This window comes from Giraffa tippelskirchi, chromosome X (genome assembly GCF_054371585.1).
Source record: "Giraffa tippelskirchi isolate mGirTip1 chromosome X, T2T-mGirTip1v1.2.pri, whole genome shotgun sequence".
NCBI lineage: Eukaryota > Metazoa > Chordata > Mammalia > Artiodactyla > Giraffidae > Giraffa > Giraffa tippelskirchi.
In genome coordinates this window covers 57,281,473-57,347,206 of record NC_137289.1, presented here as the reverse complement: position 1 = coordinate 57,347,206, position 65,734 = coordinate 57,281,473, and the positions used below count along the sequence as shown (strand labels likewise).

General features: G+C 41.9%; 4 protein-coding genes across 5 annotated transcripts in view; 1 reads left to right on the top strand and 3 right to left on the bottom strand.

Annotated features, from left to right (window-relative positions):
* Window positions 1–10,293: 10,293 nt before the first annotated feature.
* TIMM8A (translocase of inner mitochondrial membrane 8A) lies at window positions 10,294–13,016 on the bottom strand. The gene is made up of 2 exons (XM_081565694.1): window positions 12,817–13,016; window positions 10,294–11,320 (listed from the first exon to the last, which is right to left on the bottom strand). The coding sequence occupies exons 1-2, from the start codon at window positions 12,946–12,948 to the stop codon at window positions 11,159–11,161; spliced, it is 294 nt and encodes a 97-aa protein (XP_081421820.1). The 5' UTR covers window positions 12,949–13,016; the 3' UTR covers window positions 10,294–11,158.
* A 1,174-nt stretch (window positions 13,017–14,190) lies between these two features.
* BTK (Bruton tyrosine kinase) lies at window positions 14,191–45,649 on the bottom strand. The gene is made up of 19 exons (XM_081565693.1): window positions 45,531–45,649; window positions 37,394–37,560; window positions 36,740–36,838; window positions 34,818–34,886; window positions 33,296–33,377; window positions 25,026–25,154; window positions 24,642–24,709; window positions 23,661–23,848; window positions 22,854–22,916; window positions 22,224–22,278; window positions 21,858–21,937; window positions 21,551–21,678; window positions 20,673–20,747; window positions 19,924–20,095; window positions 19,214–19,430; window positions 18,117–18,181; window positions 17,413–17,531; window positions 16,737–16,894; window positions 14,191–14,687 (listed from the first exon to the last, which is right to left on the bottom strand). The coding sequence occupies exons 2-19, from the start codon at window positions 37,532–37,534 to the stop codon at window positions 14,616–14,618; spliced, it is 1,980 nt and encodes a 659-aa protein (XP_081421819.1). The 5' UTR covers window positions 37,535–37,560; window positions 45,531–45,649; the 3' UTR covers window positions 14,191–14,615.
* Window positions 45,650–49,378: 3,729 nt separating this feature from the next.
* Window positions 49,379–52,632, top strand: RPL36A (ribosomal protein L36a). Its single transcript, XM_081565692.1, has 5 exons — window positions 49,379–49,409; window positions 49,814–49,919; window positions 50,126–50,193; window positions 51,910–52,032; window positions 52,562–52,632. The coding sequence occupies exons 1-5, from the start codon at window positions 49,407–49,409 to the stop codon at window positions 52,580–52,582; spliced, it is 321 nt and encodes a 106-aa protein (XP_081421818.1). The 5' UTR covers window positions 49,379–49,406; the 3' UTR covers window positions 52,583–52,632.
* The window catches only part of GLA (galactosidase alpha), a 16,702-nt gene continuing 2,345 nt past the window's right edge, over window positions 51,378–65,734 (bottom strand). Inside the window, exons 2-8 of one of the 2 annotated variants that reach the window (XM_081565686.1) lie at window positions 62,672–62,846; window positions 61,459–61,636; window positions 60,809–60,900; window positions 59,227–59,388; window positions 58,814–59,011; window positions 58,175–58,462; window positions 51,378–54,491 (exon numbers count right to left, since the gene is read on the bottom strand). In XM_081565686.1, the coding sequence (XP_081421812.1) occupies window positions 54,435–54,491; window positions 58,175–58,462; window positions 58,814–59,011; window positions 59,227–59,388; window positions 60,809–60,900; window positions 61,459–61,636; window positions 62,672–62,846 (1,150 nt within the window). In that variant the 3' untranslated portion in view covers window positions 51,378–54,434. Of the gene's footprint in view, window positions 54,492–55,123; window positions 58,463–58,813; window positions 59,012–59,226; window positions 59,389–60,808; window positions 60,901–61,458; window positions 61,637–62,671; window positions 62,847–65,734 lie in introns of those variants that run through there. The other variant, XM_081565687.1, reaches the window with a different exon arrangement.

Here is a 65,734-nt window from a genome sequence, read left to right as displayed (position 1 = left end):
ACTAAAGCTTATAAAGAACAGTTACATTTTTCAATTCTCTTTTCACCTGAAGAAAAATACAAATAGTTGCAATATAAGCTTATTATATTACACTGTTTTAGAATTAATAGACTAATAATACTTCTGCCTTTTTTTAGGTCATGGTGGCTACACACCTGAAGGAATATGGGTTGGGCTAATATTCAGTAGCATTCTTCAATGTACAACCTATTGGAATTTAACTCAGTGCTCAGATAAAAAAAGTTGTTTTTTTTTGCATGGATCATAGTCAGGTTTAGAATAAGCCAACAAGCATTCAGGGTTTCTCTTTTTCCCAGATATTTTCAGTAAAACCTCATTTCCTCCCATAATTACATGCACACTCACATACACAGACATAGTTACGTAAGTATAGATATACATTTACTTACTTTTACATAATAAAAAATCATCTCAGGAGTATATTTATGTCTCTGCCCTACATTCAGATCCATTTCTGTGTGGCTAAGCAAAAGCAAATTTAACTTCAGCTCCTGTTGCCTTGGCCTAGAGTTACAGCTGAATCTCACTACTCAAGGCCTGCACTATAAGGAAGAAACTTTTTTAAAAGGAAGGAACAAAGGAGGGGAGAAGAGAGATTGTCCCAGTCTTTGAATATTTACTCTATTTTGAGGATGAAGCAACTTTGCTAGGAAAATTATCCAAATAAGAGAGGCATCCTGGGAATAAATTTGTTGTTGCTTAGTTGCTCAGTCATGTCTGACTCTTGCAACTCCATGAACTGTAGCCCACCAGGCTCCTCTGACTATGGGATTCTCCAGGAAAGAGTACTGGAGTGGATTGCCATGCCCTCCTCCAGGGGATCTTCCTGACCCAGGGATCAAACTCCTATCTCCTGCATTGGCAAGTGGATTCTTTACCACTGCACCACTTGGGAAGCCTATATAATATATATACCTAACATAATATATAACTATATAGCCTACAAATTGGAAAAATGAACATCTCTGAAGAAACATGGGCAAAGCATTTAAGTAGGTGGTCAATATGTAAAAAAATATTCAACTGTTAACTACCTATGGATATGTAAATAGTTTCAAGCTTTCTGGAAAACAGTTTGCCAACTTTGTTAAGAGCCTTAAAATGTTCAAACTTTTTGACTTAGTCTAAGTCCACTTCAGAATAACTACCCTAAACGGTTTACCTGAAGTGCACACAATATTTTATGGGCAAAGATGTTCTTCACTGGGTTATTTGTAATAGGAAATAAGTGGAAAAGATCTAAATGGGCAACATTTGGGGGATATTGTGATGAGCTTTATGATCCCTACATACTATGAAACCTTTCAAACATATTGAAGAAGAGTGTAGCATGACAATCACGATAATAGTTTTTGGAGACATCTGAATTCAAGTTTAAGCACCATCACTGGCTGTGTGACTTTAGGCAAATCACTTAACAGTCTTTCTAAGCCCTACTTTTCTCATCTGTAAAACAGGGGCAATAACAGTTCTAACCCACAGGAATTTTGTGAGTACTGAATGAGATTATTCATGTGTCTAGCACAGTGCCTGGCAGATAGCTTAGTAAACGGTAACTCACAATAACTCTTAGGATGTACGTTCTCATAGATGAGAAAATGGGAGCAGAGAGAGAATGGGTCACTTATCCAAAGCCACACAGCTAGTATGTAGTGACCTGGGATTCAAACACAGAAAGCTTGACTTCAAAAACCCATGTTCATAACCACAACAGTAAAATGTTAGTTGTTATTTATGCCTTTATTGCTGCTGCTGCTTAATGACATGGTAAAATGCTTATGGAAAGATGCTGAGTAAAAAACTAGAATACAAAATTATATATGTAGTATATTTTTCTTCAAAATTTTTGTTTTTATACATAATCATGCATGGATAAAAGACTGGAAGAAAAATACCTCAATATATTAAAATGATTATCTTTTTAGTGAAGTGTTCAGAACAATCCTGGCACATAGAAAATGTTGAGTATTATCATTAGGATCATTTGTTTTGATGTTCTAAGATATAAAAAAATGGTCTAAATGTGAATTTAGTTTGTATTTTCCTGCTCAGGACTCACACTTCCTGAGTCAGAATTCACATCTTTAATTCATCAGTTCTAGAACCCATTACTTCTTTGAATATTACTTTTTTTTTCCCATTTGTCCTCTTTGTCTCTTTTATCTCTTTCATATTTTTAATCCTTTATTTCTCTGTGTTATATTTTATATATCTGTGTTCCAGTTTACCACTTTTTCTCTTTAGCTGTGCCCAATCTATGGTTTAATCTATTCACTGAGTTCTTAATATTAAAACCTTTTTTTGAACTTCTAGAATTCTCTTTCAAAATTATTTGATCTTTCTTAAAAATTTCTTGTTCTTTTCTCATTTTCCCCCTTTTCCTCCTTATTTTTTAAAAAATTTTAAGTATTTTTTGGCCACACTCTGAGGCATGCGGGATCTTAGTCCCTGAGACCTGGGAGCCAACCATTCCCCCCTGCGGTGCAGAGTCTTAACCACTGGACCACCAGGGAAGTCCCTTGCTCCTCTTATTTAGTCATCAGAATTTACCCAATCTACCTTGGAATTACATTTCTAACCTAATCTATCAGGTCCCTACTTTCAGTCTTACCCTTTTTTGGACTTTGTCACTGGTGTGATTGTAATCTTCCTACAAGAAGACTGAAATACTTCAGGAATACTTTAGAGATTCACCATCACCTTCAAAATAAAATCATCTACCTTGCGATTCTTATTTGCAGAGATTCTCCAATATCTACCTTGCATCTAAGTTCCACCAGCGTATTAGCACTCTCCCCAAATTCTACATATTCTTATTAGGCCTAAGAAAATATTTAATGAAATATTATTGGTTTTAATGAAAATATTATTGATGAGTTTGCTTCCATTGAAGTCAGGAAAGTAAAATTTAATTCGGCTTTTAGTGTAGATAAGCTATTTAAACAACGCTGTGAGTTTTAATGTATCTACTTTTCAATTTTTCCAACTGCTTGAACACACAAAAACATGTATATGGGGTCCACATTTTCCCATTTTCCTCACACTCCAGTATGGCTTGGTATGGCATTGTCTTTATTTAAATTTTTTACATTTTTTGTTCATCATGGATTTTTGTACTAATTTTTATTTTTAAACTATTACATTAAAATATTTATCCTGATCACTGAGTTTTTTGGCATCCCTTTAAATTTTGCACACAAGGCGAATGTCTTACTCACCCCACCCTTATCCCATCCCTATTTGATGTCTTTAGATTTATAAATAATCCATTTGTAACTAATGGGCATCTAAAATTATTGTAGCTGATATAGGATTTTTATTCCTAGAAGTTGTTTCTATCACCTCTCTGCTTCTTAGTATACATTTCAGAGTTCTGAAGTGGGGAGAAATTTTATTTTTAAAGTAATATTTATTTTTAATAGGGAATATAGTCACATGATTCAAAATTCAAAAGATACACAGTAAAAAGTCTCCCTCTCACTCCTACCCTCTAACCACCCAGTTCCTCTCCCCGAAAACAATGTTAACAATATCCTTCTTCCCTGGTGCCTGAGACAGTAAAGAATCTGCCTGCGATGCAGGAGACCTGGGGTTCGATCCCTGGGTCAGGAAGATCCTCTGAAGAAGGGAATGACTACCCACTCCATTATTCTTGCCTGGGAAATCCCATGGACAGAGGAACCTGATGAGTTACAGTCCAAGGGGTTGCAAAGAGTCAGACATGACTGAGTGACTAACACTTTCACTTTCAAGAGACAATTTATGCTTATTCAAACAAATGTGTACATCTATTTTAATCCTACCTTTTGCACAAATTGCAGCATATTGTGTCTTGAATCTTGCTGCTTTAATATAACAATATGTATTGGAGCTCATTCCATATCAATATATAAAGTGGTTCCTCATTTTGTACATGTAAGTGTATCTGTAGGATGAATTCTTAGAAGTCAGACTTCTGGAATAGATTTAGTAGTGTTAGTTGCTCAGTCATGTCTGATTCTTTGTGACCCCACAGACTGTAGCCCACCAGGCTCTTATGTCCATGGGGATTCTCCAGGCAAGCATACTGGAGTGGGTTGTCATGCCCTCCTCCAGGGGATCTTCTCAACCCAGGGATTGAACCCAGGTCTCCCATGTTGCAGGCAGATTCTTTACCATCTGCGCCACCAGAGAAGGAGCCCTTTATATAATAAGTAAATTAGTCCTATGTAGAAAAGGTTCAAATATTTGTTCCCCATTTGTTTTCCTTTTAACTTTGCTTATGGAAGTTTTTGCTGTTCAGATATTTTTTTATGTAGACAAAATTAATAACCTTTTCTTTTTTGGCTTGTGAGTTTTGTGTGAACTGGGGAAGCCCACTAAAGAATAAAGACTGAGAGGGATCTTGTTAATCACTTTATCAGTAAGGAAGAGAACATGAATCAGAGTTGACTGTTAGAAACTTTAAAATTCTGAACCTTTGCAATTACCCATATTTATCCTGTGTGTTGCCCCATGGCTATTCTTCCATGGTAATTCAAAGCAAAACCCTTACTATCTAGAAGAAAACCCTTAAGAGCCTATATGCTTGTCTTATGGAGAATGGGGTGAAATAGGAATAATAACTAATCTGATGGGGAAAAGAACCTCAAAGTGTTGGCAGTTTTAAGAAAGAAAAAAAAAGAAGAAAATAAAGTATCCCTGGGATCTGCCTGAGGGAAAGGAAAAAAAATGCTTGAAAACAGGGATCAACTCTTTCTACCTGGTGGTGTATGCAGCCACACAATGATGGATAGGTGTTCAGAAAAGCAACTAGGCCATGCTGATGTTTCTTTTGTAGTGTCAAGGTACATCCAGCAATATCATGACCACCTGAGATTTTTAATTTGAACAATACTGTTTTAGTACACAGGTCAGTCACGTTATGTAGCAAATGGTTTAAGCTATAAAGAAATAACTATAGATCTGAAGTTTGTTGTTGTTTAGTCACTAAGTCATGTCTGACTCTTTGTGACCCCATGGACTGTAGCCCTCCAGACTCCTCTGTCCATGGGACTCTCTAGGCAAGAATACTGGCGTGGGTTGCCATTTCCTGCTCCAGGGGATCTTCCAACCTAGGGATTGACCCCATGTCTCCTGCATTGCCAGATTGTTTCTTTACCAGTGAACTACCTGGGAAGCCCCAGGTCTGAAGTACAGTTTAACAGTAGGCCCTCTGTGTCCACAGGTTCTGCTTCTGTGGATTTTAACCAACTGCAGATTGAAAATATTTGGGAAAAAATCCAAAACGTTCTGCATTCTGCATCCTGCATTCTGGCAACTGTTTACATAGCACTTACCTTGTATTGCACATTATACGTTATCTAGAGATGATTTAAAGTATATAGGAAGATGTGTGTAAATTATATGCAAATATTACATTTTCTATAAGGGACTTGAACACCTGGAGATTTTACTTTCTGCAGGGGTGGGTATGTGTGTCCTGTAACCAATCCCCCTGGAGGGATGCCTGTACGGCTGACTCCTCAACCTCTTCTTTTTCTTTTTCCTTGTTGTCTTTCTACTCATTCTTCCTTACCTTATCAGAATATAGAGTTAAAACTCAACTGGTATTTTTTTTCTCTTAGCTTGCTTCTAACTTTTCCTTTGAAACGTTTACTTGTCCCTTAAGTTTGGGGGCAGCGAGAAATTCCATGGGTTAGTTACCCAGACACTGAGAATGACCATTTGTATAACTTGCTTTCTGTAGCCTGTTCAACAGGATAAGTTCTGTTATCTTCCTCTCTTCTCAGTCACTTTTGCACCCCTTTGAATCCCAAGGCATCATCTCATTGGCACATTTTTCTATCCCCTACCTCTTTCTCTATCATGTTTTATTCCCTCTCTACTCCAGTTTTCTCCTCATAGCTCTCTCATATTTCTAAAATGTCCCCACCTGTCCACCCCTACTTTCACTCTGAATTCAATCCTCCAGCCTCTTGCCTGAACTAGCAAAATACGCTTACTATTCTCCCAGTCTTAATCCAACTAACATAGAGCTGCGAAAATGATCTTTCTAAGGGTATATATGAGGGTAAGGGGAGGCTTTTCATTTATTCTAAGCAATTCTATATTGTTTGAAACTTTTAATAACATGCATTTAGTACTTCTGTCATGAAACAAGCACAAATATCATATTATTCCACTTTAAAATTTTCCAACAGCTATCCAGTGGTTGCAAGATAAAACTCAAACTTAACATTACAGTCTCCTTTAGCTCTATCACTTCATCAGTTACCTTCATGAAGTGACGCCTTGCTTTTCTCTTCTTCTCCCAGACAACAACTCTGCTAGGGTTATCAAAGATGCTCAGTTCTGGGACTTCCCTGGTGGTTCAGTGGCTAAAACTCTGCACTCCCAATGCAGGGAGTTCCATCCCTGGTTGGGGAGCTAAGATCATGCATGCCACTGGCCACAGCCAAAAAATAAAAAATAATTAAAATTGTAAAAAGATGCTCAGTTCTGAATAATAATAAATAATAGCTACATTAAAGTATCTACAGTGTTGTCAAGGGCTTTACATGTAATCTCATTTTTCAATCCTGTAAGGCAGGCATTACCATCTAAGTTTTTTTTTAACGAAGAAACTAAGGATCCAAGGTTAAGTGACTTCCCCAATGGGACACAGGTACTGGCCGAGTCAAGATTTGAACCCAGTTCTGCCTAATTCTAAAACTTAGGCTCTTTCCACTCTTCCATGCTATTTCTAGAATGAAATGTTCCCAGCATTCTGGCCCCATCATCTAGAGGAACATTACTTCCTATCTTTAACACTTTAGGAGGCAGCTTAGTACAGTATTTCAGACTATGAGTTCGAGTCAAACTACCTGGGTTCAAATCCTAACCCTACAACCAACTAACTGTAACCTTGAGTAAGTTAATTTCTCCAAACTTCAGCTTTTCCATTTGTAAAATGAGTATAATAGATCTTCTCACTCAGAATTGTTTTTAAAAGATGATCCAATATAAAATACTTAGTACAATGTGTGGCAAATAGTAGGCATAACTTCACTAAAGCATAGCTATTATTATCATTATACTGCAGGTGCATCTCAAAATTCTGTTGGCCCTTTTGTTCATCTGGAATTCCTGGTCAGTACATCTGAATCCTGATTTGCCATATCCTAATTGCCCCTTCTATGCATTTCTGTGCAGCATAATTATATTGTACAGGCTTTCCTTTTTGAGTGATTTTTCCAAGACATAGCTCTAGATACACACATTTTAATTCATACATTAAACAGCTAATTGCTCAAATGCTGCTCACTTGTTAGGGTATTAAGAATGTAATGATTTAATTGTCAAGTTGCTTTAGCATTTCTTATATAAATGCTAACAACAGTAATTCTTTTATTGCAGGATTCATCTTTTTTGGCCCTGTATATAGTTATCAGTTCTACTTGCTTGTCTTCACAGTGGAACCTCAGCATGGCCAGAGTAACCAGAGTAACCTCCTGGTGTGTATTTGCATCTGCTCTTCTGTTGGCTCACTTTCTGTATCAGGTATCAAGTTTGGACATCATTGCCTTGAAGTGAAAGTTGCTCAGTCATGTCTGACTCTTTGCGACCCTTTGTTTTAGGGAAGCCAATCACAAAACCAGCCCTGGGCTGGATACTATTTGTCTTGTGCTTTGTATAAGCATTCAGATAAACTATCTGAACAGGGCCTTGGGTATCTTCAGTACCTATGCAGTCATTCCAATGTAGCATTTCCTTTTCCTTACTGCTGTCATGACCTCTTTTCAAGAAATGGCAGCCTATGGCCCTCAACAACTTTAGTGGTACCTCCTGTGGCTTCCTTTCCACAGCTCTTGGCCGTTTTTCCTCTATACCTTTTAAGATATTCCTTTTGGTCCATACCTATTGTCTTTTGTGAGCGAAGTGAAAGTCACTCAGTTGTGTCCAACTCTTTTGTGACCCCATGGACTGTACCCTGTCTGTGGGGTTTCCCAGGCAAGAATACTGGAGTTGCCATTCCTTTCTCCAGGGGGATCTTCCTGACCCAGGAGTCAAACCCAGGTCTCCTGCATTACAAGCAGGTTCTTTACCATCTGAGCCACCAGAGAAGCCCCTATTGTCTATGATCAATAAATCTAAACAATACCCTTACTCCTCCATGGAATGAAAATGAAAGTTACCAGACTTTTCTCCATCAACCTCTTTTGAGTCCAGCAAAATGCCAACAGCAAAAAAATGAGGCTGAGAGAATCAAGAATCTTAAAAGTCCTACTGGGAGGACTGGATTAAAATCTCCCTAGGCCAAAATTTTGTACTAAGGGAAAATTGGTTAAAAAAGGACCATCGACTGCTTTCCATGTAAAGGCTATTTTACATGGGGTTTACTGAATTGTTTTTTTAATTCACACTCCTCATGATTTGTTAGCATAAATACCAAGTTCTTGCTTGATTTCCATGTATCAGTTATCCCTGATGCTCATTCATGGGCAAGGGCCTTAGGGGTAGTCTGGTTCCAGTTTTCACAGTATGCTTGGGTAAACCCTAGAGGTCCACAGTATGGTTGAGTAAACCCTAGAGGCAGTGCCTTAGTCACCAGGGGGAGGTGTTGCACAGGGAGGGGGACGACACAAGCAGACCTCCAGATACCCCCACCACCAGAGCAGCTTTGTGTTTCTATTTTATATCTTAGATCCCTTTTCGTTTCAGGAAAAGTCTGCTAATCCAGCCCTCTTGTTTTACAGTTGAGGTTTGCATTTTCTACCCTCAATATTTGAAATGAGGTCTTTGAGTGTCATTAGGGCTGATAGTATCCTTTCTATCAAGGTTCTGAAAAAAATTTCTGAGACTGACAAACAAGAGCTTAAATTGTTGCTCTGGGACTTAACGTCCAAGAGGATGTGGGCAAATGGTCTTTTTCTTTCCCCTTCTGTCTAGCAGCAGCGAACATATACGTGGTGCTCAAGTGTAGTGCCTGAATCTGACAGACCCACTTTCTTACTATGTTAGCTGAGCAAGCAATACTACTTTGTAAGAACAGACATATCCGTTTGCGTCCAAAGGTAATAAAGAATAAGAAATAATGATACAGTAAAATAAGAAATGATACAGTAAAAAAAAAAAAAAAAACATGTGTATGGTAGTTGTTCAGTTGTGTCCAACTCTTTGTGACCCATGGACTGTAGCCCACCAGGCTCCTCTGTCCATGGAATTCTTCAGGCAAGACTACTGGACTGGTTTGCCAGTCCTTCCTCCATTGGGACACGGACATGAACTTGGGCAAATTCCAGGAGACATTTAGGGACAGGGAGGCCTGGCATGCTGCAGTCCATGGGGTTACACAGAATCACTACTTAGTGACTGAACCAAAAAAATGATCAGTGCACGTCCCCAGGCCCCATCTTCAATCAGTCTCTGATGTATTTCTTACTATCCTCCTTACTCACTTTACATCAGCCGCACTGACTTTCAGATTCTTCTACTATACTGGTGTCACAGCATGTGGTTCCCTCCTTAGGGCCTTTGGACTTGGCATCACCCTTACCTGAAATGTTCTTCTCTCAGATACCTACATGGCTTGGTTACTTAGTTCTTTCAGGTCTCTGCTGAAAGGTCACCTCCCCCAGGAGGCCTTCTCCTACCATCTTTAGGTAAAATAACAATGCCCCACAAACATTCCCTGACACGCTTACTCTTTTTCTTCTGCATGGCACTCCTTATATTGACATCCGGATGTGTTTGTGGCCTGTCTCCCCTCACTAAAACAGAAGCTGCATGAAGGCTGGGACTGTTTCTGAGCACTGCTGACATCCTGGTCCCCAAAACGGTGTGTGGCAGAGTAAGTACTTAAATGTTTATTTTATTGTGTTTTCTGGAGTTTTCAAACTTTCCTTGTAGTGCCTATATTCTGGGAAGTTAAGCAGGGACTAGAGGCTTCTAGAAATGTGTATTTCCCAGTCTTCACGGATTGGCACTAGAGGCTCCCAACAAGAGTTCCAATTTAGGTCTACACTCCATTCCACTAGGATGTGAAGTAAGAGGAATGGGATCCAGTCTCAAAAATCTCTTCCACTACACTCAGGGAACTGACCCTCAGTACTGAACTCCTTCCCCTCCATCTCATTTCAAAGCCCTCTTTTCTCTCAGAAAGGTGAGGGGTCACTGTAATACCATGCCATAACTTGCACAGAACAGGTACCGAGGCTGACTACATTTCAGCCTTGGAACCAGCCCACTTGGAACCAAATCTCTCCAGGGTGAAGGTGATAATCAGAATAGAAAGCCTTCTCAGTCACAGACTTGAATCTTGTAGCTTTTATTTCAGTGATTAAAAGACGCAGTAAATGGAAACTACACTGATTTACATTAGGCATGCACCTCGACCTGATACTGCTGTTAGTTTCTGACTGGCCCAAATCTTAATTTTTTTCATTGAGGCACATCGTTAAATTTTTTTGAACCCTGATATACAGGGTAAGTTAACTTCTTCCTTGTGGCAGTTTAGTATGAAAATTATGTTCACTGGCTAGATTCCCTTAACTAAAGGCCTCTAGACTCTCAGGCAACCTGTACTAGATCAAGATCATATGTCATACAGATATTTAAGTGAATCATGGTATAAAGGAGACAGAGAATCTAGAAAGTTGAAATATATTTTCTCTAGCACTGATAATTAAACACTAGATAAGGAGGCCTACAGTTGAGTACCAAATTACTCTTTCCCTACTGCTGCCATTTCTGAGAGACACAAAGATGTATACTGATCTCCTCAAAAATCTGAAATGAATCCACACAAATAACAGATTATTACTTATCTGGTCCCAATATCAAATTATAGAGCAATTCCACTATTAAAATTATAGGAAGCAGTTAATGGGACTACAAGAAAAGCATCGTCCCACAAACAGTAATATGCATCTGGTAGTTTTCCATTCATCTGTCAATTGTTTTCACAAGATTAGCATTAAAAAAACACAGCCTCAAATACATCTGACCTTCAAATCCCCCACATCAAAAATTGGTCTTTGTTCATTCTCAGATGACAGGATGTCCCAAGAGTGACAAAGGTGGGGGCCAATTCCCCCATAGTCTTTTCTTCAACTATCTCATCAACTGCTCTTCATCTCTTGAACTACATTCCTTTTCCAAAGAGGTAATGCTGAGGTCAGTCAGAAAGGCTTTCTGAGAAGACTGGCTTGGATTTCTGCGTCTGTTCCAGTCGATTCAAGATGAACTGGCTTGTGTCAATGAAGCGCTCAACACAGTTCACAAAACAGGCCTCAGCCCGACTGTCCAACTTTGGCCCAGGCTTGTCCATGCACTTTTCCTGCTCAGGACAAGATACAGAATCACAAAGGGAACTTGGCCAAAAAAAAAAAAAAAAAAAAAGGAGGTGGAGCTTCTTGTTGCTTACAGGAAAAACTTCACCTAAAAACAGTATCTGATATGTTAATGATAGTTCACATTCAGCAGTTTACTTTGTGGCAATTTTCCACAGCCTTAAATTCTCACAGCAACCATATGGAACAGATTCTGTTTATTGTTAATCTTCATTTTACAAAGAGGGAAGCTGTGGCACAGAGATACTAAGTCACAGGGTCAGAAAATGATGGTGCTGAGATATTACAGAGCAAGACAAAGGGCAAAATACAAGGAAAGTTAACCCTTCGCTGAATTTGGTTACAACTCTACAATGCTGCTTGCATTAAGTGCCTTTAAATTAACTGAAGGATAAATGGGTGAAAGGATAGATCATTGCAGCAAGACACCATAAAAGCTACCAAAGGAAAAAAGGTATTTATGACTGGAGATTCTGTAGTATCTACTTAAGCCAGAGGCTCTTGAATCCTCTCTCTCAAGACAAATGGAAAATTGTACGAATTTTCCTAAAGTGCCCACTGCTTTCAGATTCTTAAAGGAGTCTTTAACCACACCACCGCCTGGTCCAAACGTAACGAACCAGATATTTAAAAGAATCAAACCACTCTAGTTCAAGGCAGATGGGAGCTAAGCAATCATTTGTTAAGGGTCAGAGTCCAGCGATACCATAAGTTTATAACTCAAATGAATTTCGTTCATTCTTCTGTTGTGTACACAAGCCTCAGACTTTCCACTTCCAAGGAAATTTATCCTTGGCTTCTGAATTCTGTGAATTTTGTATGTCAAGGCAGAGTAGTTATGCTGTCCTTGGCAGCCAGAGAACACTTTGATTCCAAGTTGCAAATGCCTTCCACCCTTTTGCCAAAGTCCCCTAACAGGGCATACTCAGTTCCTCAACCTTCAGACCTGAAACGGCTTGGTATTACACAACAATCCAACAAGAAGGCAAAAAAAGTGTGTATGTTGGTAGAGATTACTCCACTTTTTTGGTTCGTGGGTTAGAGCCACTCCTCAGCAGGGACGGTTAGAGAAACTAAGTAATCAAGGCAAACTCTGAGGAGTGCAAGGACGGGAGATTCACTGGTTCTCTGGGACTCAGGATGCCGAACATTAAATACCAATAGTGGGGGCGCTCATCAGTCCTGGTGACTAGCACTAGGTAGCTTCAACCTTGAATGCCTAAAGTTCTGGTTGAGACAACAGCATAAGTCTTCTGCAATACCCAATCCTCTGCACTAACAAAGCCGAGGTCCGGAGCGACACCTCCCCCTGAGAAGTGGAGTCACCCTTTTTCCCTCCCGGTTTGGCCTGAGGAACCTAAGGAAACCAAGGGGTGCTGCCGGGTCCTGTCCCTTCCCCGAATCCTAGACGTCGGGGCGAGTTGCGCGAGGCAAGGACAGGCAAGTAGGTACACTGGCCAGGTCCCAGCCCCAGGCTCCTTACCCAACAAAGTTCCGTCATCTGGTGCACCAGCTGCTGGAAGCGCTGCTTCTGAGTCTCCACCTCAATGAAATGCTGCAGCTGCGGGTCTACCGAGCCCAAACCCGCCACGGAGGAAGACGAGGAGGAATCCATCCCAGGGCGGTCACGCGTGCGGAGACGAACTCCACAGCAACTCACCGACCTTCACGTGTCTCCGCGGCGGAACCGGAACCACAATCCGCTGCCTCTGGGACCGCCCCGCGAGCGCACTGCGCGGGCGCGCGGCCCTGTGCGGGGGCCCGCCCCCGCCCCCACCCCATCTCGGGTTCAGGGCGCTCCTTCCAGCTGTCTACGCGCCTCGCTCCGCCCCGTGCGCGACCCCGCGGCGGCGCCGTGTTTGCGACCGGAGGTCTCAGGACTGTCCGCCAGCTCCGTGGCGCTGTCGAGACGTTATTTCAAAAAGAAAAGAAAGAAGGTTAAAAAAAGGAAGTTACTTCGGACCATGTGGCCCGTTCCCGACCGACCCAACAGCCCCGCCCCAGTCGGGTTCCAAATTGACCCAAGCTTTCCCCGCTGGTGCTCGGCAGGGACTGCTGGGCCCGTAGCTTTGCTGTCCTGGGCCCCTGGCTCTAGTTCTTTAATGGAATTTACCCCCCCACCCCGCGAAGTAGCAAAAAGTGGCGCTGGCAGATTTTGTCTCCACCTGTCAGATTCATTCCGATGATATCCAATGCCTACCGCGTGTCAGGGTGTGAGCTCTGGTTTGTGATCACTGTCTGATTCAGATGCTTCCCTGGCGGCTCAGCGGTAAAACATCACCCTGCAATACAACGGACCATCTACAAGGCAGGAGACGCACGGGTCAGGAATATCCCCTGGAGTAGGAAATGGCAACCCAATCCAGTATTCTTGCCTGGAAAATTTCATGGACTGAAGAGCCTGGCGGGCGACAGTCCGTGGGGTCGCAAGAGTTGAACACGACTTAGCAACTAAACCAGCACCACCACCTGATTCAGAAGCAGAATCTACCAAAAGCCAGAGGGCCTAAAAGGGCTTCCCTGCTGGCTCACATGGTAAAGAATCTGCCTGCAATGCAGGAGACCTGGGTTCCATCCCTGGGTGGATAAGATCTCCTGGAGAAGGGAATGGCAACTCACTCCAGTATTCTTGCCTGGAGAATTCCAGGGGCAGAGGAGCCTGGGGCTACAGTCCCTCGTGTCGCAAAGAATCAGATACAACTGAGCGACTAACACAGAGGGGTTAAACGTGGAGAATCCCGTGGAGTTCTGAAAGGAGAAATGTGACAAACCAATCCCACACAGCAGTTTCCTGGAACACTGAGATAGGGCGCTTCAGGGAGGCTGCATGATTAATCGAAATAGCAAGAAACTTTCATGCTTTCCAGTAATTTTATTTTATCAAAACACCCTCCCCTTCCATTTTTATGACATCATTTTATTCCTGCCAAGTTCTACCTCCCTCCCCCCATGCTCTATTGCCTACCCAAAGAGCTGTAAGACCCCCATTGTGAGGCTATTTACATCCCTCCCTCCCTCCAAATGATTCCATCCCACATTCAGTCTGTTTTAATACTTTGGGGAAATTTCCTCTCTGGGGGAAAATACCAGGCACAAAAATTCCTTGGCCTTTACTCAGAAGGTATTAATACTATCCCAGGGAAGAGACAGAAAGGCATTCCTAGATGTGGAGAGGGGCCTTTGTGTATTCAGCAAGGGCACAAAGGGCCTGGGATTTCCTCAGAGACAGTGAAATTGAGATTGTGGAGGAGAGGAGTATAACCAAGAAACTTATTGGTGAGCTCAGGACTCTTCATCCATGACATCTAGAATGTTGCTCAGAAGAATTTTGAAAGTGGGACGTTCATCTGCTTTCTAAAACCAAAGAAAAAATAGAATGTTATAGCGGGCTAGAGTCCAGAATTCAAGGGAAACACAATGAGTAAACAGCAAATGTTATGAAATTTGTACTATATGCCCAGTAGCATACCCTGTAGATTATCAAAAAAAAAAAAAAGAGAGAGAGAGAGGAGAAATAGAAGTATTCCATAAAGTCTTTGTGCACTTTAAATCTTTAGTAACTCGGGTTATTAATGTGGTGAGGAAATTTTGAAAATTATTCTCACAAACACTGATTAAAACTAAAGCCAAATTCATCACACCAACGCATTCTTATTTGGGACCCTCAAGTGGCTACCAAACAAATTTAAGTGGTTGACTGAACTGAAATCCTATGCTGCTGCTGCTAAGTCGCTTCAGTCGTGTCCGACTCTGTGCGACCCCATAGACGGCAGCCCACAAGGCTCCACCGTCCCTGGGATTCTCCAGGCAAGAACACTGGAGTGGGTTGCCATTTCCTTCTCCAGTGCATGAAAGGGAAAAGTGAAAGTGAAGTCGCTCAGTCGTGTCCGACTCTTAGCGACCCCATGGACTATAGCCTACCAGGCTCCTCCATCCATGGGATTTTCCAGGCAAGAGTACTGGAGTGGGGTGCCATTTATAAGCTGTGATAATTTTTGTTTGGTCTCAACCACTTGTTCCTACCATCCTAAAGCCAAAATTAGCAAAGGAATGACCATGTCAAGAGCAGGAGCTGCTTCACTGGGCAGGCATCCTAAGCACCTGGGACCTCTTATTACCACCATCTGGCCTCCAGACTAAGGCCTTTTGTGACAGCCATGGTCCATAAGCCCCTGAGGTATTGAGTGATTCAAGATATATTCATGCAAGAAAAGTCTCAATCCATCAGAACCCAAAAGTCATCAACTTCTTGTTCCTTTGAATCTGTGATTCTCAAACCTAACTGAGTATCAGAATTTCCTGGGAAGTTTAAAAAGACATACCCGAGTCCCACTCTAGACATACCTAATCAGAATCTCTGGAGGTAAGGCCCAGTCATCTGCAGTTTTACGAGTTCCCCAGAGATTCTGATGTGATTGCAGTTTCATGACTACTGCGTTAACAGGCTGTGGAGAAATACTTAACTAGCAGAGTGAGGATGTGCTAGTTGGGAGGGAGCAGCAGAGTCAATTACCCTCAATCCTGCCCAGCACAGGAGAGAGAAGGGAAATGGCTCTTGGGGTTCTCCCTTTCTCCACACTTTCTTTGTGACCTCAGTCATTTGTCAAAGGGAAAAGAGCCATGCTCTGATCCAGATGCCTACTTTTCACCCCACAAGGATGGCTCCAGATTCACATACGTGCTTGCTGGACACTGTCAGTCTTTCCCTGTTACTAATGGGGCAGAACTAAGACCTGAGCACTCATTTCCTACTAGAGATTTAGGTTGCCAAATTAAGGTTGCCAAGGATCTATTGAAAATGGAGTAGGCACCCCTGGAAGAACCCAAGGTGAGAGCAGCAAAGCATTTTAATAATAGTGGGACAGGCTGTTTATTTTCAAAATACCACATCTACCCACATATCCCATAATGCTCTGTATTAAAAAAACCCACAAGAACTACCTATTTTAGTTCCCTTTCAGGTGTTAGCATTTTTAAAAAAATCTCATTCAGGACCACAGCCAGAGAACGTGTGCAGTTAGTCAAGTAGAAGAAAGGGCCAATGACTCCCAAAGAAATGAACACAAATTTTAATTACTTTTCTTTTTTAATGTCCATACACTTATCTGGATGCCTCTGGATGCCTACTTATGCTAGGTGACATGGCCCCGTGACACCCCTCTCCCTAAAGCCGAGATGGTATTGGGGCCTGCTAATGATCCTCTAGTAAGAATTGGAGTGGGCCTGGAAAAATGTCTGGCCGTGAAAGGATTGGGATGTAGGCTGGGGTTTGAGAACGCGTACAGCTGTCTGTCTGTGCTCAGTTGCTATACGGCGAGGGAGAGTAGGGTATGGGTGCTTGGTCAGCTACATGGGAGAGTACATTCAAGGAAATAATTTAAGAGGTCCCACTAAAACACTTACCTCATGCCAGCAGCTGTACATGATGGTATATACCCTCTCCGAAGCGAGATGAGGCCTGTAGAGACGTAGGCCTTGGGCAATGTGTTCAGCTGTTTCACTGTTAGTAAATCTCTCATATGGCATCTTCCCCAGAGAGTAAATTTCCCACATCAACACCCCTAGAAAATGAAAAAAAAATGTGTTGTTTCTGGGCAGGAGGGATCCTAGTGTTCCTAGATCAACCTCAAATATTACATTCAGGTCATTCTACCCCCTACCCCACCCCCAGGCTTTTTTAAAATTTTGTTCAAACTTCTGCTATACTACTGAGTACGCTGGAGGTAATCAGGGTTGCCCTGAATCAGGGTTCCTCTAGGAGAGAGATAGCATCTTATTTGTCTTTGTGGTTATAGGGTCTGGCAGAGTCCCTGGTACATAATTAGTATTCAGAAGCTGTGGAATACTGAATGAATTGTTTGTTTCTCTCAATAGATTCTAAGTTCTAAGAAGGCAGGAATCATGTCTGCTTTACTGTTTTTAATCCCCAGAAACCCCTGTGGTGCCCGATTCCCTAAGGATGAGATGAATGAAAGCAAGAACAAATAACAGTCTCTCTGTGCAGGTTGCAGAGTGTGAATTTCCCCACAGCATTCCTTTTCCTTTGAGCTGTATAATCCATGTAATCTTATCCACTCACCAAAAGCCCAAATGTCAGATTTGCTGCTGAACTTGCTATACATAAGAACTTCTGGTGGAGACCACCGGACGGGAAATTTGGAGCCTACTGAGCTTGTATATTCATCATCCAGAACATACCTGCAAAGAATTCAGGACTTGTTGCTGTTACAATTTGGAGAATTTGATACTTGCTTAAATTATCTTGGCAGAGCCATAAGAGTTGCACAAATACTACAGGCCAACCAGTGTATTTTACAAATGCCATTACTAACATATTCCTGTTTTCATATCCAACTTAGCTTTCCTGATTGGATATAGTTTCAGCAAGGATGAAGTGGAATAGGTCTAATAGGTACTCCTTTCCCTCTTTTCTCTTTCCCCATCCTTCCCTTCCTTCAATTCTGCTGTCAACAGTGGCAATTAGGCTCATTAGGAAAGGAGACAGAGTCAAGTCAACAGGATTAACAGAACAAGACAGAGTATCAGGGAAATTAGCTTTTAAAAAAAGAGCAAAGGAGAAAGGAGAAGAGAGGGCTATAACAATAAAACAAAAGGATGAAAAGTGACTTAAACCATTCAGAGAAAGAAAAGGTATAGAAAGATGGTGGAAAAAACTAGACTTATAGGGGGAAAGGGAGAAGATTAAAAGTTACAGTGTCACCTCACATTTGTACCTGTGCCAGTTTTACTTTTAGAGGGAAAGGTGAAAAAGACTGCACTCACCTGGACAGGCCAAAGTCAGATACTTTAACAACTCCTTGATCGTTAACCAAACAGTTTCGAGCTGCCTGTAGTGCAACAGATACCAGTGAGACTCTGTCCTTGGTGCACAGGTTAAAGGCACAAAGCTTCTGCCCACCAGGGGAGGGAAGCCTCATCTCCTTTACCTAGAGACACCTTCCCACCTAACAGGAGTCAGCTGATGCCACTGAGGAATTTTGATGTACTTCCATCACATATAGAGCAACCCCCATAATAAGTAAAGTCATAAGTAAAGCCCTGAGGACTTGCAGCATGATTTCACTCACATTGATAATTCCATGACAACCCTTCCTGCATTGAAATGTCGAGAGAATTAAGGGAGAACAGAAGGCAAGTGTGTTTTGTTTTCTGCTTTTCTACCAGCAGGACTAGGGCTGTTTCTGCCTTGGCCTGGCTGAAATAAATGTGCCCCAGGAGGCCAGGCAGGGGAAGTGATAGACTGAAGTGGGTAGGTGGAGATGTCAGGAAAGTGTCTGGTCTAAGGGAGGCCAGCCACTTTCCTGTGATCAGCTAGACGATCTTGTAATACCAGGCCCATATTTTATAGGCCGACAGTTAACATGGCCTATGAGAATATGGGTCTGGTGATACAAGATGATGTCAATCTTCATGAGAAGCTGTAAATTCAATTATTTAGTGTGAAATGTTTTTAAGTGTTTGCTAACTAATATATTAATATAACATTAAAAAGTGCACCAACAGACACCCAGTGTGTGATTCTGATATAACCAGAATGATGGTTCTGTGCTAAAAAGCAGTCCCATCAGGAAGCAGGGCTGCCCTTCTGCCCCTGGAGGACTCCACCAGTTCCTGGTCATAGCAGTGGGAGCTGGGAGTGAGCACTCCAGCTCCCACTGTGGCAGAACTTGTGGTGTTGAGGCTGGAGTTCCTTGACCGGCTGACCACTGGGGCAGAGGGCTCACCAAACTTTTAGTATTTTCTAGATAAAACTGAAATCACGGTTCCAGCCACCTTCCTCAGCCATGGATGATAGGTCTTCCTGTGCTACTTCCACCCCCTCATCCCTTGGACCCAGACCAATCCTTCTGAGATCCTACCAGGTCTCGGTGGAGGAACTGCTTAGACTCTAGGTATTCCATGGCTTCACAGACATCTTTGCACATCTCCAGCAGCTGCTGAGTCTGGAATCGGTGGCGCATCTCCCTCAGGTAGTTCAGGAGGCAGCCATTGGCCATGTACTCAGTGATGATGAAGATGGGGCGCTGTTTCGTGCAGACACCATACAACTGCACCAGCTTCTCATGGGAAAGGTTCCTACAGGAGAGGCAATGAACCAGTCCTCCCTTTCTGACTCTGAATATCATTCAGAAAGGAACTGAGGAGGAAAGGAGTTGGCCTTGGAGTAGAGTGTCAAATGAAAGATCATAATAACCTTTTTCCTACCCCAAACTCTAAAAGTGCTTAATATGTGAGGGTGAACCAGGATTTGGGGCTATCGATAGAACAGGAAACAAGTCCAGGGCTGAATGAACACTAAGGGTACATTAGAATGTCTTCCTTTTGAAAGTCTCATTCTCTACATTTACCCTCAAATGCTATTGAGATGATACCCGCCCATGAGCAATACTATTCTCCACCAGTATCAAAGAGAAATGAGTACCTTAGCAGTTAGGACTCCCACAAATCAAAGGTTGACCTCAGGCCCAGGTCCCAAATCTCCCTTATTGTAAATCACCTTAAACCACAGTGGGAACCATCCTTGTAATTCCTAGACTGGATGGAGAGTTGAGTTTGGACTGTAACTCACATCATCACTTTGGCTTCTTCAATGAACTCATCCTCAGACATGGAGCCTTCTTTGATCATCTTGATGGCCACGTCATACTGGCCCCTCCACTTCCCATACTTCACTACTCCAAATTGTCCAGTCCCCAGCTCCTTCAAGAAGGTCAGGTCCTTTGGATCGATTTCCCATGATCCTATAATAACAAAGCTTTGGTGTGATTCTTTGAGTCATGTATGTATAATTTCTACAGCAGATTAGAATCCCTACTGGGGATAGAAATAGACAAGCAGTAAAAGGGAAATTCTCAGGGGTACTAATTCATCTTTGCTCAGGTAAATCTCAGGGACAGGGGATTATTATTGGAGGAGTCTGGGAATTTTCGGTACAAGTCAGGCATAGAGCAAGAAGATCAACTAGACAATCTCTTTAAAAAATCCCTTTACGATTTTTTCCCCACAATCGAAAAAAAAAAACCTTTATGAATCTATGTTTTTGCTGCCCCAGTAGGAGCCACCAGAGGGAGAAAACTCATTAGATAACTTTGATTTGGCTCTGTCTTAACACATTATTGACTGGGGGATTTTTGCAGAAACTAACGCCTCTGGCATTTATAGGTCTCCGGTCAATAATGTTTTAACATTCCTTGTGGCAGCTGGGATGGGACAGTGCGCTGCAAGAATGGTTGAGAGGCAAGGTCTGGTTGGGTATTCCAGATGTAGTAGTGCTTGCAACTGGCTGGTCCACCCTGCCCTAGAGAAATAAGCACTTACCGTATCCCAGGCCTGCAGTGGAAGGCGCATTCTTGTTTTGTTGAGACACTGGATATTTGAGCCTAGATATGAGTCCTAAAACATACAGAGAGGATCATGCTGCTGGTGCAGAGCAGGGAGTGAGATGCCTTGCACACTTAATGCCTCACACTTCCAATATTCATCTTTCTAGTACATTTTGAATACCAAAAAATCTCCATGAACCTGAATTTTTCTGGAAGTTTCTCCTCTTACAAACGTTTTTCAGGGACAAGAAAAAGAAAATGCTAACTGAAGTATGCTCCCCAGCTAAATATATCCCCACCTCTCAGTCCAGGCTTAACTCACATCCTCCTTCTCCTTTTGATACTGAAAAGTGTAATTGGAACCCCATAAAATGACAGCCTTGATATTGCCTTGCCTGGACATGATGGACAGCTGCAAGCTTTCCTGATGAAGCTTCTCATGTTCTCCCCAATCTCCCAGTTTTTAGAATGTCTACACTGCTTAGAAACTCTCTTCTGGTGTGTCTGAACCTGTATGTTCTTTAAAGGCAAGGACCTCAAGTAATAGTTTTTGTGTGTTCTCTATTAACAAGAAAATTACTGAGTATACACCAGGAATTCAATGAATATTGCTGATTGATTAATTACCAGTCTCTTCTATGTCCTTCCTTAGCACGGAGCATCAATCACCAAGTAAGAAGTCAGTTCCTACTGGGTGTAAGGTCTGCCTTTGACCACCTCTTCACTGGACCTCAATCCAGCATCACAGGGGTTCATTTTCACAGCTAATTCTCACTACCCTGTGAGGCTTAATGTTCCACCTAACCACCTTGTCCTAAATTCCTTCTCTTGGTACTTGTCACACCCTTTTTCTCTGGTTCCCCTGGTACTTACCAGCAGAGTTATGCTGATGGTAGTTAATGAGCTCAGGGATAGTGCTGAAAAGGTGCTTCTCAGCCAGGTAATACTGGCTCTGAGGTGTGGAACACACGACATAATGGCGTATCACCCCTTGAGGGTCCCTGAAGAAGTGGACGCTGAGTCAGCAACTCGGGAACAAGGGCCCAAAGGACCCCAGAAGTGAAGTGAGGTGAGTTTTGAGTTTAAGGGACAGAGGAAGTGGGAGAAGCACTTCATTAAGGAACTGTTGGATGGGTGCCCCTGTTCTTTGTCCCCAGGGCCTTAAAACAGTGACACTCACCCTGTAGATTTGGCAAACACAGACACGGTATATTTTCCAGCTTTGCTGGAGTCTCTAACAATGAAGCCTCCTTCTTTACCCTGGAAAGATGGGAAAAGAAGCTGACCATCGGGAGGAAATGGCACTGCCACCAGCATCCCAACCGCCCAAACCCAAGACAAAACAGAAGTCCTGATTTCACTGCCAAGTTCCACATTTGAGCTGCAGCCTCATTGCTTTTGAAACTGAAAAGTATAATTGGGACCCCATAAAATGAGAGCCTTGACATTGCCTTGCCTGGAAGTGGCGGACAGCAGCAAGCCCTCAATTCAGGATCCTTGCTTGTGGTGCAAAGAGACTGCCATTTACTCGTGGTCACACACTTACCTCTTGCTTCAACAGTTGCTCAGCTTGACTCCGAGTCATGTGTTTGGAATACCACCTGGAAAGGGAGAGTGCTTGGCTGGCTTCTAGGCCATGGCCTGAGTGGCTCATTAGAGTGCCGTCTGTGGCTCATCCATGCCACTGAGTCAGTCAGTTCACTCAACTGCTATTTACTGAGTGCCTATCATGTGCATAGCACACTATATCCCTTTCCCAAAGCCTGCTTGGTGCTGAAGAATTGTGGAAACGGAGAGCAAGTGGCAGAAGGTTGCAGGGAACAGATGAGGGTCAGGGCCTTCAGAGACAACCCACTTCCGTGATTCGGGAGAATGGACAACCACAACAGTTTGCCATTTTTCACCCTTTCAAATGTTTCCTATCAGGCTGTGTTTTTCTTTGAGTGTAGTTCTTCAGATTTGGAGAGGAGAGGGTATGGTGACCTCTCCAGCTTCCATCAACAGGGTGTTTGGGATAAGGGTAAGATGTAGGCACTATCACTTGAACTGGTGGCATCATTTGACCCAGTTGATGCTGATTTTAATAAGTATCTTGAAATCAAAATTTTGTTGAAAGTATGAAAAAGGTTTATACTGTATTGTGAGGATTCTGTGCTGGGAACATAAGCATACTCACTCATACATTTCTATGGAGTCCTCAGCTTCAGTTACATAGTTACTAGGGATGTAGCCTTCCTGCCTGTAAAGGATACAACAGGGTTGATCATCCAACACTCCCCAATCTGGGTGAGAGACAGATTTGGTTACCTTGTATCCTGGGGCTCAGAACCAGTCTCAAATGGTGGTATAAAAAATGTCCCGCCCTCAAAGAGGATCATGTCGCCAATGCACAGCTAGGCCAGTGAAGTGTGTAGCTTCTGCACTTGCAACATTGATTATATGTGCTCCACAACATGTGGGCTCAGGGAGGGAGCCACGTGCAGAGCTGTGCTCTGGGAAGTACTTGGAGGGAGAGCATATTCCCTTTGATATGGGAAGAACAATTTCTGATCAGGATACTGAGTAGGGGAGTTATGCTGCAGAATTTTGCATGTGTGTAGAGTAGGTGGGAGGGATTTCCTGGCAGCTCAGCTAGTAAAGAATCCACCTGCAATTCAGGAGACCCTGGTTCGATTCCGATTCTTGGGTCAGGAAGATCCCTTGGAGAAGGGATAGGCTACCCACTCCAGTGTTCTTGGGCTTCTCTGGTGGCTCAGATTGTAAACAATCTGCCCACAATGTGGGAGACCTGGGTTCAATCCCTGGGTTGGGAAGATCCCCTGGAGGAGGGCACCCCACTTCAGTATTCTGGGCTGGAGGATCCCCATGGACAGAGGAGCCTGGTGGGCTACAGTCCATAGGGTCACAAAGAGTTGGACACGACTGAGAGACTAAGCAGAAAGTAGATGGACACAAGGCTCAGGGAGAGCGGACATGAACTCACCCATTTTTATCCCGGGCACGCCACCAGGGTAAGTTGCTCTCCTCCAGGATAAAATACTCATTGCCCTTATGCAGCTGTAGATCATTTGCATTCATTGGCATGTAGTCATAAAGGGCTACAACTTTTTTCAGCTCACTTGTCGAGACAGGTGCTGCTGTTGGCTCAGGGGGCAGTGGCTTTTTTAAGATCTGTGTTGTTAGGAAAAAAAAGTTGGGGAGATTGGCTAGATATCAGGCACTCTCCTATTGTTCCCCAACCATTCTAACCCAAATCAGGCAAATAGAAGGTTTATTCAATATTCACTCAACAACCATTTTTAAGCACCCATGCAGGGTCTCTCAGCATGGAATGTGCATCGGAACCATCTTGAGGGCAGTTAACAATCCCATCACCCAAGCAGTTTCAAAGACCAATTATGTCAAAATCTCTGAGGGTTGAACCCAGGCATCAGTGTTCATAAAGCTTCTTCGGCAAAAACCATGTATAGCCACCATCTGGAAAACTTCTTAGCACTAAACTACTACATGGACCCACTAAGTGGCTCTGAATCTTCTTTTCTTCGTAAAATGAATATAATAAGAATTCCTGCCTTGCTTACTTACAATATATGAGAAAAGCTTTTCTAGACCTCCAAAAGTAGCGCCCGAAATCAAATTTTATAGTGGTAAAATCAAGATATTGGGTATATGGGCATTCACTGTTAAAATTTTTCAATTTTATGTTTGAAAATATTTTTCATTTAAAAAAATCAGGCTTTGTTTTGTTCTAAACAAGTAATTGGATTAAATGGTTGCCAAGAGCTTCCTAAAAGCCTCTGTCTCTCCACTGAAGAGGAAAGCCTACTTAGAAGGCCAAATCCCCTATCTCAACAAGAATACCCGTTTACACTGCCATATCCCAGGGGGAATTCTAAAACACTGGTCTGTTTTCTGGGTGTGACTGTAAGTTTCCATTGAAGCAGCACCCAATTTCCCTGTATACCTGGTCCTCCTCAGGTGTGGGAGGAAGAGGCTTTTTTGTCTTGCGGTGAGAACTCCCAGGTTTTAAGCCTGCAAAGTAAGAAATCAGTGATAATAGCTACAGAGTGCATGTTTGGGAAGGGCCCAGGGACAGGTTTGGTCAGGAACTTTACTCTTGTATTTGGTGCCTTTACATAAGTTATGAAAAGTCTTGATGGCTACAGCTAGTGTCAGTTTGCCCAGCTGGAAAGAACAGAGCATCAGCTGGATTTTGGCTCCCACCCATCCCTTAACCCAGCCTCCTTTGTACACTGGCCAAAATGTACAAACCTGGGTTTGATAGAACCCTGAGAAAGTGATGGATAGAGTCAAAGGAGGGAGAGATTATATTGATCAGATCTCTTACTTCCATTTCTGTTCTCCAAAATTTGGCAGCCCATAGCATTTTTGGCTGTCTGGGAGCAGCAGAGATACTGCCCATCAATCCAGAAGCAAGGGTGATATTTCTGTACCAGATCACTGTTGTACCGGATTACTGTAAGAGGAGAAAAGAGAGAGAGAGAGGTGACATTTGACGTGTGGGAGAATCTACCATAGGCATGTTTTCCTCTTTGAGCATAGTGATGAGCTTCAGAAAACTGCCCCTTCCTCAGCCACCCTGAAGGGGAGCAAACACATGACCAGTTGGCTCACATGCTTCGCCATGGAGAGTTGCTGTGTTGTTCTCTTCAGTGGTTCTGTTACGATGACTATCTCCCAACCAGTGACCAAAGCGATAAGAATATCTGATGTCTCCAGGGCCCCAGAACAAAAATATGTTATCTATGGTTTCCCGGTAGTTCCAACTACCACACAATTGCACTCATCTCACACGCAAGTAAAGTAATGCTCAAAATTCTCCAAGCCAGGCTTCAGCAATACGTGAACCGTGAACTTCCAGATGTTCAAGCTGGTTTTAGAAAAGGCAGAGGAACCAGAGATCAAATTGCCAACATCCGCTGGATCATCAAAAAAGCAAGAGAGTTCCAGAAAAACATCTATTTCTGCTTTATTGACTATGCCAAAGCCTTTGACTGTGTGGATCACAATAAACTGTGGAAAATTCTGAAAGAGATGGGAATACCAGACCACCTGACCTGCCTCTTGAGAAACCTGTATGCAGGTCAGGAAGCAACAGTTAGAACTGGACATGGAACAACAGATTGATTCCAAATAGGAAAAGGAGTACATCAAGGCTGTATATCGTCACCCTACTTATTTAACTTATATGCAGAGTACATCATGAGAAACGCTGGGCTGGAAGAAGCACAAGCTGAAATCAAGATTGCCAGGAGAAATATCAATAACCTCAGATATGCAGATGACACTACCCTTATGGCAGAAAGTGAAGAGGAACTAAAGAGCCTCTTGATGAAATGAAAAGGAGAGTGAAAAAGTTGGCTTAAAGCTCAACATTCAGAAAACTAAAATCATGGCATCCGGTCCCATCACTTCATGGCAAATAGATGGGGAAACAGTGGAAACAGTGGCTGACTTTATGTTTTTGGGCTCCAAAATCACTGCAGATGGTGATTGCAGCCATGAAATTAAAAAACGCTTACTCCTTGGAAGGAAAGTTATGGCCAACCTAGACAGCATATTGAAAAGGAGAGACATTACTTTGTCAACAAAGGTTCATCTAGTCCAGGCTATGGTTTTTCCAGTGGTCATGTATGGATGTGAGAGTTGGACTGTGAAGAAAGCTGAGTGCCGAAGAACTGATGCTTTTGAAATGTGGTGTTGGAGAAGACTCTTGAGAGTCCCTTGGACTGCAAGGAGATCCAACCAGTCCGTCCTAAAGGAGATTAGTCCTGAATATTCATTGGAAGGACTGATGCTGAAGCTGAAACTCCAGTACTTTGGCCACCTGATGCGAAGAGCTGACTCATTGGAAAAGACCCTGATGCTGGGAAAGATTGAGGGCAGGAGGAGAAGGGGACGACAGAGGATGAGATGTTTGGATGGCACCATCAACTCGATGGACATGGATTTGGGTGGACTCTGGGAGTTGGTGATGGACAGGGAGGCCTGGCGTGCTGTGGTTCATGGGGTCACAAAGAGTCGGACACGACTGAGCGACTGAACTGAACTGAATGGTTTTCCGGTAGCCATTACAATCTTCCCGTAAAGCAGATGTTGACTCTGGGGGTCCTTCCCAGAAAAGGGAAACAATGTGACAAGCCAGCTCTCAATATACCAATGCCCCAGCTCCTGGGGTGCTCTTTCAGAGCTATTTTCCTTTGTGAAAACTCCTGCCTCATACTTTCTGTGTTCATAAAACAGTCAACAGAACAGAGCCCAGGATCAAATGAAGGTGATTTTGTCTCTAGAATAACATAGCTCCATCTTCCTAGGGCCACTGAGGTGGGTTGAGCTACTTGTGGGAGACAAACACAGCAGTTCTATTTCCCTCACAGGGTTGTGAGGCCCAAAAGATCTCTCAGAAGAGACAACAGGGTGGGTTGCAGATAGGAGGAATTAGTTTTACAGTTTTTAATACTGTGGCATTGCAAGAATTTTAACCACAAGTTGATTAGACAAGTCATCCTGGGATCCTGTTGCCAGATGACAGAGAACCAAAGACAAAGGAAATAATTGACAATAGCTAGCCTTGGGGCAAAGATCTAGGCTGGCCTAAGAATATGTGTATTTGAGGGCATACTCATTTCAGCATTTGATGCTAAAAAGAAGCCCTGCATTGCTTTTTTAAAAAAGATAAAAATAAAAACAAAATAAAACCTTCCTTTGTAGAGATCAGCTTAAGTCCTTAAGAGCTTGCTAGTCACACTCTACTCACTCAAGACTTTGGAGGAGGCCTAGAAGCTGCTGGTGGCTAGGTGCATTTTACAGGCAAATGAAGAAAAAGTGCTCTCTCTCTCTTTTTTTTCTTTCTTTTTTTTCAAGTGCCATCTTGATGCTTTTCTAAACATGGATTTGAAGACTTCTAACCAGTGTCTCCTGTCCACACACACTCACCCCTCACTTTTTCAGCACATCCCTTCACCATTGCACCAAATGAAGAATGGTGGGAGCTGATCAGATGGAGTGCAAGCTAAAAGGGGCTATATTATCTGTAGAGGATTTTAAAACAATAATAGAGCCAACCAAAAGTCTGTAGGCCTTCTATTATCCTTATTGCCAAATTCAGACTTAAATTGAAGAAAGTAGGGAAAACCACTAGACCATTCAGGTATGACTTAAATCAAATCTCTAACGATTATACAGTGGAAGTGAGAAATACATTTAAGGGCTTAGATCTGATAGACAGAGTGCCCAATGAACTACAGACAGAGGTTCGTGACATTGTACAGGAGGAAGGGAGCAAGACCATCCCCAAGAAAAAGAAATGCAAAAAAAGCAAAACGGATGTCTGAGGAGGCCTTACAAATAGCTGTGAAAAGAAGATAAGCAAAAAGCAAAGGAGAAAAGGAAAGATATACTCATTTGAATGAAGAGTTCCAAAGGAGAGATAGCAAGGAGAGATAAGAAAGCCATCCTCAGTGATCAGTGCAAAGAAATAGAGGAAAACAATAGAATGGGAAAGACTAGAGATCTCTTCAAGAAAATTAAAGATACCAAGGGAACATTTCATGCAAAGATGGGCTCAATAAAGGAGAGAAATAATATGGACCTGACAGAAGCAGAAGATATTAAGAAGAGGTGGCAAGAATACACAGAAGAACTGTACAAAAAAGATCTTCACAATCCAGATAATCATGATGGTGTGACCACTCACCCAGAGCCAGACATCCTGGAATGTGAACTCAAATGGGCCTTAGGAAACATCACTACAAACAAAGCTAGTGGAGGTGATGGAATTCCAGTTGAGCTATTTCAAATCCTAAAAGATGATGCTATGAAAGTGCTGCACTCAATATGCCAGCAAATTTGGAAAACTCAGCAGTGGCCACAGGACTGGAAATGGTCAGTTTTCATTCCAATCCCAAAGAAAGGCAATGCCAAAGAATGCTCAAACTACCACACAGTTGCACTCATCTCACACACTAATAAAGTAATGCTCAAAATTCTCCAAGCCAGGTTTCAACAATATGTGAACCGGAAACTTCCAGATGTTCAAGCTGGTTTTAGAAAAGGCAAAAGAACCAGAGATCAAATTGCCAACATCTGGTGGATCATTGAAAAAGCAAGAGAGTTCCAGAAAAACATCTATTTCTGCTTTATTGACTATGCCAAAGCCTTTGACTGTGTGGATCACAATAAACTGAGGAAAATTCTGAAAGAGATGGGAGTACCAGACCACCTGACCTGCCTCTTGAGAAACCTGTATGCAGGTCAGGAAGCAACAGTTAGAACTGGACATGGAACAACGACTGATTCCAAATAGGAAAAGGAGTACATCAAGGCTGTATATCGTCACCCTACTTATTTAACTTATATGCAGAGTACATCATGAGAAACGCTGGGCTGGAGGAAGCACAAGCTGAAATCAAGATTGCCAGGAGAGAGAAATATGAAAAAAAAAAAAACCAAACAAAAAAAAAGATTGCCAGGAGAAATATCAATAACCTCAGATATGCAGATGACACCACCCTTATGGCAGAAAGTGAAGAGGAACTAAAGAGCCTCTTGATGAAATGAAAAGGAGAGTGAAAAAGTTGGCTTAAAGCTCAACATTCAGAAAACTAAAATCATGGCATCCGGTCCCATCACTTCATGGCAAATAGATGGGGAAACAGTGGAAACAGTGGCTGACTTTATGTTTTTGGGCTCCAAAATCACTGCAGATGGTGACTACAGCCATGAAATTAAAAGACACTTGCTCCTTGGAAGAAAGCTATGACCAACCTAGACAGCATATTAAAAAGCAGAGAAATTACTTTGCCAACAAAGGTCTGTCTAGTCAAAGCTATAGTTTTTCCAGTGGTCATGTATGGATGTGAGAGTTGCACTGTAAATAAAGCTGAGTGGTGAAGAATTGATGCTTTTGAACTGTGGTGTTGGAGAAGACTCTTGAGAGTCCCTTGGACTACAAGAAGATTCAACCAATCCATCCTAAAGGAAATCAGTCCTGAATATTCATTGGAAGGACTGATGCTGAAGCTGAAACTCCAGTACTTTGGCCACCTGATGCAAAGAGCTGACTCATTCGGAAAGACCCTGATGCTGGGAAAGATTGAAAGCAGGAGGAGAAGGGGACAACAGAGGATGAGATGGTTGGATGGTATCACCGACTCAATGGGCATGAGTCTGAGTAAACTCTGGGAGTTGGTGATGGACAGGGAGGCCTGGTGTGCTGCAGTCCACGGGGTTGCAAAGCGTTGGACACGACTGAGAGACTGAACTGAACTGAACTCTGGCAATTTTGAACAATGTTCCAGATACTTTTCCTAGCTAGAACTGATTGGTCCTACCCTCTGCCCGCCCCACCCCTCTCTCATGCCACCACTGTCCCCAAGGGATTTGAAGAACCTTGGTGCAGGCTTCATTACCAGTAGACATTTCAAAAACTCTTGATCAACAACTAGCTGCTCTGATAAATGAAGCTATCCTAATATGCTGATGAGAGGCTATAGGACTTCCTACCCTCCTACCTCCAACACAGTCATTAAGAACCCACCCTACATTTCCAAATAATTTAAGAGGTCCCTTGAAGATGACACTCTTCTTTTGTTGGTTAATGCAGAGCTGGTATTTCCAACTACTTAGAACTGCAAAAGCAGTGTCTGTTACAAACTGAATGTTTGTGTCCCCCCAAATTCATATAGTGATGCCCCCCATGTGATATTAAGAGATGTGGCCTTAGGGACGTACTCAGGTCATGAGAGTGGAACCTCAAGATGAGATGAGTGCCCTTATAAGAAGAGACTGGAGAGAGATTCTTTCTTTCTGCCATATGAGAAGCAGTGAGAAAAGTGACCAGTTGGCAACCCAGGTAGAAAGTTCTCACCAGCAACCAAACTGGCCAACACCTTGGTCTTGGACTCCCCAGCTTCCACAACTGTGAGAAATAACTGTTTGTTGTTTAAGTCACTTGATCTATGATATTTTGTTGTGGTATCCCAAGCTGATTATGACAGCATCCAAGTGGGAGAGCTAGGAGAAAACTGCTTACTTCACCAGCGCATGGGGCCAGGAAGCACTAATGGTTGATGCACATTCCAAGTATATCATGGACTGATCTCTCATATCCATTTTTATCAGGATAATGGCTCAAATTCTGTTTGAGGCATGAGTGATTGATGACCATCCATATACATCATTGGAGTTTCACAAATGCCACTCATTCATGTTGGTGAGGTCAGGTCTTTTGCTTATTTTTGAAGCTACAGTTAGGATAGGCTCTATTGAGCTTGACCAAATGAAGACAAGTGTCTGTGGTGCTGTAACATTGAAGTGCCCACTGCCATGTTCAAGGAATCGGAAGGAGAGAGCTCAGGGCTCAGTCCTCAGGGATACAATGTTTGCATGAAAAGTACCACTGAAAAAAGATGGCAGTTCAATATAAGATACCTGACATCCTACTTTTTAAATTGAGGTATGAATGTGAATGTGTTAGTCGCTCAGTCATGTCCGACTCTTTGCCACTCCACGTATTCTGCCAGGCTCCTCTGTCCATGGGATTTTCCAGGCAAGATACTGGAGTGGGTTGCCATTTCCTTCTCCAATGCATGACAGTGAAAAGTGAAAATGAAGTCGCTCAGTTGTGTCCGACTCCTAGCGACCCCATGGACTGCAGCCCACCAGGCTCCTCCATCCATGGGATTTTCCAGGCAAGAGTACTGGAGTAGGGTGCCATTGCCTTCTCCGAACTTATCACTAGAGTGGGATTTTACAGCTTCCAGAGTATCTCATTATTGGCATTGCCAGAATCTGGGGCTGTTCTGAGATCTTTAGGATTTGCATCTAAATCTCCCAGCAGCTGTGGTGTTTGTTGCAAGGCAGCTACTTTGGGGCTTCTCAGCCCAAGTATATTCTGAAGTAACTGAAAAAAAAAATGCTTTCAGTAAAACACAAGGGAAGAGAAGGCAAAATTGAACCAATGAACCAACTGAAATAGTTGGTTTACTCTTAAAATATCTTGCAGCCAACTACAGGTGCAATTTCTGGGTTTGAGAACCAGGCAGCACAAAACTCTGCAATGAGTTTAGGTTTTAGGGTCAAACAGACTTAGGGATGTAGTAAGAACCCAGGCTCCACCGCTCACTAGCTGTGTGCCCTTGAGCAACTTACTTAACCTCTTAGAGCTTCAGTTCCCTCATCTGTAATTAGGGGTATAATACATACGAAATAAGCTTATTGGCAGAATTAAATGTGCCACTATGTTTGAAACACTTGGCATAGAGCCTGGTACAGAGTTAATGCTCATTAGGTGTTACTTGTTTTTAGCCCAAGGTTGCTGTGAGAATTAAATGAGATAATGATTACAAGATATCTAGCTTAGTGTCTGGCGCACAAAAAGAACTAAGTAAATGACCCTTCTCTTTCTTTCTCCTCTTTTGGCTCAAAAGATCTGATGATTTTTATATTGGCCAATCAGACTTGCATTCAAGGGACTGAACAAAGCTGGTGTAGTCAACCACCGAATATCAGAATCTACATGTTTATTAAGACAAAGGGCTGTCATGCAATAACCCAACCATGCTGTTATCAGTCTGCCATCCTTCCTGTTTCTCTAGGCAGCCTTTCCTGATGTCAACTCAACCAGTTAATCTCTCAGTCACTTGACATGTAGCTATATATACACACAAATATGTGTGCATGCATCCTGTGCTGTAAGCATTTACAGTCGAATTTATCTGAGCACACTATATGGTCTATGTGAAAAACTGAACTATGTTTAATTGAGGTCCTCACAAAGCAAGGAACAGAAAATAGCTCTTTGGAAAATATTTACCAACAATGAAAAGATGTACAGTGCCTTCTTGTACAGTGCTTTACAGTTGCCGTGTGCTTTCACATACATTACCTCTTTTGATCCTTAGGACAATCCCAGAGGTAGGTACCATGGACATTATTATTATTCCTCTTTCAGAAAAAGAACTTGAACCTCAAAGAAGCTTGTTGGCCTGCTTACCAGAGGTCACCCAGCTTATCAGTGGTAGAAGAAGACTTGGAACCAGGGTCTTTACTCTGACTCCAAGCACTCTCATAATCATATATTAATTTTTTTGGAACCAGATATTTCATATCTATGATTCAAAATATTGAAATAACCATTGAGCGCCACACCACACCACCATTGTAAATTGGTGTAAAGAATGGGACTTTTTTATAAGTAGGGAAATGGAGGAGTGTATAATTACAAAATTACGTTAAAGAGACAGCGGTAGAACTGAGTTGAAACTCTTAGTCTAGCACCTGATCTTTCATCAAATATGATGAAATATTATTGTCAATTGTATCACTAATATTGAAGAAAATGAAATATTTCTTGCCCCCCCTCTTCTCCTTTCTCATTTTCTCCCTCCTTCTCTTTCCCTCCTTTCTTTTTTCACCACCCTTCTTGCATCCATTCTTTTTTCTTCTCTCCTTTTCCCTCTCTCCTTCCCTCCCTGTCCCCATTTTGTTTCCTTCTTTCTTTCTCTATCTTTTTCTCCCTTTCTCTCAATCTTTCTCTTTCCTTCCTCCCTGCCTTCCTTCCTTTGGAAACTAGTTTATTTTCCAAGTAATTCTCACCATTTTTGAGCTGGTGAATCCAACGCTTCCTCAGTTCTTCGGTTGGGGAGAAGACATAGAGAGGCCCTTCATCATATACAACCTAGGGCAATGGACACACAGACTTCAGCAGTTAGGAGTCGGGAAAAAAAAAAGACCTTGAAGGAACTAATCTTAAGCTACAACTTTGTATAATGACAGTGGAATACAAAAAGGCAGGATCTTCAGTGAGCAGTGGGGCTGGTGTCATGCGAAGAATTCCTGAACAATTCATATCCAAGAATGTAGGACTAAGAAACTCTTAGCTATGTGAATTCTCCTAGGTCCTCCTGAATTGTGTTTCAATTTGTGTGTAAAATTAGTTCATAATCTTTGTGTTTATCCAATGAAGGATATTTTATGATCTTATTAAACTTTGAGTTTGTATAGAAGATAATTGAAGTAATGATTTATGTAACAAATCTTGATTAGTACGTATGAATTACAAACTTCATCAATATGAGCAAAATTTTAACTCATGGCTAATTTTCCCCCCAATGCCTAGTGGCATCCCCTAGCCAATATTAGCCAAAATAAACTAAGTTTGGAACTACAGACCTACTTCAAAAAGAGTGAAGTATATATTAAGCATCATCATCAAATCAGTCAGTAGTTTTTGAACACTACACATGTACAAGACATTGTGCTGGGTGTTATGGAGAAGTACAAAACATATACAACATGGTCTCAACCCTCACAGATTTAGTAGACATCACAGTAGATTCTAAAGTCAAATGTAAATTAATTTTGAATTATCTGCTATTTACCATTATCCACCAGGCCAGTCACATCAACTTAGTGAAAAACAATGGTAGTAAAAACTGTGTCTAAAACACCCCTCCCTTCACAGGTTTTGTAGTCGGGGACATGAACAAGATCCTTTTACATTTTTTCTTTTTGCTTGTCAGTATTGCTGTGCTCATAAATCCATGACAGAAAGCCCCCTCCCCTGAGACTTTCCACTTCCTTTTCTGGCTTTCACTGTTGCAGAGACTGCTTTATTCACGGTATGTAGCCTACAGAGTTCTAAGCACATAAGCAAACCAAATCAGAGATTGATTGAATCTGAAGCTGTTGCTCTCTTTGATGGCTTACGTTGCATCTATCAAACAGATGTCTATGTGGCTCTTCAGTTATCCCAGACTTGAATAGAATTTAAGTTTATATGTAAATCTAATAAGGCTTCCCCACCCTGAACTTCCTAATACTACTCCTTCCCTCCCCTTTTCTGTCTTTTCAACCCACATGACCACCATTAGACAGATAGGCAGAACCAGAAGGAAGTGAAATGCTCACTCAACAAACAGCATCTTTCTCAATGCAGTTATCATAGACAAGACACACCATATTAGAATTAGTGCCATTATGGGTTCTCTTTGAGGTGTAAAGAGTAAAAGAAACTATGTTTGACTGGAAAATAGAAAAGCAAACACCCTCAGCCCATGCCATCCCTGATGATTACATTACAGGTCCCCTTGTGAGCTGATGAGAGAAAATACCTCACCTGGAAGGGGTAAGGGAACCTTTCAATAATTGAGATCTGCTCAATTTCACTGCACTCTTCTCCCCTTCTCTGCAATGACAGAAAAAATCATAGTTATTGGTTGATGCATTACTCTTCTCTGGATTTCCTTAGGTACTGGGAGTCTTTTGCAGTGGTTCCAAAAGACTATCCTGCATGGACAATGCTAATCCTTAGTGATGGCTTCCTATATTCCATTGGGGACACATAGCCATAGGATCCAGCACACCCTCATTTAAAAATATCTCAAATTATTGAGGAAAGGGAGGTTACTCAATAAGTGATGCTGGGACAAACATTTAACCACTAATATTGGAAGAGGTAGGAGGGTAGTTAAGGTAGCTATTTCACACCATACACCAAAGTAAATTCTGGATGGATTCAAGAGCTTATGAAAGAAATGAAACCATGAATAACAGAAAAAAAGTGAATATTTATACAATTTTGTGAGAGGCAAGGCCTTTCTAATATAATGCTAAAAGTTAGAACCATTGAGAGGAAGATGAGCTAATTTGATGACATAGACTTTAAAACCCAGTATGGTTTAAAAAAAAAACATAAACAAAATTCAAAGATAAATGAAAAACTGGAAAAATATTTTCAACATATATTATAGTTAAAGTTAATATATCTAGATCTCTTAAAAAGTACTAGGAAAAAGGTAAATATTTCAATAGAAAAAAGGGCTAAAAAATTAACAGGCAATTCACAAATGGAAAAAGTATAAATGAGCTGTAGATGTATAATTGAGTAGCAAAAAAATGCCAAATAAGTCAGCAATTAAATATCATTTTTTGGCCTTCAAATTAGCAAATATTTAAATTATCTGGTGTTGAAAAGAATGTAGAGGAATGTATACTCTCATATACAGCTTGTGGGAGTATATAATATTCAAATTCTACTTCTACAAAGTAAAATAGAATAAAACTATAAAAATAACCAAAGTGTACCGATTTCATAAAGAAAAGAACAATATGTTACTCCTAGGAAGTTGTTATAAAGAAAAGAATAACAAAAATACATAAAGATGTGTGCAAGAATGTTCCCCTCAACATGATTTCTGATATCAAATAATTGGAAACAATTTAAATGTCTAGTAATAGGAGACTGGTTGAACAAATTAGAATATATCCATGATAGGGAACACTATATAGTTATTAAAATCATATTATTAAAGATTACCTATTGTCCTGGGGAAAAGTTTTCATATACTGTTAAATTGAAAATGTAAGTGGCAAAGCAAGATGTTTAGTATGATTCTGTGTTTCAAATATATAACATATATATTAGTGTGAGTGTATGTGTTGTTAATGGAGAAAAACATCAGTAAGTCCGTACATGAGCATGTTAATAGTTGTTTTAGCTGAATAATGAGATTATGCATAATTTTATCTTCTTTATGTGCTTTCTTTGTATTTTGCAGAGTTTCTGTAATAAACATGCATTTACTCTTGTCATCAGAAAAAAAATATTTAAAAAAATCAATTAGGAAATCAGTAGATGTTATGTCCTCGGGGAAGTGAGAGAAGAAGCGGTGAGAATCTCAAGACTCAGAGCCCTAGGGTTCTGGCTTGCAGACTAACTCAAGCCTGTAAATCTGATCCTGGTGACTGAGGGAGTAAAACCAATCATCTCTGATCAGCTTGAACACTTGATGTGATATCATGTTAAAACTGGTGTTACAAGTTTTCCAGTTAAGTGAGTTGTTCTGCATCTGGGGAAAAAGACGTTGAGACTCAGCATAACCAATATGTGGCGCAGTGAAGAGCATATTGGTATAAGGGACCTTTATGTGTCCCACACTGCACAATATCACCAGTTTATTTGCAAAGAATTGAAGTGTTCCAAGTTTCTGAACTCCACCCCACCCCCTGCACCTGGTTCTAACAATGGTCTCTTCTCACCGGAATCTGTCTTTCAGGGGGAGGATTTTTCTCAGGAACCACTGTTTCAACGCAGGTGATCTTCTCAACATCTATTGAACCCTTCTTACTGCCTCTTCTCTGAGAAAGAGAATGAGGAAGAAATGGAGAAAGGTTAAGAGCGATTAAGCAACCAGATGATTAGATTTTGCTATTTCATCATTCAACATAGTGAGGTGACACCCACACTCTAGATCAGGACCTGTCATTTTGAAAAAATGAACAAACAAACCAAACCCAAACAACTTCCAGATCTATTAACCTGATCTTTTTTGACTACCAGATGGAGGGCAAATGCTATAGAAGAATGGTTGAATTTGTGTGCCTTTAAAACAAAAAAATAAGGAAACAATTTCCAACTCTTGGATTTCATTCTCAACAATCATTTAATGAGTGCTCACCAACTTCAAAAATCCATGGTGAGATTTCCCTGATAGCTTCTTAGCACCTTTGAATTTTTGCTCCAGTATGACTTCCCAGTTCTGGGTTAGGAAATACTTTCCTGAATTTGAAGTGTACTTAGGTCCCTTCCATCCTGCTCCACCCCCAACTCCAACCAAAAAGGATCTACCTTCTCGCCAAGGCAGATTTAAGGCCAAGTCCTTAAAACTCAGGTTTCGCAACAGAGAAACTTACCCCGCGTTCAAAGTCATACTCATAGTAGGAAAGTTTTTGCGTGGTTAAGAGAAAGAGGCGCTTCTTGAAATTTAAAGGTGATGTTTTCTTTTTCTGCTGGGATCGCTTCAGAAAGATGCTCTCCAATATCACTGCAGCCATCGCTTCTTTCTGGAGCTCACTGGGTGCTATTGATAATGAAAGTTCTTGAGGACCCAGCACATTGATCCTCCTCATCCCTCCTGGTTCCCCCTCAGCCTAGCCACCTACTTTCAAATAAAACAGAAATGTTCAAAGCTAACAAAGAACCATCTTCTTACCTTGATGTCCTCCTTCCATAACCCTCATTTCTGCCAGTTTTCAGGTATAATGGATGCACACTGAATTGGGGTGATTGGTTCTACATCATGAGTTCATTATATGAAAAAACTGGAAAAATATTTTCAAAATATAAAAAATATAAACCCAGTTTATAACTGGGTTCTTGCATAAGTCAATGGAGTGCTCTGGATATCAAGGACATGTACCACGTGCTTGGTAATGTCTAGAAGCAACTCTACCCTAACCACCCTTTTACTATATGTGCAGAGTCTGTGAACAATAAAAAGTCTCGGTGCAGCTGTTGGCCCTAATATCCCCGGAAGGTATAGTGCAGGTGCCAGAACTCCACTGAGGCAGATATTGGACTTTCAGTTCCCGGTTTCCTAGACAGTGAGTGTAATTTTTCATACCTTGTCCCACTGGGGTCTGTAACCAAGGGGTCTAATAAGGATATGGAGGCTGCACCTGCAGTTGTGGATATATACTAACTGCCACCCAACTGATTTTGCCCATCCTTTGTAGCTCTGGCTGAGCTTTGTTCTAAAATTGAAAAACAATTTTTGAGAGACAGTTGTTTTGTTTGGTTTTTGCTTTTCCCTTCCTTTTTGCTTAGATTCATTCTTTCGGATAGCATCATCAACTCTTAGAGATGCTGTCTTTGATCATTTATGAAAAGTAACTTGTTTAGTCTCTCCAAACTTAATGATAATTCAGAAAGATTCAGTCTGGGTAGCTGAAATATACAAAGGCAAATAAAGTTACACAAAGTCACCCTTGGTTTGTTTTTGTTTTTTTTTTAATTCACACAAAACACCCAGTTATTCACTTAAATGCACCATCTTGTAATACTAATCCACAACCTTCATTAGAAAGATGAAGTGAAGACATAAATACTGACACAAAAACAGAGCACTACAAAATTCTGAAAAACCATCACCAAATGGTCAGCCCCTTCCCCATCCAGTTTTGTTGGAGGTAAGTTCTTTTCCTGAAGGGGATAGGTTTTGTTTTGTTTTAACTAAATTCCTTATGCTTTTGGTGGCAGAATAAAGTCAGTAGTTTTTTCCTACTTGACAAGCATAAGTTACTTCTCACACCAGGAAAGCAAAGGAATGGTTTGTACCGAAGTCTGAGGCTATCCACACCATTATTTTGCTCTTTTTTTTGTGATGTAAACAGTTCTATTATTGTACTGAGGAGACAAAAATAGGTTACAGGAACACCAGGGATGTTCAGAATGATCACTTTGCTACTTGTTCATCATCTGGATGCCACTGTTCTCTGGTGATAGATTTGTTCAACTTTTTATAAATGATCTTTTGAGAAAATTGGGCCAAGAAGTATACTTTTCCCTACACCTTGCCACACAGCTCTCTTCCCTGTCATCTCTCACAGGAGTGACAAACTGATAAGAATTGTAGCATTCAGATTCAGCTCAATCCCCAAAGAGATTTCTTGTAACATTAAGATTTTTCATTTACTCAGAAGTAGTGATAACCAACGAATAATGGTCGGTTCTCAGGAACTGCCAACTCATCGAGATCCCGTACTAATATCATGTTTGTTCCCAGGGTGAATCCCAATTAAGTACCTATTCACAGCCAAAGATTCAACTTAGAAAAAAGAAAATAATACCCTAAAGAAATCAAGTAACATGACCAGTAAATTGGATCAGAAGCATCTGAACAAACCACGTCCATTTGCGCCTCTTTTAGCTGAGTAAAGCACACCCATCATTTTACCTTTAGGTTTGTTGCAAGCTCTTGGTGAATACACTCCCCGCTCAGACCCAGCATCTGCTTCAGCCTTGGCCTCTCCTCTTATTTCCCATAAGATAGGTCCTTCTGAAAGCTGCCTCTGTTCTTTTTGTTTTTCAGAACAAATCCAGTTTGTACAAGAGGAAGCCTTCCTCTCTTTCAAGTGTCTGTGTTGGGGTAGGCTTTAGAGCTGGTCTAAGTATGAGGAAGTAAGTAAGCCTCTCACTAGCCATCGCCCCTCTGAGCATGGGGTGAAATGGCCTCTACCTGTAGATCACTGAGCTGGAGGACTGCTGGGATTTCCACGGCCCGATTGCTCCCTCTTCGATTGCTTCCCCCTGTTCCTTGTGATTCATTCAAGACACACATGGTCTGACAATGTGGTAGCTCTTCCTTAGTCACCATTGGTCCATTAATGGTGAAAGGAGAGGCATCTGCTTTTATATCTTCCTGAAGGTTGGTGTGTAATGGACACTCTGCTTTAGAGGATAGTTGCAGCTTCTTTGGGTACTTATTATGGAAGGTCTTAATTTGTTTCTAACAATTTCAGCAGCCCACAGAGTCAACTGACCACAGAAGATGCACAGTGAGGGCTGACCCTGCACCTCACTCATGTGGTGGGGGTGGGGTGGAAACGGAAGTGACATGAATGTTACAGACACACATACACACACACTTCATATAGGGAAAGAAAGAGGAGAAAAACGAATAGACACACACGGCTCTTCATTTAAAACATAAAGCTACAGTATTATGATGTTCTCTTTATTAATCTACAAATGCAGAATTTTCACACGGCCATGTTGTGCAGCCTTTAGGCTCCTTATGGAGCGGTAGAATTCCAAAAGAGAATGCTTAGTAGTAAGAGTTCAGCCATTTTACAAACTGCCCTATGTCAAGGAATTAATATAACTAGCACTTGCAGAATTGGTAAAGTAAACCACCCTTGATTCCTATCTTTGCTCATTATTAGGGACAACATCAGAGCAAAAATCAGAAAACAGCTCAGCCTGACTATGATTAGGAAAAGTCTTAGGAGATGCTAGTTAGAAACAGTCAGTCATACTTCAAATAACTACTAAGACAGAAATACCCAATAAGCTGCATTTTGTGTTTATTTCTCCTTTAAAGCATTATTTAATTGCCCAGCAAGATTCTAGCCATTTCCTTTTCTCCCCAGGGGAATGGGAGGAAACTCCTGCTTCTCTTAGTGCAGACCATCATCAGACATTTTACACACATTCTTTCATTTACCTGTTATGACAAACAGGAAAGCAAGACTCATGGAGGTTATGTGACTTGCCTAGATCTATCCATTTGTGACTCCACACCCTTGCTGTTTCTGTTGTACCTCATTGCCTCCCAGAGGGAATTTTGTTTTTTGCCTTCAGTGAAGTGTGATGTCATTCACGTCGGCACTCTGTCACTGCCCATGGCTATCATCAAAGAGCATCTTCTGAGAACATTCGACAAAGGAGGAAATGGTGGTAAGTGTGGGGATAAGTAAGAAAGAATTCAGCATCCAGGGGCACTTTTCTCTGCAATACTCCTCTACACATGAAAGGATGGTCTGTCCCATTTAACTGACAATGGTACTTTTTCCCACATGAGGACTCTTCTCAGTTCCACCAGGGTTTTCTTATGTTGTCCTTTAAATCCTCTCTAAGGAGATCTTGTTTAACTGGTGGATTTTTAGATTCACCAGCTGTTTTTTCCTTCAGGATTTTTCATTGTTAAAGGGATAAAAGCATAGAGTTTAGGTGGAACACCAACTCTTTATTCTAGGGTTGTTATTGCTTACTGTGAATATGAAACTTTGTTTGATTGTACTTTCTTTTATATTATGAAATATTGCAAATAGGCAGAAAGAAAAGAGAATAACATTACATTCATGTGCTCACCATTAGCTCTATAGGTTCCTAACATTGTGCCACTTTGTTTCTGTTTTTTTTTAAGAAATATAATACTGTCCATACAGTCAAAACTCCCTTGTGTGCTCTTCCACAATTTTAGTCCCCTCCCTCCCTACAGACTACTAATATCTGGAATTTAGCATTTAGCATTCCTAGGCATGTTTTTATAGTATTACTATGTAATAGGTAATAGTAGGTATTACTATGTAATAGGTAATACTAAGTAAGTATCCAAAAGAGATATTTAGCATTGGTTTACCCATTTCACATTTGAATTTATGTGTTACATACTCTTTAGCAACTTGCTTTTTTTCTCAATGTAACATTTTATGATATTTTTTAACCTTGGTAGCTCTAGTTCATACATCTTAATTCATTTTGATATGTATCAAGTATTCTATATGATGAATACATCACATTTATCCATTCTCCTATTGATGGATACTTAGGTTATTCGTTTTCAATTATAAAGAATGCTACCATGAACATTCTTGTACTCGTGGTCATAGTTTTCCACTCTCAGAATGAATTCTCAGTTACTTAGCCAAAGTGGCAAACCCAGTCCAGCTTGTGTGTTGGACTATGCACTTCATGTAATCCTTTGTTCCTTTTTGAGTTCAATCTTCCTGAGTGTTTTCTATGAAATCTGGTAGAATTATCAGTGGTCTCTAAGTAGAGTAGAGTATAACTGATAGGCCTACTGAAAATCTCTTCTCAGGTCCAAGAAACATCTCTCAGGTTTTGATTGAGATTTTGATTGAGAATTTCCCCATCTCTGAATCAGAAGAGAAGTTGTCGTTAAAATATCATACCCATAGCAACAAAGAGCCATAATTAGTCTTGTTAAGTCCTCAAGAAGGTCTGTTCAGGTCCCAGTGAAAGCTAATTATTTGATGATGTTTCAGGGTCAGTGCTACAGGTGACCAAATTTGTGATGAAGACTTCCAGCAAAATCAGTTTTCTGGCTGCTGGCTAACCTGGGAAATTCTCATCTACTGCAATCGTTTCTAAGAGGTCTTAGCACTCTGGTTCTTCTTCAGCATTTCATGTTGTTAACATTTTACAATTTTCTTCTATGGTTTTGGACACTTCTGGGTCTCTGTCAACTCTTCTGCCCTGCACTAGACACAATAGATTCTGGCCAAGTAATGATGAAAGGAGAGCCAGATAACCAATCTGCAAGTTTACCCTGAGCAACAAGTTGGTGGTAATACTTTCAGCATTGCTCCTTTGCCCTGAGGGTGACTGCTAGGATGTCCGTCTTTCACTCTGGATTTGTGTGACCCTTTGACCTTCTTTTTCAATTTAGTTTTTGTTTTCCCTGTTTTAAACATATTATTTTTTCCCTCAATATCACAGTAAAACATGTTCATTATAGAAATCGTTTTAAGTACAGGGATATTAAAAAGGAAACCTCAGTTACAAGCTCATTATCCGGACACATTAATCTTTAGGCATGTTTCCTTCCATTCTTTTTCTCTGTGTTTTTCTGACTATATTTGAGATCATATTGCACCTGATATTTATAGTTTGCTTATTTTTCTTATTTCTTATACTTAGATACTTATTACATAAGTATCCATCCGTCCATCCATTCACCCAACATACGTTGTCCACAAAATATCTAAAGTTCTTGTTTAACATTATTCCGGATGTTTTCCCATTTTGTTAGGATCTCTATATAAACATCATATACTGAGTCAAAAAGTTTGTGCCTTTTGCATTTTGAAATATATTGACAAAATAGTTTCCAGAAACACTGTAACTGATTTCCACTCCAAATAGCAGTTTTGGAGAACCTGTTTTTCCATACTCTTGTCTCTTTTCTGCTCCACTTCTAATCAGTTTCTTTTTATTCTGTTTCTATTACAGATAAATATGTAGGAAGGAGTTAACAGACTATAGTTCATTCTCATTTGGGGCATGCAAGGCAGCGAGAATAGCTTCTCCTAGAAGTTCAGCTAACCGATGTTAACCCTAAGGGCATGTGGTAATTGCTCACAGAGAGGGAGGTGGAAAGCCTGGGATTAAGGCTTTTGCTTTTCAAATGCTCTCCCAACACCCTCAGCCAGTGCACATGAACCTCCAGAGAAACCGAAAGTCACACGTGGCCCATTTGTTTCAGGGTCCTCAGAGCATTTCTCCCCCCCAACCCCAACCATGGCTTCATTTGCATAACCTAGCAGTTTTGCAGTGAATTAGGTCAAGGTCTGTCTCTAACTTCTTACTGAGCACTGCCTCACTGAAAATTCTACGTCACTCTTATTCCCAGGTCCTAGCCACCGGATATTGGCATGGCATCCACGGGCAAAAAGCAGCAGGCATCTGATGACTCTTTGGAGAGCATTCAGACTGGTTTTCAAAAGCCATGTCTTCCCCTTATACCTAAGTCACTTCCTGGTATGGGTCTAGTCCACTGAAAGGAAACTCTCTATAGGAAATTTGCTCGAATGGAAATAGTAAATCATACTGATGATAATTTTAAATTGCACCCAGACCCTAGAAGTGGATGGAAAGTTGCACTAGTTCTCACCATGAGGAGTTTACAAAAGATTCTAAACAAACACATCGCTAGTCATAAGCCACAGGAATTTGGACTTGAAAGCAAGTAGACAGTTTAAGTAGTCTGAAGGCATCAGAATAGACCAGATAGGGCTAACGCTAAGGGATTCCATTTCAGTAGAATGCTTTAAATTATTTAGGGTATTTGCATCTTGTGGCTTATTTGGTAGGTGACATTTTTTATCAAATAATTGAGGCTCCAAGAGGCCGTAGCACCCTTGGTCAGGGGCTTGGCATGCAAAATGAGGGAAGGAGCAGAAGCAGCAGGTAACTAACAGCACAGAAGATAACCCTTGAGCTGTACAGAGCCCTGCCTCTGGGCTTTGCTGCTGCCCTACCTCTGGAAACAAACAACATGAGACAGAGACTTGGAGCTTGGAGAGCAGGGTGACCGGGAAACTCCATGTGGAGGTCCCATACTCACCCAAGGATGTCTTGGTCAGGGCCAGCAATCCCTTTTAATTTAGACGCCACATATTTGTTCTAGGCAGGCCCTCTGGGGACCCTGACTGGTCTCAGGCAGAATACAGATAATAGCAAACACTGAGAGAGGCACACTGACTATTGCTGGGCCCCATTTTAACTACTTTACATAGGATAACACACTGCTCACGACAATCCTATAGGGAAGGCACTAGGCAAGTAGGGGGAAAGGGCAAAGGGAAAACAGCAGGGGAAGAAAGGGGCAAGAAAAATTCACTGAGATTCCCCACGAATTTATTAAGCATTGACTCTGTTCCGGGGTGGTAATGAACAAAATAAAGGAGGGGATAAAGAAGAGGGGATACGCGTAGACAAAGGAGAAGGAGGAAGAGGAGGAGAAGGGGGAGGCGGATGGAGAGGAGGAGAGGAGAGGAAAGGAGAGAAGCAAATGATGGAGCCTAGCAAAAAAGAGAGCTGTGCACATGGCAGGCAATGGTAATAGGAAAAAGCTTCCCCGCGACCTCGGGGGTTGGCCACACCGTCTGGGCCTTGAGGCTGAGGCTGACTTCTGGCCCAGTCTCTTACCCACTGTTACCACGAGGTTGGCACACACAGTCCTTCCAACAAGGCAGCTCTGATCCCAGCAATACTGGCCCAATGCAGCCAGAGGCTTTCCACTCTGGTTGAGCCTTTCCGTAGCTTACAAAGCTCAAAAGCATGTGCGCTTTGACCAGTTTTTTTTAGACAATCTGCCTCTTAAAAATTTCTTCTTCTAAAGGTCTCATTGACACAAGGATCCATTTGGGGTCTTCTGGCAATATTACCCAAACAGTTTATTTTTATTCTGGCTTATTTAGCCATGGGCACGAAAGCTTACTTTTCTGCCAAATTGTGTAGAGTTGCCTCTTTCCAACATCTGCTACCTGTTCAGATGGTTACCTCATGTCACATTTTTTTCTTTTTGTCTCCACCCAACTATGACCTCCCCAGAAAGGACCCTTCCAGCCTCTTCTGATCATCATAAGGGACTACCACGGCCTTGGGCTGATGACACTCCCACCCTCCATCAGCCTCCTCCGGCCTCAGACTACATGTCACCAGCCACGCTTTCTCTCTGGCTTTCAAGGTCCCAGGAAAGGCAGTTGCTGCTGCTGTCCAGCCCTTGCCATGCCCCGGACCCACCTCAGTTCTGACTTTAATGCAGGCAGCTCCCCGGATGCATTGAGATGCCGGGACTTGGAAGTTGGGACTCGACGTCAGAAGACACTGGCCCTGGAGACATATTCTTACAGTCCAGAGAGGAAGGACAGTCTGAGCAAACCCCACCCTTTCACAGCCACTCAGTTCCCTTTTTTTGTTTCCTGACTTAAACCAATGTCTTTTTTTTTTCTTCTTCTCAGCAGCATGGTATCTGGTTCCCTGCTGCTGTCCTATTCCACCCCCCACCCACCCCCAGCAGTCCCCGCCCTTCATTTGCTTGGGACCTCTGACAGTACTAGTTGAGTCTGCTCTGAAAGAACTCTTCTGTACTTGACTGGGGCCACTGAGGCTCTAGACTGGGCTGGGTTGAGCAGACACGTCCTCAGGCCAACCCCCCCAACGTAAAGGGATGACATCGCTAAAGGACCTTTGGGACGGTCAACACAGGGAGCGGAGACTTCCAGAAAAGAGGAGAAATGCAGATCTGTGGAGACAAAACAAAGGGACTGGTAAAGGAAGGTGTCTTTAGCTTCTCATGTCCTCTAAGGCAGAGACTCGAGGCCACACAGTTAAACTTGACAATGAAGGATGGAGACTGTTGATGAAGGGACCCCAAAGTACAGATCCTGACAGAGGTAGAGACAAGACTTCCCCCTGCTGAGTCATTTTCTAAGAAAGCATTTTTTTTTCTACAGATAAAAATGTCTGAATGTAAGCCCACACACTGACATGTGTCCTTCCCATTTTCTGTGGATGTTGATTTTCTCCATTTTAGGTTCAGCCTCAGGGATTAACTCTTCATTTACAACTTTCTCTTTCGTCTTGTAAAAGACGACTAGATGTGTTGCTTCAAGCCTGAATGTTTCCTTAGCCACCTTCTAGCTCATGTTCTAGCAGTGATCTTCTCCAGGAGGGGTCTCCTAGGACATGCAGATAGTACTAGCTATAAATCACGATGGCCACAGAGCCCTGGGTGACTGATCCGCTTGCCTATCTTGACACATCAGCCACTGCCATATTTACTTGCCCTAGGTGCCATATGTGGGCTTCCCTGGTAGCTTAGCTGGTAAAGAATCTGCCTGCAATGCAGGAGACCTGGGTTCAATCCCTGGATTGGGAAGATCCCCTGGAGGAGGTCATGGCAACCCACTACAGTATCCTTGCCTGGAGAATCCCATGGACAGAGGAGCCTGGTGGGCTATAGTCCATGTGGTTGCAAAGAGTCAGACATGACTGAGCGACTAAGCACAGCACAGCACAGGTGCTATATATAGAAACAGATCATAAATCCCACTAGAAGTCTGTCAGAATTTTTAAGGGAACAAGACATTTTTTCAAAAGTATTTGTAGGCTAGTTGACTAGTTAATCCTCATATCCACACAAGATAAAGGGGCAGCCAGTGTTGCACAATCTATTTTATTGACAATTTCTATCCTTTCACTGGTCACCTCTGAATAGCTGCTCCAGGGGTCTGCCTGAGAGTTGGTCACAGACACTCACTTTCCCTCACTCTGCCCATGCACACTCCCCTCACACACTTGTCCAGGTGACAAAAGGAGTGCACCCAAATAGTGCCAATGTCTAGATGTAGGAAAGTGAACAAGTCACATACACTGCAAGGCCAGGCTACGTCTAGGAGTCCTGTGTTCAATTCTGAGTTCCTCGTCTTAACGGAAATCAATGAGCAGGATCGTGTTCAAACCAGAGACCAGGATTGGTGAAGGAATCTAAACCAAAGCTATGCCACGTGAGGTGTGATAGGAAAAACTAAGGTCCATTAGACTAAGAGGGGCCATGTCCATTGTCTTCATATTTCCATGTTGCTAACATCAGAAATCTCTAGAAACACCTCGAAGGCCAGTAACACTGCGTAAGAGCCTGAGGAGAAGAAGGAAATGCTCTGAGCCTATAGGCTGGCTGCTGGGCAAAGAAATTTTTGGGAAATGTGGCAGGCAATGGTAATGGTTTGATCTCGTTCCCAGACACTGCTCAACAAAATAGAGCTGATCAGAGAGTCAGCTCTAGACTCGTGGGCGTTCCTGGAGGGCAATGCAAGCACGAGACCCCAGGCTGTCAAGGTTCCTTAGCCTCTAATCTAGCGACACCTCCTCCTGGGTCCCTGCCAATTCTGTCTCTTCATCATTCTCTACTCTGTAGATGCTCCTGCTGCCCCTTGTGATGCTATGGTGAGGTACAAGGCTGTGGTCTTGAAACTACCCAGGATTGAATTCCAGCTCCATATAATAACCACTGGTGTGACTCTGGGTAATGTCACACCATTAAACCAACTTTAATGTCTCACGCCTGTTTTCTTGCCTGTTAAATACTAATAAAGGTATATATCACCTGGGTTGTTAAGATTAAAAGAGGTAGTATGTGAAGTAGTTAGGAAAATGCCTGGCATATAATAAGTGTTCAATAGTTGTTAGCTATTATAATTACCAGGCCACAACAATCATATTATATTATGGTAAAGGAACCCAAGCTCTGGAGTCAGATCACCTGTGTTTGTACCCTGGTTCTATTACATACTATTGTATGTGCTAAGTCGCTTCAGTCGTGTCCAACTCTTTGAGATCCCGTGGACTGTTAGAGACCCCTGCCAGGCTCCTCTGTCAATGGGATTCTCCAGGCAAGAATACTGGAGTGAGTTGCCATTTCCTCCTCCAGACTAAATACTATCAGCATCGGGCAAATTGATTGACATCCTATGGCCTCAGTTTCCTCTACTCTAAAATGGGAATAAAAGTATCAGCTACCTCCTAGAATTACTGTGAGAATTTTATGGGACAATTCACTTAAATTGCCCAGAACCCTTCAGTCTTTCTCTGCTGGACTCTCCTGAAACCTGGTACATGCCTTCTGCCAGGTGTGCAGAGAAGTGAGCTGCTGGATATGTTCTATCTTTTGGCCTGGTTATTGCCATTGTTGGAGCTGAACAATTTCATCCTCACTTTGCAGAACCTAGGGCAGCCAACTTGCTCCCTAAACAAACAGGGGCTGTTTAATGCCGAGCACTGTTCCTTTCTTACAAAGTATTTAGTCTGTAATTATACATTTATGAGGGCTTCCTACGTGGCTCAGTGGTAAAGAACCCACCTGCCAATGCAGGAGACATAAGAGACTGCCTGTTCCATCCCTGGGTCGGGAAGACGCCCTGGAGTGGTGCATGGCAACCCACTCCAGTATTCTTGCTTGGAGAATCCCATGGACAGAGGAATCTGGCAGGCTACAGTCCATCGAGTCGCAAAGAGTCGGACTCCTGAAGCCACTGAGCCCGTCCGCCCTCCACTAAAACAGTGCCCAACACAGAATAGGTATTCAATAAACATTTGTTGAATGCAACAACTGGCGATGTGACAGGTGAACTAGAGCACTGGCTCCCTGTAAGCCTTCAGTGAACCGACAGTTCACTGAAAGATGTTGTTCCCAGTGACCTTGAAGTGGAACAGGAATCGGACATGGAGGTGGAGGGCTCGCCCAGTTCACTCTGGTCCTGGCTTCCCTCGGGGATAGGCACATAGAAGCCAGACGGTCTGGAAGCACTGCTTCCTTCACTTAACGCTGCTACGCAGCACTATCCGCCAAAAGTGAGGAAGTGAGGAAAAGTTGCAAAGCTGGAGTGGGGCGAGAGGAAGTTGAAGAGAGCGGATCAGCCTCAGCTGGAGCCCTTCTTGAAGCTTGCGCCTGCAGCTCTGAGTCGAGTCCTCTCAGACGACAGAGGGAGGTGTGCACAGAGACTGAGACTCTATGGTTGCTCCCACCGACTCCCATGCGGAAGCGCGACAAGAAACCTCCTATATACTTCCGTTTCCGGCCGGGCCTCTTTCTTTCTGAGCTGGTATCTCTCTCGAAACATGGTAGGACCTTGGGGTGGGGTCTGGTAACATCCAGTTTAATCTTTCCTTCTCTGTTGATGGTGTCATCTCGGGATGCGTCCAGGCTGCTGCGTGGACTTGTTGTACCAAAGCAACCCAGTGTTGCCGGGGTCGAGCCCAAAGGGACTGGGCTTTGGGGCCAGGAATTGAAGTGATGAGATCTAAGGGGTAGACTTAGGCAGCGGCAGAATGGATATGTTCTTGTTTTAGTTTGGGGCTCGGCGGAGGCCGCTATACTTGAAGTACATGGGGCTAGACCACCTTATCGTCAGCGTTGTGTGTTGGCAAGGAGTCGAGTCCTCGTGGGATGCCTTAGCTTCATTTGGGTCGGGTTGGGCTTTGTGCCGATGGTCTGATAACACTGTTCTGAACGGTTTATTTACTAGGTGAACGTTCCAAAAACCCGCCGGACTTTCTGTAAGAAGTGTGGGAAGCACCAGCCCCACAAAGTGACACAGTACAAGAAGGGCAAGGATTCTCTGTATGCCCAGGGTAAGATGGTTTGTACGTGATTTGGTTTTAATGCAGCATTTGTGTAGTAATAGAAAACGCGAGCCCAGTTTCCCCTCCCTTTCCCCCTTGGGCGTTGACATTTCTGCTGGAAAGTCCAAGATAAAATCGATGAGAAGACTTTTTCACGTGTCTGTTCTGATTGGTTATGTTTGATAAGCCCTGACAAACACCTTGCATTCTCCCAGGAAAGCGGCGTTATGACAGGAAGCAGAGTGGCTATGGTGGGCAGACTAAGCCGATTTTCCGGAAAAAGGTTCGTAATGATTACTGTTTGATATGCTTCTCACTGACCGTGGCAGAGACTTTGCATTTAGCCCACACACGTCTACAATATAGCTGTGTGTTTTTATAGTTTCAGTGAAGTTACCTCAGTTACCTGTGGAGACATCTAGTAGTCAGTGGAGGTAGCTGGGAGTGCAGTCCAGGTCTGACTGCAGTGTACAGTATTGCACTGCCTCACTGTTTTATATTTTTTGTCCTCCTCTTTGTGAAGAGGCCAACATCAAGGGATGAGCCCTGCTTTCCTAAGGACTGAAGTTTGAGTACAACTGTAAATCCTTTCCTTTGCCCTGTTCTTATCTGTTGTCATGTCCTAAGGAGTCCTCATGCTTGCAGTAAGAATCGTTCTCTTATTTTGTGTCTCAGTTCTGTTCAGAAGCCTGAAGTCAGCTACTTACCTGAGGTAACTGAAAAGTTACTTAACTGAAAAGTTCTTTAAATAGCCATTTAGATCTGCCACTGACTTCCTGAATAACCTGTGGATCTCAGTCTGAATTTCTGAGTTTCTGTTCCACCCCAGGTGATTTGTCTACCCCTTAAAGTACACAATGCTTGGAACATAGGCTTCCTACAAACAGCATTTCTTTTGGCACTTAGCTCCTCATTCAGCCTGGTTCTGGAAAGTATTCAGGAATGATTTCAGTGTTCATTTAGGTACAGTAAATGGTTTGATCTCAAGATGGTAATTTCCATTTCCACATTTGGGTAGCTAGTTTAGGAGATGGAGACATTGTACCTATGTTTTTGCCCTTTTGAGAACTGCAAACTAGCCAACAGAATTCTGACTAAGGAGCAGACTTTAAAAGTTGAGTATTTGTGGGAAGGTGGGAAGTGTACTTTCTGAGTTAAATAATATCACATAAAATCTCGATGTAATTGTTAGTAGTCTCTGAAGAGTAGATTTAAGTAATATTTATTAACCTTGTTTAATGGGTTTGAAGTATAGTTGCATGGACTCAGTTGACCCATTTTTGCCTGTGCAGAATACTTAACTGCTAAAAGGCCAACTGGTGTGATGAGGGCCTATTTGATAAGAAACTCTCTATGATGTTTGATATGAATGGGGAACTTGATTTCAAGTAGATAATGCCACCATTTTTTCTTACTTCTGTTGTGGTCTGGGTGTGGGTTGGAAAAGAATATCAAGACAAGACAGAATGAGAGGGAAATAAAGTTTATTAGAATGGGAGACACTGTTAGAACAGCGGGCTAGCTCAAGGGAGAACCAGCATTGAACAGGGGTCCTTAGTCCACTTTTATACTCAGTGTACAAGGAGTGGGATAGGGGTCTTGTGGGTCATTTGCTGATTGGATGAGGCATGTATACTGGGTGGGGGGAAGAGTAAGGCAAATACCTTTTCCCTATGGGGTAGGAAGGGAGATAGCTTATAGTACGCAGGAGAACCTGAAATCCATTAATAGTTACAACATGGAGGGAAGGATGATAAGGGTCTGGTTTTTCTGTTCCTGCATTCCAAGACCCTCCTTGGCTTTATCTGCTCTTCCGTCCTTGGGTTACCAAAACATCCAGTTATTTTCACAATTCTGTTTTCTCCCTATAGCTAAAGACAAATTGTCACAACTCTTAAAATTTGCAGAGCTTTGCTTTAAGTAGTACTTGACCTGGCACAGTCATATTTTTGAAGGATTTTCTGCAGTGATTTATGAAGGCTTTGACTTATTTTTCCAGGCTAAAACTACAAAGAAGATTGTACTGAGGCTTGAATGTGTTGAGCCCAACTGCAGATCGAAGAGAATGCTGGCTATTAAGAGATGCAAGCATTTTGAGCTGGGAGGCGATAAGAAGAGAAAGGTATGTAACTATGGGGTGAAAGGTACAATCTTTTCTATATGGCTTTGTAATGTTGAAAGAAAAAGTGAAGTCGCTCAGTCGTGTCTGACTCTTTGAGACCCCATGGACTGTAGCCTAGCAGGCTCCTCCATCCATGGACTCTTCCAGGCAAGAATACTGGAGTAGGTTGCCATTTCCTCCTCCAGGAGATCTTCCTAACTCAGGGATTGAACCTGGGTCTCCCGCGTTGTAGGCAGACGCTTTACCGTCTGAGCCACCAGGGAAGATGTTGAGAGGTGTTGTAATGTTGAGAGGTGAAGATTCCTGCCTACTCACTTTTTGTGGCATTAAGATCAGGGGCAGTCAGTCCTCTCAATATAACTTAAGATCCACAGATTTTGGAGTTTTGACATGAGTTAGAAGGGGAAAATGAAAAGACTGGTTTTTAATGAGGGATAGTGATCCCTTTAGGAATAGACACTATTCTTGATGGAATAAAGATTCTTTGCAAAATATAAAAACTCACTTTTTTTTTCCTGTTCTATTACAGGGCCAAGTGATCCAGTTTTGAGCTTCATATTTTATTATGAAGACAATAAAAATTTGAGATCATTTACTTCATTTAGTTTCAGTTTTGTTTTTTTTTTGGAAGGGAAATTAAAATACCATCAATAAAATCCTCGGGAAATTTATGCTTGATGGTTTTGGATTCTTGACTCATTAGGAATTGAATCTGACTGGTTGAACTCACATCAGATGCTGTGATGGGTTTGGTACTTTCAGCACTTGGGATTTATTGTTAGTTTTTTATGGCTGTTACTGGTTATCATGGAACATAAGTAGAGACCTGAAACTTTGCTAATAGGACAAGATTAGTAACAATTATGTCCACATTGAATATGGGGTTCACCAGGAGTGACATAATTTGTCGCACATAATGGTTACTACTAAAGTCACAAGAATTTAAGTCAACTAAAGTTGAGGAATTTCAACCCAGTTCTCTAGGCATAGTATTGTTCAGTCACATCCGACTCATTTGTGACCCCATGGACTGCAGCCTGCCAGGCTCCTGTCTCTGTCCATGGGATTCTCCAGGCAAGAAAACGAGTGGGTTGCTGTTTCCTTCCTCAGGGAATCTTTCCAACCCAGGGATTGAATCCCAGTCTCCTGCTTGGCAGGTGGATTCTTGATCACTGCACCACTGGGGAAGCCCTTAATATGTGTCATTAGATTTACTCTCATTCCCCCTAAACGTCCTTAAATTTTAAAGTAGATAAAAAAGTTATTTTAATCATATTGAAATAATTGCAAAGGATAGAATTTCTATTGAATTAAACTCCCCAGTGGAATCTATGGGGGAACGTATTCACTGTGTAAAATGCCCAACACTGGGATCCTCTGTATGCTATTGTACTCTTCATTCTTGTGCAGCAAAACTGGAGGTGAAGCAAATAAGCTATACATTCTGGTAACTGGAAATGGAGGTGTTTCCTTCCAAGTTAGTTTCTGTGGATGAGTTAAGTCTGGATTTGTGAATTCTATTCCAATTTTATCAACTGACAATTTTAGTTTAGTTATTGAAAAAAAGCTGGTCATCACCTGACAGGCCAAGGAATTGTTACAACATGCACGTTGTATTTTGAGTGGGCCTTTTGTACTGTCCTGCATTCATGATGGGTGAGCTGAATAGCTTTTTTGCAAATGTGGGAAAAGGGTGATAGTAAAAGAGGAAGTGGAGAAGGAGCAGGCCTGAAGCATTAGCTGCAGGTTGATCCTCAGGTAAACCAATTAGAGGAAAAGGAAGGTTGGAAATCCTCCAGTGACTCATTCCTCCATACCCCAATCTGAAGTTCATTGCCTCGCCGTGGGACCTCAAGATAAGGCAATTCATCTGAAAGCAGAGGGGGTCTTCTGTCCAGAAGTTTGGTATTTTAGGTCATGATGTACCAACTATTGGTGAAAGAAAGCCATTTGCATTTGTTGGACCTACATTATAAAAAACAACTGTTTCTAGATTTAGAAAGTTAAGTGTGTGTGTAGGGGTGTTTCCTGACAAGATTCTTCCATAAAAATTCAGTAATGTGGTCTGTTGGATTGCCTCCCAGGTGGCATAGTGAGTAGTAAAGAACTCGCGTTTGCAGGAGATGTACTAGACGCTGGTTCGATCCCTGGGATGGGAAGATCCCCTGGAGGAGGGCATAGCAACCCATTCCAGTATTCTTGCCTGGAGAAGCCCATGGACAGAGGAGCCTGGTGGGGTACAATCCACAGGGTTGCAAAGAGTAGGACACAACTGAAGCAAATGAGCACATATGCATGGGTTGCCTCTAAATCGTCCATTTATGAAGGGTATTCCTGCTAGGGTTTTTTTTTCCCTTCAACTGAGAGAGTAGTTTTCTTTTTATATTCCCTTTCAGTTCATTTCAATCCCTCAGTTGTCTGACTCTGCGACCCCATGGACTGCAGCATGCCAGGTTTCCCTGCCCTTCACTATTCCCAGAGTTTGCTCAAACTCATGTCCACCGAGTCGGTGATGCCCTCCTACCATCTCATCCTCTGTCGCCCCCTTCTCCTGCCTTTGGTCTTTCTCAGCATCAGGGTATTTTCCAGTGAGCTGGCTCTTTGCATCAGGTGGCCAAAGTACTGGCCTTTAGGCTAAGAATTAGTGCCATCCAAGTATGTAGCAGTGTAAGGGTTAAAAAGTGAAGGTCGCTCAGTTGTGTCCAACTCTTTGGGACTCCATGGACTATACAGTCCATGGAATTCTCCAGGCCAGAATACTGGAGTGGGGAGCTGTTCCCTTCTCCAGGGGATCTACCGACCCAGGAATTGAACTGGGGTCTCCCCGCATTGTGGGCGGATTCTTTACCAGTTGAGCCACCAGCCTTGGTTTAAAATCCTGGCTGTAATTTACAGTGACTAAGTACCTGCATCAGGGTTGTGAGGTCAGTACACCTTGAGCATCTAGAATAGTGCCTGGTCTGTAGTTCTGATACAGGCAACAGATAAAAAGGTAGTCACCAGTTTTTTGGTTTTCCAGTGCATATAAAACTTAATGTTTATACTGTAATTTATTAAATATTAGCAATAGCATTATGTCTAAAACAATGGACACATTAAAAATACTTTATTGCTAACCATCATCTAAGTCTTCATGAGTCAATATTTTTTGCTGTAGTAAATGACAATCACCATGATAAATACAATAATAATGAAAAAGGTTGAAATATTGTGGGAATTACCAAAATGTGACACAGACATGAAGTGAGTAAATGCCATTAGAAAAACAGGGTCGATAGACTTGTGACAGATGCAGGGTTGCCAAAAACCTTCAATTTCTGAAAAAACAAAACCCCCCAAACCTCCACAGTATTTGTTAAATGCAATGAAATGAGGTATGTCTGTAAATTATTATTTTACTTACTAATATTACTAAGCTATTCTTTCTCAGCTATTCATATCTGGTTCAAAGGCTTTTCCCCAAAATGTTTTCAGATAGCTCAAGTGTGGAAAATCTTACTCAAGGAAATAAGAACAGCTGAAGATGGAAAAAAGCGGGGTAGTCACTTGTAAAGGAAGCTTTTTAATGCAGTCTAGCTTGCAATCTCAAAAATGACAGAATGACCTCTGTTCGTTTCCAAGGCAAACCATTCAATCTCACGGTAATCCTAGTCTATGCCCCAACCAATAATGCTGAAGAGGCTGAAGTTGAATGGTTCTATGAAGACCTACAAGACCTTCTAGAATTAACACCCCAAAAAGATGTCCTTTTCATTATAGGGGACTGGAATGCAAAAGTAGGAAGTCAAGAGATACCTGGAGTAACAAGCAAGTTTGGCCTTGGAGTACAGAATGAAGCAGGGCAAAGGCTAACAGAGTTTTGCCAAGAGAATGCACTGGTCATAACAAACACCCTCTTCCAACAACACAAGAGAAGACTCTACACATGGACATCACCAGATGGTCAATACAGAAATCAGATTGATTATATTCTTTGCAGCCAAAGATGGAGAGGCTCTATACAGTCAGCAAAAACAAGACTGGGAGCTGACTGGCTCAGATCATGAATACCTTGTTGACAAATTTAGACTTAAGTTGAAGAAAGTAGGGAAAACCACTAGACCATTCAGGTATGACCTAAATCAAATATTTTACAATTATACAGTGGAAGTGACAAATAGATTCAAGGGATTATATCTGATAGAGTGCCAGAAGAACTATGGATGGAGGTTTGTGACATTGTACACGAGGCAGTGATCAAGACCATCTCCAAGAAAAAGTAATGCAAAAAGGCAAAATGGTTGTCTGAGGAGGCCTTACAAATATCTGAGAAAAGAAAAGAAGCTAAAGGCAAAGGAGAAAAGGAAAGATATACCCATTTGAATGCAGAGTTCCAAAGAATAGCAAGGAGAGATAAGAAAGCCTTCCTCAGTGATCAATGCAAAGAAATAGAGGAAAACAACAGAATGGGAAAGACTAGGGATCTCTTCAAGAAAATTAGAGATACCAAGGGAACATTTCATGCAAAGATGGGCTCGATAAAGGACAGAAATGGTATGGACCTAACAGAAGTAGAAGATGTTAAGATGTGGCAAGAATATACAGAAGAACTATACAAAAAAGATCTTCATGACTCAGATAATCATGATGGTGTGATCACTCACATAGAGCCACTCATCCTGGAATGTGAAGTCAAGTGGGCCTTAGGAAGCATCACTACGAACAAAGCTAGTGGAGGTGATGGAATTCCAGTTGAGCTATTTCAAATCCTAAAAGATGATGCTGTGAAAGTGCTACACTCAATATGCCAGCAAATTTGGAAAACTCAGCAGTGGCCACAGGACTGGAAAAGGCCAGTTTTCATTCCAATCCCAAAGAAAGGCAATGCCAAAGAATGTTCAAACTACAGCACAGTTGCACTCATCTCACACACCAGGAAAATAATGCTCAAAATCCTCCAAGCCATGCTTCAACAGTATGTGAACTATTAACTTCCAGATGTTCAAGCTGGATTTAGAAAAGGCAGAGGAACCAGAGATCAAATTCCCAACATCCGCTGGATCATTGGAAAAGCAAGAGAGTTCCAGAAAAACTTCCACTTCTGCTTTATTGACTATGCCAAAGCCTTTGACTGTGTGGATCACCACAAACTGTGGAAAATTCTGAAAGAGATGGGAACACCAGACCACCTGACCTGCCTCTTGAGAAACCTGTATGCAGGTCAGGAAGCAACAGTTAGAACTGGACATAGAACAACAGATTGGTTCCAAATCAGGAAAGGAGTACGTCAAGGCTGTATGTTGTCACCCTGCTTATTTAACTTATATGTAGAGTATATCATGAGAAATGCTGGGCTGGATGAAGCACAAGCTGGAATCGAGATTGCTGGGAGAAATATCAACAACCTCAGATATGCAGATAACACCACCCGTATGGCAGAAAGCAAAGAAAAACTAAAGAGCCTCTTGATGAAAGTGAAAGAGGAGAGTGAAAAAGTTGGCTTAAAGCTCAACATTCAGAAAACTAAGATCATGGCATCTGGTTCCATCACTTCATGGCAAATAGATGGGGAAACAATGGAAACAGTGACAGACTTTATTTTTGGGGCCTCCAAAATCACTGCAGATGGTGACTGCAGCCATGAAATTAAAAGACGCTTGTTCCTTGGAAGAAAAGCTATGACCAACCTGGACAGCATATTAAAAAGCAGAGACGTTACTTTGCCAACGAAGGCTAGTCAAAGCTATGGTTTTTCCAGCAGTCATGTATGGATGTGAGAGTTGGACTATAAAGGAAGCTGAGCACCGAAGAATTGATGCTTTTGAACTGTGGTGTTGGAGAAGACTCTTGAGAGTCCCTTGGACTGCAAGGAGATCCAACCAGTCCATCTTAAAGGAAATCAGTCCTGAATATTCATTGGAAGGACTACTGCTGAAGCTGAAGCTCCAATACTTTGGCTACCTGATGCAAAGAACTGACTCATTGGAAAAGACCCTGATGCTGGGAAGGATTGAAGGCGAGAGGAGAAGGGGACGACAGAAGATGAGATGATTGGATGGCATCACCCACTCAATGCACATGAGTTTGAGTAAGCCCCTGGAGTTGGTGATGGACAGGGAAGCCTGGCGTGCTGCAGTCCATGGGATCACAGAGAGTCAGACACAACTGAGTAACTGAACTGAACTGAGCTTGCCCTTTCTAGCCTAAGCAAAACAGTGCCTGTGGGATTTATTTGAGTTTTTAAAGTTGAAGTCCATTCATAAAACCCAAGCTTCCTCTTCTCAGGCAGGAGCTCTGTGATCAGGCAGTCAGGATTACAGGCCAGTCCTCGACCCAAGGAAGTAACAGAGATGGTGTAAGCACGAGGTCCACCAATCTCCTTCAGGTTTACTATAGCCACAGCCCATGCTAAGTTTGAGAGAGGGCGTTCCCACACCTCAAAGCTGTCCTCCTGAAAAGCAAGCCAGGAAAAGAGGTGTGATAGTTTGGTAACTAGCTATAAGCTGCCATATTATTTACGGCATTATGTCTTAGAATGATCAAGCACTTCTAGAGAAAAGTAGCACAAAGGAGCCTCATTACTGATTATGATATCAAGATTAAAAAATGCATTCTTAAAAGATCAGTGGACATCCTCCACAAAGTAACAGATTTCAGCCCAAGACAAACTTGGTACTTGAGTATTAAACCATCTTAAAATACACACCCCAAATAAACATTTGGATAAATTGTAAACGAGAAGGCAGGAGAACATGTTCCTGGCCAATTCCCATTTTCTCCCACAGAACATTATTTACTATACCTTTCTAAGCCGGTACCCCTGCTTGCCCAAGCGGTCCTGATTGATGGCAATTACATCCTTATCCTGAAGAAGGGCTTTGGCTTCAGGGCTGATGTGTCGGAGATCATTGGACATGAGTAGCGGAGCTGCCATGATAGCCCAGAGGGCCATCTGAGTTATTTGCTGATCCCGGCTGAGGCCAAAGTTACCAATCACCAACTGGGACAAAGAATGAAGTAAGAATTCAAGGGAGATAAAACATTCTTAAAGTTACCTAGACAAAGAGATAAGTCACCTTCCAGGGCATCCTGCTCTGAGTACTCTCACATAAAGCCTCCTCCCAGGAACTTCTCCCTTCTGATTTATCCTGGGTGTCAAGTAGGAAGAAAACAGGTCCACTTCAGGGGCTTGAACCAGAGGGCTCAGGTTCTTACCATATCTGGGTCATTCCAACCTCCTGGTCCTGCAACAGGAACAATTATCTTCTGGTTAGAAGATGTCCAGTCCAAGGTATTCCTTATACTTTGCCAAGAATCATAAATGTCAGCAAAATTTCTCCAGTGATTGCAGTACTCTCGGATTTCTGTGTAATTGGGCTGTGAAAACAGAGAGAACTCTTCTGTTTACTTTCTGCTAATATTCTTGCAATAGGAAAACAATTATGTTTTTAAAAAGGCACTTGTAGCCTCCTTAGTTTACAGATTAAAGGTCTCTATGAGGAGAGCTAAATCCTTATCATTAACATAATGGAATTTCATTGTAAGACGTTTGCTTCAGAAGTAGGCTATATAACTTAAAATGGTTCTAACACTGTTTTTTGCTGGAAATTTAGCAAACAGTAACTAGGTGCAGCAGTCCCCCTTATGTGTGGGGGATGCATTCTAAGACTCCGAGTGGATGCCTGTAACCACAGATAGTACCAAACTCTATTATATGTACTACTTTTTTTCCTATACAGGTACCAATGGGTGGCGTACACAGCATGCATATGCTGGACAAAAAGGATGATTCATGTCCCAGGCGGGATAGAGTAAGATGGCGTAAGATTTTATCACGACACTCAGAACGTGTGCAATTTAAAGCTTATGAATTATTTCTGGAATTTTCCATTTAATATTTTAGACTGTGGTTGACCTTTGGTGACCGAAGCTGTGGAAAGCAAAACTGTGGGATGGGGGGGACTACTGTTATTGGGATTATGGAGGATTTTAATTTTTTCTATAATTCACGATCAAACTTTTCCAAAATGCACATGCATTACTTTTATAATCAGAAGCAAATACAGTGATTTCCTAATATGATACTATAAATCAACTATACTTCAATTAAAAAATAACTAAAATGATCTTAATAAGTAAAAGTTCCAAATTACACAGGACTCAGCCAGCAGATGATAAGGCATTTTGAATTCCAGGCATATAATTTGTTATGTTTAATTAGAAATAAAAGTTTGTAGATAGGCAGCTGGGCTATCTGAGGTTTAAGATGTTGAGAAGAGGTTAGAGAATTTTGCAGAGATTAGAAGGAGATAACAAGGATTCATTCTATAAGGAATTATTCAACACTTACCATAAGGCAGGGATACAGTGATAAAGTCAGAAAAGGTCCCTGCCCTCCTGGAGCTTACATTTTAACGGAGGAGACAGACAATAGGTAATCAACAAATAATCCCATATAGTGTTAAGCTCATAGAAGGAAATTGAATAGGTTAACATGATAATGAAGTGGGCTGATTCAGGATATATTTTGTAGGCAGTACTAAAAGGATTGCTGCAGATAGGTTGTGAACCATGAGACAAAAAGGAAGAATCAAAGATGACTGGCTTCCCAGTTGATGGTGGCTTAGTCTCCAATTACAGCAGTGGGGATGGTGAGAAGTGGGTGGATTCTGGGAGAGATGGCAGGATGAGACTGTTAAGTAAGGCTGGACTTTGACAGGGACCTTCATCTCCTTTGCTCTTGAGTTCTGAAAATCTATCAGCAAGGCTCTATTGGATTCTAGGCTCACTAGCTCACCTTAAAAATGGGCCACATATAAAGGGGCCACTCACAGGAGTACACAATGCTTCTGCCAGTCCTGTTCAGGGCCAAGGACATTTGCTTATAACCTGTATGAGAAAACAATGTGTAAAATAAAGAAAGGCATTTCCAGCTGGGGCTGTATATTTTTAAAAGAAGCTGCCAGGAAAGGCCATGTTTCTATTTTAAATCAGCAGCACAGAGAGGTGACTGTTCTGTGCTTACACTGTGTGTAGTGCCCCCCAGACTGCTGGGATTATTATGAGGAAAGAGTGCGGGATGGTGCCTATATTGAGGAAGGGCAGGAAGGAAGATGCTCTTCTCTCTGTGACTGTTTGACATCTGGGATTCTTTTCCCAGTAATGGACAGAGAGCTAACAATTATCTGGAGTCAACTCAGAGCTCTCTTACATGAAAAGTTCATGGCATTAGCTGTGGTTAGGCACACGTGGCTTTTACATGCATGAATGAATAAATGCATGGACAAACTGAAAGAAGAGGCAGGAGTTCTGGCACACAGAGAATCATTATTTCCAGTATTGTGACTGGATATTTCCAAAGTGAGGATTAGTTCTTTGGATGCTTAGCTACCTTGTCCTCAAAGTTCTGCCTTTTGCTCTTGGCTAAATCTTGTGGATGAAACATACCCTCTGCCAAATGTTGTATACTGTCACAGTAACAACCGTCAAATTTTAGCAGATCTACTCCCCAGTCAGCGAAGGTCTGGGCATCAATGTCATAGTATCCAAAACTTCCAGGGAAGCCTGCGCAGGTTTTATTTCCAACATCTGCATAAATCCCTAGCTTCAGTCCTTTGCTATGAACCTGAAATGAGAGAAAAGAGTCACCTTGCTAGAAGAGCCATCATGAAATAGAGAGAACCACTTCAGGCTGGAGGCAGAGACCAGCACACTTCACCAGTACACTTCACACCGGGGGGGCTTTCCCCTGCCCCCCAGCCCATAAAGTTATCCAAATGAGTATGTCAGGAGATAAAGAGCAAAGTCTCCAGCTCTGCTGAGTTCAAACTCTACATGTAACAATAGCATAGAACTCATGTGAAAGCTGTCAGTTGCTCTGATCTTCCTTTGACAGCATCTTAAAAGTTACATTTTCAGGGCAATGATAGATTTATCTGGACAAAAACTCTTTCCTTGACTGAACCTTAGGCACCTCTGAACCCCCTCTCAAGTAGGCCTCTACCTTAGCTTTCCCTGTTTAGTTTTAGTAAGAATCCTGCAAAGTCACCCTCCCCCCTCCACCTTTTAATATCTCATCAAAATCCTTATGCCCCACCCTTGATGTCTAAGTCCTTGGCTTGCTTCCCCTCCTCCTGATATCTCCTCTTAGTAAGTGTTCATCCACCAACCCCCACAATCTGGCTATTTAAAACTCCACTCATCTTTGGTGTATTTTGGATTGAACTTGGCTCTTTCCCCTATTAGAACAGTACTGAATTGTACTCAGTATCTGTCTTCATTGCCTTTAACTAGTGTCCGGCTCCATTACTCTTTAACAATCTCCAGAACACATTCCTTCTATCTTCTAAAGTTGTAGTCTATAGTACAATTGTGATAGCTGCTCAAAATTTATATGGAAATATATGCACACACGTCAAGAACCAAGTTCCTTTTTTCTCCTAGAGAATTCAGTGGTTTCAGCAAAAAGAGAACTTCTCCAAGATGGGCCTCAAGAACTATTGTGAAACACAGATCTGCTGATGGGATGAAAATTCCACCCAATAAGCCTTACAATTCATTGTTTGGATAGTAACAGCTATTTTACTTTCCAAGTGTTTTGAGCAAGATTATGTACAGATGTGGTTATAGACAGCTGAATGAAAATTACCCATACACTCACATAATTAGCTAGGCGGCGGATCCCACCAGGAAAGCGTTTAGGGTCTGCCTGAAGTCTGCCTTTTGAATCTCTTTTGGGAGCCATCCAACAGTCATCAATGCAGATGTACTCATAACCTACATCCTTCCAGCCATCTGAGGCCATGATCTCAGCTATCTGCAGGAACAGCTTCTCACTGAAAGACAAATTCCAAGAATCATTACAATTCATTAGAAAAATGCTTGGGTACTCCGATTTATTAGGCATCTCGAGGTTTTGCAATTTATTTTTCAACCCAGTAATAATTTGGTAGTAATTACAACCAATGAGGGTAAAATGGTCTGGCCCTTTTTCTTCTCACTCCTCCCCCTTCTACCCCTAAGAACCCCAAACGATTAAAAGAGGAATGAGAAATACATGAAACTGAAAAGGCTATTAGAACTAAGAAGACAGTTCAGTAAAGTAAAACTACAAAGTTGTTAACATAATCAGTAGCTTCTTTAGATATCAACAATAACCTATTCAGAGAAAAAGACACCATTCACAAGAGCAACCAGAAAAGCAACAGACAAAACCTAAAATACCCAGAGGTAATTTTAAAATTATGTGCAGGGCTCATTTGAATAAACTATGATGTTTACAAATAGCTGAGAAAAGAAGAGAAGCAAAAGGCAAAGGAGAAAAGGAAAGATATACCCATTTGAATGCAGAGTTCCAAAGAATAGCAAGGAGAGATATGAAAGCCTTCCTCAGTGATCAATGCAAAGAAATAGAGGAAAACAACAGAATGGGAAAGACTAGGGATCTCTTCAAGAAAATTAGAGATACAAAGGGAACATTTCATGCAAAGATGGGCTCAATAAACGACAGAAATGGTATGGACCTAACAGAAGCAGAAGATATTAAGAGGTGGCAGGAATACACAGAAGAACTATACAAAAAAGATCTTCACGACCCAGATAATCATGATGCTGTGATCACTCACCTAGAGCCAGACATCCTGGAATGTGAAGTCAAGGGGACCTTAGAAAGTATCACTACAAACAAAGCTAGTCGAGGTGATGGAATTCCAGTTGAGCTATTTCAAATCCTAAAAGATGATGCTGTGAAAGTGCTACACTCAATATGCCAGCAAATTTGGAAAACTCAGCAGTGGCCACAGGACTGGAAAAGGTCACTTTTCATTCCAATCCCAAAGAAAGGCGATGCCAAAGAATGTTCAAACTACAGCACAGTTGCACTCATCTCACACACCAGGAAAATAATGCTCAAAATCCTCCAAGCCAGGCTTCAACAGTATATGAACCATGAACTTCCAGATGTTCAAGCTGGATTTAGAAAAGGCAGAGGAACCAGAGCCTCATTGGAAAAGACTCTGATGCTGGGAAAGATTGAAGGCAGGAGGAGAAGGGGCTGACAGAGGATGAGATGGTTGGATGGCATCACCCACTCAATGGACATGAGTTTGAGTAAACTTCAGCAGTTGGTGATGGACAGGGAGGCCTCGCATGCTGCAGTCCATGGGGTCGCAAAGAGTCGGACACGACTGAGCGACTGAACTGACGGACTGACTGATGATGTTCCAATTTATGAGAATAAATGGAGAGACATTATTTTGTTCTTGAATAGGAAAACTCAATATTTAAAAAAAAGCAAACTCTCGCTGTACACTTCTAGAGATTTAATAAAACCTTTAACTAATCCCCAAAGGACTTTTTAAGGAAGTTTGCAACATGACTCAAAAACTTCACCTGAAAAGTTATATACATGAATAATCTACAAAAGATAAATGAAGCTGGTGCTATACTATTAGCATTAGAATACACAGATAAATAGAATCAAAGAGGAAGTTCAGAAAAGAGATCCTTCAAGCCATTTGATATCATGAAATTGAGTATACATTAAATATAATATTGCTTATAGGAGAACAAAGTCCAGCTGGATTAAAGATTTAAATACTTAAAAAACCCATAAAAATACTAGTAGAAAATATAAATTTTATATTCTATTTTATATTCAGATAGGAAAGAACTTTCTTTGCATGATGCCAGAGCCAGAAATCATAAAGGAAAAACCTGGTGTTTGATACATAAATATCAAAACCAACATATAGCAAGAACCACTGTTTTGGGAATTCCTTAGTGGTCCAGTCCTTAGGGCTCTGAGCTTTCACAGCCACGGGCCTAGGTTGGATCTCTGGTTGGGGAACTAAGATCCCACAAGCTGTGTGAAATGGTCCAAAAAAAAAAAAAAGAACCACTGAATTAACAATTTATGGTAGACCAAAACCAAACAAAAACCAAAAAGTAGACAAAATAACCCCAAACACTCCAATTGAAAAATACGGAACAAACAAGCAGTGCAGAAAAGAAATCATGCAAACAAACAGCCAATTTAACTTATAAAAAGATGTTGAACTTTATCAGTAATCAAATAAATGAATATAAAAACACCTACCAGATTGGCAAATTTCAGAAGAATAACAAAAATGCAGTGTTGGCCAGACTGTGGGGGAAAACAGGAACTCATACACTATTGTTGAAAGTGAAAGTGTGAGTCACTCAGTCCTGTCTGCTTCTTTGTAACCCCATGCACTGTAGCCCACCAGGTTCCTCTGCCCATGGAATTCTCCAGGCAAGAATACTGGAGTGGGTAGTCATTCTCTTCTCCAGGGGATCTTCCTGACCCAAGGATTGAAACCTAGGTCTTCTGTATTGCAGGCAGATTGTTTACCTTCTGAGCCACCACAGAAGCCCACATGGTTGTTGGGAAGGTGCATTTGTAAAACTTTTGGGGGAGAACAGTTTGATATGAAACAAAATGAGCATACCCTTGGACCCAGGATTTAGACTTCTAAGAAAAAATATCCGATGATGTACAAGTGTGGTTATTAGCAAGCTTTGTTCATTATAATGAAAAATTGAAGAGTGTGAATAGTTATGAACAGGAGATTGTTTAAGTAAAGTATGGCATATACACACAATCTGCACTTATGAAACTCTCATTCTGTGCCAGGCACTCACTCTTCAATTTACAAAGGGATCATCAGTTTGCCCAACATCACCTGGCAAAGTAATAATAAGC

Excerpts from the sequence above, each read along its gene's own strand:
- RPL36A (XM_081565692.1), top strand. Across the intron at positions 49,920-50,125 it reads GGATTCTCTGTATGCCCAGG|GAAAGCGGCGTTATGACAGG; the intron begins GTAAGATGGTTT and ends GCATTCTCCCAG. Across the intron at positions 52,033-52,561 it reads GAGGCGATAAGAAGAGAAAG|GGCCAAGTGATCCAGTTTTG; the intron begins GTATGTAACTAT and ends GTTCTATTACAG.
- TIMM8A (XM_081565694.1), bottom strand. The coding sequence starts at position 12,948 with ATGGATTCCTCCTCGTCTTCCTCCGTGGCGGGTTTGGGCTCGGTAGAC. Across the intron at positions 11,321-12,816 it reads AGATGACGGAACTTTGTTGG|GAAAAGTGCATGGACAAGCC; the intron begins GTAAGGAGCCTG and ends TGTCCTGAGCAG.
- BTK (XM_081565693.1), bottom strand. The coding sequence starts at position 37,534 with ATGGCTGCAGTGATATTGGAGAGCATCTTTCTGAAGCGATCCCAGCAG. Across the intron at positions 21,938-22,223 it reads AGCAACTGTTGAAGCAAGAG|GGTAAAGAAGGAGGCTTCAT; the intron begins GTAAGTGTGTGA and ends CCATCTTTCCAG. Across the intron at positions 16,895-17,412 it reads ATCTGACATTTGGGCTTTTG|GGGTGTTGATGTGGGAAATT; the intron begins GTGAGTGGATAA and ends TTCATTTTCTAG.